The sequence below is a fragment of the Gossypium raimondii genome, chromosome 6, assembly GCF_025698545.1.
Source record: "Gossypium raimondii isolate GPD5lz chromosome 6, ASM2569854v1, whole genome shotgun sequence".
Classification (NCBI taxonomy): domain Eukaryota; kingdom Viridiplantae; phylum Streptophyta; class Magnoliopsida; order Malvales; family Malvaceae; genus Gossypium; species Gossypium raimondii.
This window is the reverse complement of record NC_068570.1, coordinates 5,111,616-5,183,704: the sequence shown is the minus strand read 5'-3', so window position 1 is coordinate 5,183,704 and position 72,089 is coordinate 5,111,616. Positions and strand designations below refer to the sequence as shown.

Sequence of the window (72,089 nt, the reverse complement as noted above, 5' to 3'; positions counted from 1 at the left end):
TTTTCTGGAGGAAATTATAGTTTTTGCCATTCTGTGTGTTACTTATTTGTATTTAGCTTTTGCTTGAATCTGTTAAACTAGTTCTTCATTGTTCTTATATTTTGGGCATAAATCATAAAGTATGTTCTTGATAGCATGTCCCTTGAGATACATTTGCATTTTCCATTGGTGTAACTAGGGAAAGTTGTATGTTTTTGTTATCATCTTTAGTGAGTTGATTTTTCTTTTTTCTTTTTTACTCTTTTATTATCAGGAAGCAGGGATAGGTTATGTTTCCTTGTTTATAGTTGTTTGCTATTTATACAGGGTCATTTTTTATATTGAGAAAATGTAGATTATTCATTAGTTTGTTGAAGCAATTTGCAGCAAATACTTCAAGCTGTCAACACTATACACAAGGAACGTATTGTACATTCAGACTTGAAGCCAGCTAACTTCCTTCTTGTAAAAGGTTCTCTAAAACTTATTGATTTTGGTATTGCCAAAGCCATAATGAGTGATACAACCAACATCCAAAGAGATGCACAGGTACCCATTACTCATTGGTCTCTTCAACTTTTAATTTAAAGTACTATGTCCTTTTATGAAATAAATTGTTAGCTTTTACATCTGTTATTCAAACATACTATTCTTATCAGTTAGATCTCTGATTTTATGCGACAGAATGATGGTAAAATGTACTGTTAATTATCACATAGATACTGCTTTTTATCTATGCTCTGTAGCAACATGTTACATCATGTGTCAATTTATCTGAAGTGGTTGATCACTAGGTCAACAAAAGTGTTTTGATGTTTTGGGTCTGTACTCTATATGGCTAATGCTTTATAGCAAAATCTCTTGTACATAATTATGTTTTATGACAATTGAACACCCGATTACAGGTGGGTACTCTGAGTTACATGTCTCCTGAGGCATTCATGTGTGTTGAGAGCGATGAAAATGGAAATACTATAAAGTGCGGCCGGCCTTCAGATATATGGTCCCTTGGGTGCATACTTTACCAAATGGTTTATGGGAGGACCCCTTTTGCTGAGTACAAGACTTTCTGGTCCAAGTTCAAAGTTATAACAGATCCAAACCATGAAATAACATATGGACCAGTTTCTAACCCGTGGCTACTTGATTTAATGAAGAAATGTCTAGCATGGGATCGAAAGAAGAGGTGGAGGATTCCTCAGCTACTAGAACACCCTTTTCTAGTTCCCCCAGTCCCTCCCCAACTATGTTTGTCTCAAAACCAAAACTGTCAACTGCTTGATCTTATAGCTAAAGAATGTTCCAACAACCAAGATGCTTTGATGATATCAACTCAGCTGAGTCAACTACTTAGATACCCAATGTCACAGATAACATCCCAAGAACAACAATGTAAGTTGCTCTCTCAAATCTCAAAGCTTTGCCGCCAGCTCCATGAACATTTAAGCAAGTTAGGGTGAGAGTTGGTAATACTCTGCATGAGGTTTCTTGAGCTCATTCTTTTGTTCTTTTGTTCTGTTGTAATGTTATGTAAAATTCACATTGTGAATCTCAGTCTTCTGTATTTTTTTTGCCTTTTCAGTTTGTGACAAAAAAAAAATTGTGGTATCAATTTTCTTGATTGATGAAACCTTACCCTTCATTGACAGTCTCCATGCTCGTTGAATTAATAGTGAAATTCAAAATCCAATATCATATGTATGGTCCAAAAAAGGGCCAATAATAAATGCAAAATGGGCTCATGACTGGTGCTGAATTATCCATAAGGGAAGTTATAAAATGTTAAGTGTGCGAGAGCAAGAGCATGACATGAGAATATTTTAAGAGAAAACGCAAAGTCGGAATAAGATACAAAAAAAGAAAAGGTTTGGGAAAGAATATGCTTTTGTTGTACAGAATATTAGGTTTCCCTTTGATTCTTTCTTTTGAAAACAACAGTTGCCCAAGGCACCATATTTCATTGGCAAGCTGTAGTAGTTTCCATCTATCTTTACATCTCAATTCCATGATTCTTCTTCAAGTTGTTTACCATTTCGTTTATTATAATAATAATTATAATTAATAATAAATTAGGGTTTTAGTTTGAGACAGTTTTGACTTGTTCAAAGGACATAGTCTGAAGAAAACTTGAATGAAGAACATTCCATGCAACCTTCTGCTGGTTGCCAAACTGTCATGTTCTTACATGTGCACAACTCTGCCTACTTTTATTTTTTTAACTTATTATGTTCTAATAATACTTTGTTGTTTAGGGTTAGGTTTGATGTCCCATGAGTAAATACCATGTATAAATTTAGATTTATTTTGAGTCACAATTTTTAGGCATTATTCATTATTTTAATTTAAGTTTAAATATATTTCAAATAATTATTTGTAATTGAATTTGTCCTTGTCATTATCGGTATAAACTTATTAAAAAATATGGGTTAGATTTGAATTATGGAAAATAAAAGTTGGTGTCTTCTTAGTAGATGAGAATGAACTATTTTCAAGATTTTATTGATAAATAATAGCAAAATACCCAAGTCGGAATATCCAAAAACCTTGAAAATGTGACATAGGAACAGCCAATAGCAAAACAAGTAAACACCCTGGGTCCAAATAACCCTAACCTAACCCTAAAATGTGACTAAAACACTTAAACCAAGATGTTTTAAAGTGCAACTTGTCCCCATATTTGCCCAAGGTGTTTGTTCAAACCCCATCCCACCTCCTTTTGCCTCCAAAAACCAGCCTGGATATTTTACAAATCTTACATCAAAACAAATCAAAAAGGGTGTTAGCCATTCAGGTTGACATTATTGGAATGGAGCCAAAGGGTACAAACAGCAGACCACTTAAAAGAAGGGGTCCATACAACAGAAACTGTCTCTTCATTACAGTATGAGTAATGCAATTATATTCAGGTTTAGTCATCCTCAGAGGGCTGCAAAAGAGCTTGTGTCCTATGTTCTACTGCCATTTCCATTCACGAGAACCCCCTTTTAATTTCTTGAGGTTCCAATTTCATCCCGCCCCCCGCCCCCCAAGTTTAGGGTCCCTCAAAATAAAAAATAAAAAAAAACCGACAATAACATAAACTGTTAAGGTTTGCAGCTTTTGTCTGTCCTCCAGCTTGTCTTTCATGCAATGAAAATGAGGTGTAACCCAACTTTGAATATGTATGTTAGTCTTAGGATTACCTGTCATCAAATGAACTTATCATGTAAAATTAAACAAAATCTGTTTGTCTTGCTGCTCAGAACTGGTTTTAACTGTTTATGTTTGATTCTATTATAATGATCATATGGGATTTTTTACATATTAATAATTCATATAATTTAAGTTTTGAAATATTTATTTTAGTATTTATATTATAATTAATTTTCAGTCTAAAGTTTTTCAATGATGTGGTCTGAATTCGATTCATCAACAACTGGGTTACCTTATAAAAAAGTTGTAAAGTGAATCCAAAACTTTGACAGTGAAAAACCCAAAAACAAATGCCATAAAGCCAAAAATCATGTGGGTAATTCATGATTGGTGACAATTTGGTCTTCTTCTTTTTTCCTGCTCAGCATCCTATATTTAATTTTCTTTTCCATTCCATAAGGGTTGCTGACAGTCAAATGAGTTGTAACTTTCATCTTCATGGCCTTTTTTCTAATCTTTTTTTTTCTTCAATAAGGGGTTATTTTTTAATTTTAATTTGTTTACTGGCCACATCTGGCTTCTTCTTCTTCTTCTTCTTCTTCTTCTTCTTCTTCTTCTTCTTCTTCTTCTTCTTCTTCTTCTTCTTCTTCTTCTTCTTCTTCTTCTTTCTAAGTAGTTTAAGTAAAAATAATAGCTGTAAAATTGAAGAAAGCACATGATCCAAATTTAAAAATTAGAGACTGGGTTTTTTTTTCAAATGACTATGGGGTATAGTGTATGGAGTTTCAACAAAATTCTCACAATACATGTTAGTAAAATTAAAATTATAAAAATATATAATTTTGGACTAATTAACGTCTAAATTTATTTGAATCTAGACATTCATTTTAACATCTCAAAATTCAATTTAATGTAATTTCAAAGAAAGTTTAAATTTTTTTAACCTTAAAATAGTGGCGGAATCAAGGATGCCCGGTTCTATTTACACCCTTTATAATTTATAAACATTTTAAATTAATAATGACAAAATTGCATTCGACCTCCTAAAAATGTAAAATTTAATTTAATTCTTTAAAATTTATAAAGATATAAATTATTAAAATCATAAAATTACATTTTACTATCGTAAAAATATACAATTTAATTCTACCTCAAATTTTTGGTTTCATGGTTATCCTTAAAGCCATAAACATATTATATATAGTTGTTTATTTAGATTAAAAGTTATCTTGAATTATTGATGCCATTTATAGACTGATCATTCCTAAACTAAGGGCTTGAAAACCTCCCATCTCTCTCTATATTCCTTTTTTTCTTCTGCTGTCCTTTGTATTAGCCTGCAATTTGTATTTAATTATTAATGGAGGATAAGAAAAGTATTTATAAAATAGGGACACCGCGTTTTTTTTTAAATAGTTTAGTATCACACCAGTATTTTTATATCGAATTTCAATATTTTTATCTTAAAAAACAGATCCAAATAAACCTCCGAAATTCATGATTAAATTCTGATGTGGTATTAAACCATTGGAAAGGGATAATATTCATGTTCTATATAATCATTTCTCATAGGGATAGGAGATTAAACTTTTAGCACATTTATTTTTTAAAAACTAATATTTAATAATCGCATTAAATTTAGATTAAAGTCATAGTTAAGCTGGATTAATTTTTAAATGAGAGATTTTCCAATACAGTTTCCTTTATTTGTAAAATTCAAACTTAAAACTCTTAAAACACATCAAATTTTAATTATTTAATCTTATAATTTAAAATGAATTTAATTAGGAAGTGAAACCAAATCCATTGACATTTGTAGATTTTGTATATATATATAAAGAAATGGAAGAATATGTGATTAGTGTTGTGATGTCTACATAAAAGGTTGAGTTTGAATGCATTCTTTAAATTAATATATAATATGGAAATGTTTTAGCAAGGGTTAACGTGAGATTTAAGAAAAGATTATATTGTAATTAGATTTTTTTATATATCTTCACTGCCCTTAAGCACTAATTAATGATTAATTAATGGACTTTGTCAAGTGCACTTTTAAAGCTACCAATGCATTCTAGATGATAAACAAAGTTGTTCATTATTTATTTTGTCAAAATATGCTATAAATTTTACATTTTACTTATTTACTACAATATGAGTACATTTCTCAACACATTACCTAATAAAATATCAAAATGCAAATGCTAAAGATGGTAAAAAACAACACAAAAAGTGACACCATCCAATAGAGTTTTGATAATCTTTAAACTCCTATTTAAAAATTAAAATTATCTCATTAATTATCTTGATTATTTATCACGTAACAATCTTCATATACAAGTCTTCCAACATCTCCAAACCTTTCTCGAGAGATAAGGATAAAGATGAACATCTTCAACACTTTAAACTTCACCCTTACTTTCCAAGTCAACAAAATCTCTCGTTAATCCCATCTTGAACGTCCATACTTCTTCATTTGCTACATTAATGGGATTAAATCAAAAACCAAACATACCAATCAACGACTTTGATTGCACCAAAGTTGTCGTTCCATGTGTTGTTTGAACATGTAGCCATCAAAATCACAACATTTTCAAATAGATGAAATAGTGTATTCCTTTCTTTGAAGATTTGAAATGAATAACAAAAAAATAAATCTTTTACAAGTTGGAGTAAAGTAAATGAAATAAAATTAGAAAATAAAAGTATTTTAATTATTTGCAAAAGCTTTTACAAAGTGTTTTTTTTTTACATAGAAAAGCATGTACATATTTTTAACCCAAACTAGAATTTATAATATGATAAAATTTATATAAATTAAATATGTTAAGTATTTTTTATTGCAAAATATGTTACAAGATGATAGGAGTACAACCATAAAGATGTTGAAATATATGTCAGAAAACATTATCTACGTACTCCATGCAATTGAGATGCATGTTATTGCATGGTAACATGATACATTTCTATCTAAAAATGCCCATATAATCACATCATCTCTTATCAAGATTGATTTTAAATGAAGTAGTTGACACCTTCGTACCAGAGCAACATAATTCTTAACCTGAATGTGCGATGTAAACATGAGAATTCCATTACAGAATGGAATTAATTCGCCTTTGATTGACAACCATTTTCCTTGTCATGTTTTCGCAGAAAATGTGTTTGCCTTTCATCATGTTAACTTCTTGTCTTTCTTATTTGACACAAAAATGGTTGCACCTATAATATGTTGATTCAACTAATGAAGTAATGGGAAAGTCTTGACACACTTAGTAAGCCTTGTTGTTGGTTTCTATTATATGATTGTGCCCACTATTACACTAAAATCTTATCAACATGAGTTCGTATGCTATTGCATAATTCCATGACAACATCATAGCTCACATATGAATATTTCTTTAGGAAAGAACTTTTCGACACAAAATATTTTTAGCACCCCTTTCATACGTAAATGGTATTATGTCTTAAATAGATGATAAGTAAGTGTCACCGCAACTAGCAATTTGCAGCTGTCGACATCCCTTCCAAAAGGACACGTATTTGAGAAATAATCTCAAACTTGAGAATGATTATTTTTACCATATTCAATAAAGAACCCTAATTATGCCATAAAAATGTTTTTCTTTTTCAAAATCAATGATATTTTTTGGGGGATTATGTGATGTTGAAGAAAGGAACAAGAAGAGTAAAAAAATTTCTTTTTAGGCAATCACATGACAATGCATTGTGGACCCAAACATAGCTTAAAAGAGAATCTCGAATAAGGTTGAAAAGATTGGTTTGGGATGCTTTAAATGGATGGAAATGGGAATTAATAGCTAAGAACAAAGATACCATTTATTGGAACAATGGAATGCAATGAATTGGAGGATTGTAATTCAAAATCAACCCCATTTAGAATAACATCAATATGCCTTTCACTTTGCCCATTTATCTTTAATCCAACGGTTATCAATTGTTTCCACCTAAAGTGTAAGTATGGAATCATCATAATCTTATTCTAGTTTTATTTGTTTATTAATATAATTTGTTTAAAGTTCGGGTTAACAAAAAAATTAAATTCGTTTAGAATAGAAGCTGGGCTCTGGGTTGATTATTTAAATCCCGAACTCAACCTGACTTGACCCTTATTCAAGTTCATAATATATATAATTTTTTATTTTATGTATTATGCAATTTATATTGTATGAAATTAAATAAATTATACTATATATATAATACAAACATTAAAAAAATATGTTGCTTATATTTAAAAATTTAATAAATGAAAAAAATACATAATGGTATCAAAAGATTACCGTTTTTATTATTCCACAATCACATTCAAAAATTGTCATATGTCTCTTTCTTTTATTATTTTATTATACTCCTATAAGACATCGGTTAAACTCTTGATCTTATTTATGGAGTCTAAAAATTTCACTAGCAAGATATTAAATATTTTCCTTAAATAAAATTAATTATATTTTAAAATAAAAAAACAATAATATTAATGGGCTTAAACAAGTTATATTTTGAACTGAACTTAGGCAACGATATTATATAAAACCAAAAGCTCACATTTTGGATTGAGCTTAAACAAAGAGATATATATTCATACTATGTATTATATTGATATCATATATGGACTCGATCTAAATTTAACACGATCCAATTTATGAACACTTTTACTTAAAAGAAAAATCTTTTAATATTTTGACCCTTTAAACAATTCAAGAATGTAATTACTTAATTATACGATTTACCTAACTTTGTTTCAAAAGGCACATAAAGCGTATTTTATTTTGACAATGTGCTTCAACACATAAATAGAAGGATAATGTGCTTCAACACACTCAAACATATATCCTCATATATTGACAATAATACTCACAACAATCGAAATAATACTCGATCGACAATCTTAAATAACTATCAATATTGTTATTACCGTTTACTAAAAACAATTTCTCTCTCCATATCTCTATCAACTTGTATGCGCATGCAAATATTTTTTTTTATTTTAAGTTCCAAGACAAGGGGGTGTAATAATTAGGGTTAAAATAATAAACAAAGGGGTTATAATAATTAGATTAATAATTGGCATTTGATTAGGTTAGGGAGGGCATTTTTTTCAAAGTTTAGGACGGTCAAATAGATGATGTCATCCGCATATATAACAAACGCCACGCCACGCCACAGCCCACCAACTTATAATAAAACACTTAATTATTACAACCCACGATGATGATGATTATGCCCAGCTCACTTCTTTACAGTTTACATCATTATCACTCCACCAAATGTCTATTAGTAAAAATTAATAAAGGCTAGGTTGGATGGAGGGTTGAATGTGATGTGGTACGTTTAGCTTATTTTTTATTTTATGTTATAGTGTCGTTATAATATTTAATTTTACTGTTATCGTTACTTTTATACTAATCGCAGATAAATGCACCACCCATCGAAACCCACCCTAAGTCTCGGATTTAAATCTTATTAACAAAAATATATTGTTAAAAGAGATTTGTCTTTCATGTGAAATTTTAATCTTGTTCGACTCTAAATTTAAATGAAATCTAATATAATTATTGGCAGCGATATTCATGGATCGAGTTAGGTTGAAACTTGATTCCAAAAAAAATTCAAATTTAATTTGATTTAATGACATATTTTATTATTTAAAAATAATAATAATTGTTTTATTTAAATTAATTTACAAAAATATATTAATATTAATAAAATAGTTTTATTTTTATTATTTTTAAATAGTGAAACGAGTGATAAAACTAAATTATAAACACTCTTAATTATTGGATGCCAAAAACCTCGTACAAAAAAATCATTATCTTTGAACATCTTTCTTTTTTCTATTATGTACTAGTTTAATCTAGAGGTGATCATGGGCCGGCCGGGATGGGTCCACATAAAATTTTAGGCCTGTTTTTAGGCCCGAGCCCGGCTCAGCCCGAAATATGGGCCTAAAAATTTGCCCAAGCCTGGCCCGAAAGAAAATTGCTAAGCCCGAGCCCGGCCCTGCCCGGCCCATATTTTATTAATAATAATATATATTTAATATATAATTCAGATTAAAAGTCCAAAAATATATATTTAATAAAAAGTATATTTGATTAAAAAATAAAAATAAAAATATATATTTAATATATAATTCGGGCCGGGCCAGGCCTGGGCAAAAAATAATCTTACTCAAGCCCGGCCCATTTTCTAAACTGGCCTCGTTTTTTGCCCAAACCCATATTTCTGGCCTATATTTTCACCCGAATCCTCCCATTTTTTGGGCGGGCCGTCGGTCCAGGCTGAGTAGCCCAACCCATGATCACATCTAGTTTAATCTAAGTACTGAGCAATATACAAGTACCAATTGAATGAATCAAAGTTGGCTTGTTTCCAACAAATTCAAGATAATTTGGCTAATGGGTATGAATTTTTTTAGTAAAAAATCGAAAAATTAATTATAGAAAAATTACCTCAATTTTAGATTTTTCTGTTAACAGAAATTATTATTAGTCGATTTAATTATAACGAATATTGACGTGACTAGCGAAAGTAATCAAACGTGACTAATGAAAGTAATCAAAAACTAACATGTGGCATGCCACATAGAAGCATCTGACGTGACATGTCACGTTAATATATTTCCACATGACATAGCATAACTTCTCGTTATTTCTGTTAATCACATCAATGTCTATTAATTGTAAAATTAGTCAGTAACAATTTTCATTAGCGAAAAAGTCTAATTGATTTTTTTCATATTAAATATTTAATTGAACGCACTTTTTCCATAAGTGTGTAATTCATTTTTTGATTTTTACTAAGCAAGTTTTTTTTGAACAATCTCATTATAAGTTCTAGTCATATCTGATCTCTTTTTGACACAATGTCTAGAACTACCTATAGCCCCTTCCCAACCCATAAATAGGAGGATAATACGCTTCAACGCATTTGAACCTATGTTCTCTTGTATTGGCAACAATACTCATGCTAGTCGAGTTGTAACACCCCACACTTGGCCTAAACGTTACAATCAGATCTTGAAGAATTACACTACTTGTTTAAAACTCAAAAGTTAGTCTTAACTGAAAATGTCAATTTTAGCAAATCTCTCTCTAAATTTTAGAAAATTCGCGTTGAAGTTATTTAATTTACAGAAAATCACTTAATTGTTTACCTAGTTTTACAGCGGAAATTTTAAAGTTGTTAGTTTTGGAAATTGTGGTTCTAGTTTGTGTAAATGAAAATTTTGCATACAAAAAAAATTCAATGTATCAAACCAAAATCGAAAAATAAAGTCTCAAAACATTTACATTGTCCAAAAAGTCAAGAATTAGTTTTAAATCATAAACCGTCTTTTTATTAAACGAGAAACCAATCTGAGCTCCCGCACACCGCCCGATCCTAAATCCGCTGATTACCTAAGAAGTCAAATTATTGGGTGATCTTACAAAGTTCAATGTGTAACTCAAACCCTTATGCACACAACAAATATCAGACAATCATTCATATTCAATAATTGAACGGACATAGATGGCATAGGATTTTTATGCAATGCAACATATTAAACAGATCAGATACAGATGGCATGGCATACCATGCGATGCAACATATGATATAGAATAGAAACAGGTCCTACCCCCATCCATTACACACCATCTTTGTCTTACCCAACACACCGAATAGGGTAATTAATATCCATCCAACCCTACATAATAAATAGTGATCGTATGTCACTGTACAGAAATACGCAGTCAAGCTGCCAGATATAATGCGAAAAATCACCAAAATTAGATATATGCAGTGTTTAACTGCCAAATACAAAAATTTGTAGTGTTACCGCCAGAAATTGTAGGACTTAGTTTGCTAGAACTTCCTTCATCACATATCATATCCCACCCCAATGCATATGCAAAAACATCATACATACTCAGATGTACACAGACTAGACATGCTCTTATATGCTCGACAAATCAAAATGTGTTAATAATGTATACGATTTCACAGATCAAATTCAGAAATACCGTATAGAGACATGCTTACTTATACAACAATAATACAAATTTAACTTTACGCTTATACACACAGAATGTTTGCATTTAATCATCATGCAGAATCTAATGATTTTAACCTATTTCATAAATGGCCACTTAACCATTACAAAGTTTTACGAACACACATTCGGATCACTTAACTAATGAAATCAGCCCACATGCCCGTGTGGCCCATACGGTCTTGCATACGGCCAAGCACATGGTCGTGTGGCGTCGACAATATGGTTTTCGGTTTCGCACCATTCACTGATTTTTCAGAATTAAAGTTACACACCTAACTATTTTGTGATGCCGACACAACAACAATAATTCCAAATCCTATAACGAAACCAACTCAAGTTGATTAGCACAAAACATCGGATCCGAATCAAAATCTGACCCCTACTCAATTAGAGTATTCAACCACAAGAGTTAGGGCATTTGATCTAGACATGTCGAATCAGTCCCTACTAAGGCAAACAGTCTTTTCCCTTTTGAAAGAAAGTCGACGACAACCTTAAATCACCAAAGAGGAGTTATGTGCTTCCTGATCCACACCTAGTCAGAAACACAAGATGACTAAACTCTGCACGGTTACATACTAACAATCGACCCAAACACAACCTCTCATTTACATAAAACCCGAATGAAACACTTACCCCTAAAGGAAAAATAGAAAACACCTACGCAAATATGCAACCACAATGCTAAACATTTTCGAGTGCTCAAGACTAACACCCAAAAACCAAAGGCTGGCAGTGGCTCAAAGGAATTTACAGTTAAACAACCTTAACCAAAAATAGAAGATGACAACTAAACAAGGAAAAAGGGCAGAAACGAAAAATCGTAACCGTGCAAAAGGGCAATTGAGAAAGAAGAAAAGAAAACAAGGTAAAATCGACGGGAAGAGAAGAGAGAATAAAAGAACAAAAGGAGGAAAAAGAAAATAAACTAAAAGAAATAATAAGATGAAGAGAAATGGGGAGAAAAATCCTCAAAATTATTTTAAAAATCCACTAAATCTTATTTTCTATCCCTACCAGATTTTCCAAAAATTGAATTTGGTCTAAATTCTGAGCATGGGTGGCACAACAAAGAGAGGCAAAAATAAATTTTTCTTTACACTCAATAAGATTCAAACATGGACCTATGGGTAAAGCTAAAGCCTTACCACTAAACCAACAATTCATTCTTAACAATTAACACTCAGAATTAAAAGTAAGCAAGATATTCTAAGTCAGAGGTTGAGACAAAAATAATAAAAATTCAACGGAAAAAAATTGAACACAAGACCTTAAGCACACAACCAAACACTTAACAACTAAACCAAATCAATTTACTTGACACAACTCCTACAATATTTATTCTGAAACAGGGCTTAACCCCTCTTGGTTCACTTACCCAATTTCTACTAACCCAGTTTTTGGGATGTGACACGAGCTAAGACTCAATCGACACTAAGCACGTTTTTGACCATTTAACTTTTTTATCATTTTATATTTTAAATATTGATCGATTTTGACCATTTAATATTCGAAAAAAATAGTCCAAATTATTGTATTGTTGGTTTGTTTTATTAAATTAAATTCATCAATTGAATATTAATTTAATATTAGAAATTATAAGGTATAAAACAAAAAATTTGAACTCAGTAATCCTCCTATATAAGTTGATACGATTAATCTATACATGTACCGGCGAAAGGAGGGAGAGGTAGGGCCTAGCTCTAAAATGGAAAATTGTTGCTTTAATCCTTTCAAATTTTATAAAACCATAAGTTAATATACTATACAATTATAGTTTAGCCCCCATAAAATGCTAGAATTTTGATTTAGTCTTTTTGAAAACAATCAATATATAAGTCAATATAATGATGAAATTACATTTTAGCTCTTGTAAAAATATAACTTAATCTTGACTCTTCTAAAAAAAATTTTTACTTCCCCCCTTTAAATAAACATATTACTTATTGAGGGAAGGTCAACTTCTTGGGTGATGTCTTTGAAGTGTCGTTTGCTAACTTCCGATGAACCCTTCAACGAGTTAATATTGTCCTCATTCAGGATTTTATTTCTCGATTCTAACAAGACCTGAGTGCTTAAAGCTACTTGAAAAGGCGATAGGTTCGACAGAGTAGGAGTGCCTTATTAGGATGGACCACATGCAGAACCTATGAAAAGGGTGTGACCATTTGCACTTGGTAGGGTTTAAGCTCGTACCCTGTAACAGATAGGGCACTTACGGACAACTATGCTACCACTTGAGATAGCCAAACCCAAGAACAATGGAACAAGATATATTTTTAATAGATGGTGTACTCTACAAGAAATGTTATTCCTTACCCCTCCTTAAATATCTTATACTAGAGGAAACCAATTATATCATACAAGAAATCTATGAAAGAATTTGTGGTCACCATATGGGTGAAAAAATCATAACTCAAAAAAGTCTGCCTACTTTCAAAGTGGCTAGATATGCATTCAAAGCTATCTAATTTTCTATGTCTGTATACCTTCAAGGTAGCTAGATATGTCTTCAAAGCTATCTTATTTTTCAAGCTCACCAACCTTTAAGGTGGTCAGATATACCTTCAAGATTATTTTATTTTCCAAGATATATCGACCTTCAAGGTAAACCTACCTTCAACAATATTCTATCCTCTATTAAAATTTACCTTTTAAAACATCCTGTTTTATGAAAATGATGTTAGAAAATTCGTTTGAGTTAGCACAACGAAATTTTTTCTTCTAAAACAGACCTTTATCGTGATATTTATAGTAAAAAAATTTGATCAAATTAAGTATATGTGTTCCAAGATTGGGGAGATGTTCAAATCGCCCTTGGGCTTTAAGATGTGCTCGAATTTGTCTTATCAATCAAACTATAGTTCAAAATCTTCAAGCTTTTTACTGAAAGATCTTCGATGCTTAAAAAGTGGAATCTAACTCAAACAATAGAACACAAGATGAAAACCCGAGACTTCAAAGAGGGTAAGTCGACTTCCTCTATTTGTGGGAAGCCAAAACTGAAAATCTACTTCTAAATTTAAATTATAATCGATAGATGATTGCAATTATTATTTCACAAACTTAGAAACAAAACTCAAGAAATATATAATTTATTTGAGTTCAAAGAAATATAACTCAAATAAATTTTCGTTAAATTTCGACAGAGTTTTTTCTTGGAATGAGTACATATATTTTTCAGCAAACACGTATATTTATAGAAGAAATATTGCAAAAGTTATACTTCAATTCGGTATGCATAAAATAATTATTTAATAAGAATCTTAGTCTTGGTAGGACTCCGGAACCATAGAAGCCAATGACACTAAGGGAAAATATTGCTTATGTGTCACAACACCCTATCCCATTTGGGCTAGGTGGGCCAACCTAGAGGTGCTTATAGGTCGGACTCAACTAAAAATTTAGACCCATTTACTAGGCCTGGGCCTGGCCCGGCCTGAAAAATGGGTCTAAAATTTTGCCCAAACCTGACCTAGATAAAAATGCTAAAACTTAGGCCCGAGCCGGCCCGCCCGTATTAATTTTTTATATAGTTTTTTAATATATATATATATATAATACATCAAAAATACTAAAAACATTAAAATAAATATTTCCCAACAAATAAAAAATAAATTTTAAAAAAATGTAGACTTAAATAACACTAAGATAAATACAATTTAACAAGCAAATGCCTCTAAAATAATAACAAAATTAACAAATGCCTTTAAAATAATAACAAAATTAATAATAAAATAAGTTTTATACAATATCCAAACAATAACAATAAAATAGTAGCAACATAATAGTAAAATAGTAGCAAAATAGGGAGAAAATAACATTCAAAAACAAACAAAAAAAAGTAGATTTTTTTTGTCTTTTAGTTAATTCGGGTCGGGCCAGGCCAAAAATACCTTACCCGAGGCCCGACCTATTTTTTAAACGGGTCTTATTTTTTGTCTAAGCCCATTTTCGGGCCTATATTTTTGCCTAAACCCTCCCACATTTCGGGCGGGCCTTCGGGTCAAACCGGGTGGCCCGACACATGATCAGGTCTAGGCCAACCCAAGTTTGATTTAATTATATGTGTAAATATTCTTCAAAACACATATAATTATCCAATCCAACTTTTAAATATTCTTAAAAAAATAATTATTAGAAAATTAATTAATTTAAGTTAATAATTTACATGACCCGATTCTTCTATTAAAATCATAACTTTACCATATTAGAATTTATATGCAAATTAATTTAATTGTCCGAATAAAATATAACTATGATGATTATTTTATTTTGTTTTATTTAGTTCTCACTTTGGATTAAATTATTTAAATTTATTTATCTAATTAAATAATAAGCCAAAGGAATTAAATTAAATTCCAAGTCATCTCTTGCCTTTTTGAGAAAATGCATTTATTGTCGAGAGTAATTCATAGAATCTATTTCTCATGCTTCATTTTCATGTATACATTCAATCCATTATTATTATGCAATCTGTATTGAGTTATAAAGAGCTAGCAAAGGGACCAACCGAAAATATAAAATTGGAGCTTAAATCATTTGTAATTAAATTCTGGCTCTTCATCTATTAATATCAAAGTTATTTAGTCGCAAAATTAATCCATTAAAAGCATCTTGATTAATCTCTCCATTATATACCATTACGAAAGCTACCTATAATAAGTTTTTGTCTAACCTTTGTCATATGTATTACCCTTATAGGATATCTTTGATCATTTCGAGGATATATTATCTACAAGCCATGTTCTCCAATCACCATGAATTTGAGGCGAGTATTATAGTTAGGTGTAGATAGAATCCCATATTTGTGTGGTAACAGAACAATTGCGAAATAAATGTTGTAGGGTTCCTTTTTGGAGCAGAGAGGACATATATCGAATATATCCATACCACGATGTGCTATGAATTGTCTAGTGGGAAGAGCTTTTAACCTACATTTCTAAAGGAAAGAACTTTAGCTTTGGTGGTAGTTTAACTTTCTATATCACGTTCCACAACCTATCCTCAGAGCTAGTAGGAGTATCATTCCAACTAAAAATGAAGGAACAAGTGCTTGCAAGAGAAAAGGATCCTGATTTAGACGGACCCCAACATATGAAATCATTACTTGAGGCATTGCAATGGGCTAGTGTACTAAAAAATGAATCTAAGATGTCATGTGGTAATTGGTAGGAAATTGCATTCGGGCCAATAGTTAGCCATTTCTCTCTAACTTGTGCAAAAGTCCAACAATCCTCCAATGGTATCAAAGGAACTTGTAGTAATTTCTTTAGGGAGGCCCTCCTCATCCAATTATCATTCTAGAAGTTGAAAAGCGCCTATTCGAATAACCTACTAGAGTCCCGATTCAAGAATCGGGTTGATCTTTCTTTAGGAAGACCAAATCAGAGAGACATTTTTCAACCTGAAGGGATGTTGAGGGTCATATAGATACTTAATAATAAGAGTTTTAGCCTGGAGCATATCATTCTCTTGAATCAGGCGCCAATTGAGCTTAACCAAAAGAGCTTGATTTTTGGGCTTAGCTTTAGGGATTCTTGGCCCTCCAACGATTTTAGGACATGTAACCATCTCTCATTTAACAAGATGACCATGTCTCGCTTGTTCAAAGCCACCCCACAAGAAATTTCTATTAATGTGATCCAATTGAGAGTGGATGCTAGATAGGAGCATACCACATTGCATGAAGTAATTAGGAATAGTAGCCATTGTAAAGTGGATAAGAACTATCCTCCCTGCGGGAGAAAGAAAATTAGCTTTCTAGGAATTCAATTTGGCCCTCACTTTATCAATGATAAATTTGTTATCAGCTTTCAAGACTCTTTTCGAATGCATCGGGAATCCAATATATTTTCCAAAATTTGAGACCGCCTGCACCTGTAAGGCATTAGATATTGCATTCTTAGTGGAGATTGGGCCCATGGGAGAGGATGGGAGAGAAAATCACACATGATTTGTTGAATTTTATAGTTTATCCTAACTCGGACGTAGAAGTATGAAGGATACACTTAATGGAGTTCACAGTTTTCTCATCTGTCTTAGTAAAAAAAATAACATCATTTTCGAAAAGTAGATGAGAGAAAAAAGGGTCGCTTTTAGAAGCTCAAAAGGGTTATACTATTTTTAAGCACACCATTGTATTTCAAATACACGTGTGATAGGATTTCTAATATATAAAATTGATAATGAAATATTTTAATTTCACAAATCATGGTAAAATCTTTTAAAATAGTAGTAAATTATTTAACAATTTTTTTAAATTTTCAAGTACAATACAATAAAATCATAATACAAATATATGTTTAACTATCAAATGTAAAATATCAAAATACTAATAAATTAAGATTGAAATAAAAGATCAAACTACTACAACACAAACAAATTAGGAATAGACTAACCCTACTTGAATATCAAAACCTAGATGCCCCATTGGCAATTATATAACAAATTTAGGTGAACATAAAGGGTAAATTAGCCAAATGCCATTTTTTAAAAATTTAATGGAATAGGCTGATTTCTACAATATTTACTGAAATAGGCCAATTTTGGAGAGAGAAGGTGAAAACACATCCAACTAGACCCATTTTCAGTTGACTTTGCAAGAAAACGCTTTTAGTGGGGCGCGCTTTCTTGCACAATTAGCAAAACGCATTTAGCTGGACACGTTTTCACTTTAACGAGGTTGAAAAGCTCCCCCATTGGACACGTTTTCCCTCAATGGTAACATCTTCCAACAGTCGAATTCCCCAGCAGCCATAAAATAGTTAGTTTTATTTCTATATAAACCCAAACTGTTTCTTCATTTTTTTTCATTCAAATCCATTTCTATCAATTCTCTCAAGATTTTAGTTCTAACATTTTAATTAAAATTCTCTCAAGTTCGCATTGATTTAATTTTGTATTTCAATTTTTATTCGTTTTAATTGAATTCTGTAATGGCAAATACTCGTATTCGTTTGGATGGCAACCACATTTCTGCGGGACAATTGCAAATGGTAAGAAAACATTTCTAATTTTTATAATTTTGTTTAAGTTCATCATTAAGTTGTTAAAAAGACTATTTTTTATTTTGTTTTTTTTTTTATAATCAGGTTGAGGATTGGATTTTGGAGACATATATACACAATCTATTTTTTAGGCCATCCCTATGATTGAACCTTATTCGGAAGATGCGAGATTATTGCACGTGTCCCATACACTAGGGTCTAAATTAGACCCAACACTTATCTGCGATTGGTCAAAAGATGGAGACCCGGGACACACACATTCTATCTTTCATGCAGTGAGTGTATAATCACACTCAAGGACATTCAATTACAGCTCGATTTATCGGTGGAGGGGCCATTCGTTACGGGATTAGTGGTCATTGGTGATTAAAGCTCCATTTGCGAGCAACTGCTAAGCAAGGTGACAGACAAGTTTTTCGGTAGCCAGATAGAGATGAAATGGTTGCAAGAAATTTTCCAATATCTCTATGAGAGTTTAAGTCCCCCTTGAAAGAGAAAAATACGCCCGAGCGTACATCTTGAGATTAATTAGAGGTGTTCTAATGCCCAATAAATCTCAAACTCTTGTACATTTATGGTAGCTGCTACAACTCGTTGACTTGAAAGAAACAAGCCGACTCTGTTGGGGATTAGTTGTGCTGGCAATGTTGTACCAAAAAGATGTGACGGGCAACACAATCACAAAAAAATAAAATTGGTGGTTGTGTACTCCTTCTGCAATCATAGGCATGGTTCCGGCTACAATGTTTACGTCCCTGAGTTAACTACCCTTATATTTTCCCACTCGTAATAAGGTAAAATTAATTCAATAATATAATTATCATAATATTATTTCATTATTATATTTTTGAAAGAACATATTATTTGAATAGGTGGAACCATAGCCTGAGTTATGTGGGACTAACCGAGGAGCTCGATGATATCCAGCTACTGTTAGATTAACAATCGGAAGCTGAAGTTAATTTTTAAAATTTTTAATCAGATAATATTTATGTAAGGATTTCAAAAATAATATTAAGTAGATAATAAACTTTATTATTTCGTACTATAGTTTGAATGAACGCCATAATTCGATCCGAGAATTCAACCATGCATCCCATTCAAATTCTTGGTTAATCCCAATTCAACAATACAGGGTACGCTTTCAGTGCATCTTTCTACCACATCACTGAATTTGCACCCTAGGCAGAGCGTTTTCCTTCTCCCATTTTTAACCCCCTGAAAAGTTTTTAGAATCTGGAAATCTCGATCCTCATTTTTTAGATATCCCGGGATTCTAGAGATATTTTCAAATTAACCGAGGCACATTTTTATTTTCTTTTTCACTCGTTGCCCACTTAGTTGCCTATATAACTATATAAATGGGGTTTTGTTCCCTCTACTCCATCAACGCTCTTGACTACCTTTCCTCACTCCTAAAAACTTTTCCACACTATTGTTTATATTTTACTTTCAAGTGTTTAACTTTTTTTACGAACATATTTATTTCTGTTTGAGGGAGACAGTGTGTTAGTTTTACGGTTTGTTTGAGTTCACGGTGATACGATGGCACTCTGAGACCCATGTATTTCATATGTTGTGCCGAGACGAAACCATTGCATTAAAAGTCCATTGCATTGCAACTCAAGCTCTGAAGTTCGGGGTGCCTATGCGGTCACGGGTTGTAGTCTAACTACGAGTCCTAGTTGATGGACATTAATGTACAGTCACGAGTTGAAGTATGACTCGATAGCCCACTTGACAGTGGTTATGTGGTCACAGGTTCAAGTTCTTCCTCATCGGAAGTGGATGGTTTGTAAAACCAATACATAAGTTTAATATCATAATCGTAAGGATAAACGCAGGGGATTTCTAGTATAATTCACTTGTTCCTTTTCTCCATCACCCCCAAAGGCAGTATCATCAACTTTTCTCTTGTCTGAAATCGGTGACGAAGTTGGGGGCAAGTGCAAGTGCATTGTTAGGGGGTGAGTGACTATTGCATTAAACAAAAGCTGAAGGTCGTTTCAGGTTGACAGTGATTGTTGTGATTAAATCACTCATTAATAACTACAACCGTTATCGCCCTGACTCGACCTCCAGCTTCTTTCCATTACTACTGTCATTCCCCCACTGACAGGGCTCTTGTATCCAATTTTGTCACTGTTTTAGACAATAGGGATGTTATGGATCCTATTTTTGGTAGTGAAGGAGAAAATTTATAACTTGGTTATACTGGAAAGTCCTTGAGTTTTTCCCTACTATTATCATTTCAAACTTCTGTATTGGGTTTACAAACCATCCTCTTCTGGTGAGGTGGAACTTGAACCTGTGATTGCATAATCATTATCAAGTGGAATCCCAGGTTATGCTCCAATTTGTGACCCCACATTAACATCTGTCAACTAGGAGCTTTTATTATATTACAACTCATGACTGTATAAGCATTGTGTACTCGAAGCTTGAGTTGCAATGCGATGGACTTCTAAGGCAATGGTTCCATCCCGACACGAAAGTAGAAATGTATAGGTCTCCTAACACTATCGCATAACCGTCAACTAAAATATACCTTTAAGCTTTCACAATATCTACATCAAACACGAACATAATTAAATCGATCCCCCCATATTTCCAAACCTGAACCATAAATATTCTAAAAAACCCTAAATTCGTCCGAGGAAAGAAGGTGAAATGTGTCTTCTCTCTCCAAAATCAAACCATTCCGATAAATATCACAAAAATACCTATTCGAAACATAAAGGCAACTTCGTGGTATAGCCGAACATTTAACATGGTTGTCTTTGAATGATTGTTCGAAAGTGGGGGGACAGAAAAGGTCGCATGTAACCAACCGTTGATGATCATTTGAGGAGAAATACATTCACGTGTCGAAAAACTAGAGCCTCAGATCATACATCAGACGCTAGGAACAAAAATTTGTTCTACAGTTCACGAGGCCGGTGGGTGAGTTATGGATAGCAGATAACCTCGTGATCTGGTTGAAATGCCGCCACGTGTTACCACGTCAGATCTGTCCACCTTTTTTTTTTTGACTCTTTCAGTCAAAATACAAAATAAATAAAACAAACGAAACACGGTTTATCCAGTGATCTTATGCGTGGCGGTACACGTTAACAATCAGTGTAGTTGCCCTCTAACTTCACAGCCAATAAAAGTGACCGCTCAACCAGTGGAGAAAATGACACTTTAAATAAATAAAAAAGGTAAAAAAAAATATGCGTATTTTAGAAAATAATATTCCACACGGCGCTTGTTAAAGAAGGGGGCTAAAATTTCTAAGATCTCAACCATTATTGGATCTTCTAATTACAATCTTCCCTACCAATTGCGTACTAATTATAAATTTGTTTTAAATTCAATGTTTTTGGACTTAATTTTTGGTCAAATGTTATACAAATTCAACCATCAAAATACTTGGAAAGACATCACAATTTTTGACACTCTTATTATAGATTCTGATCATATCTGTTCTTTTTCACACAATACTTAGAACTGCTCAAAGTTCCTCTGTAACCCATAAATAAGAGGATAATGCGCTTCAATACGCTCGAACCCACGTCCTCCTGTATTAGTAACAATGTCCATGTTAATAGGGTTAATACTCAATCGACTCAAAAGAATTTTCTTTTATCATCATATTTATCCTTTTAAACATGTGATTTAATTTGAAAGTGTATACAAATTTAGACTCTTTTTCTTTAATAAAACAAAAAAATATTTAAACATGCATGGGTTATGAAGAATAAATAAATAAAAGAACTATATAACATATCATTTTCTTTTAAGTGTTGTTTTTAAAATTAGTGAATCAACTCACATAATCACCTTCTTAATTTAACCATTTTAACATATGATATGTTGTTATATATAATATTTATTATCTAATTAATTTACTCAATATTTTCACGTTTTATTCTAGAAATATAATTAACTAAGAATGATTAAGTAATGGAGTACCTAATTTTTATTCAATTAAATCACTTATACTATGTAATAATAATAAAAATATGTAAAAAATATTTATTAAAATTTATATAACAATAACGTAAAGTTAAAGAATTAAAATTTATATAAAATTTATTAAAACATATTTTTTATTTATTTTCTAATTGAATCGATGTTTAATTAACTTGTGACGCCATATTAATTAAAGATTTTAAGTACAATATGGATGGTATAACAAATATATTATTTGTTAGTTGTGTTTAATATTAAATTCTATTGAGAGTATTATCATTAATATATATTATTTAAAAATTTAATTAAGTTGGTTACAAATCAATCAGATATTAAATTAATTGTAAAACAATAAAAAGACTATTTATTTTATAAAATGAGTTATATTATTATAAATGTGTTTTATTTTTAAAATTATTTATATAAATCAATAAAAACTTGTACCATTTATAAAATTTAAAGTACGGGTTATTTAAATTTTTATTCAATTTAGAAAAATAAAATAAAAGAATCGTGAAAAATATGAACTTATTTGCCAAAAGAAAAAGATACCAACTTAAATAAATAAAACAATATTGATAAAGAAAAAAAAGGGGGCGTAAAAGGACAAAAAGGGTAAGAGCATTGAGCAAGAGCCCATAGAGAGCTTAGCCTCAAATGAGGGCATCCTATCCTATACCCACTACTGTCAGTAGAATGACGCATCCCCGTACTGTCCTACAGGTGATTCCACAAATTAGTAGAAGTAGAACCTTCTCTCCGTTTCCCCGTTTCCGTTAAATCACTATATTTGGCAATCACATCGTTAAAAAATAGATAAATTACACTTACGGTTATTAAATTATTAGTAAATTTATATTTTAATCAATTAATTTTAAAAAATTATAAAATGATCATTAAATTATTTAAAAGTTTTTTTATTTAAGTTATTGAGCTGTTAAGTTTTTTTTAAAGTCCAACTAGTGAACTTTAAGTGACGATTTGATAATCGATACAGTAGTTCAGTACCCATTGACGAGTATAAGAACATACCTTAGATTCAAGTTGATCTGACAGACAGTTAGAATATCAAAGAAGAAAGTTATTTGGATTTTGGTTCATAGATTCATAACGTTCAACGTTATTTCATGAAAAAAAATAAAAACTAAATAAGAGAAAGGGAGGAGAGCTTTCGATTGGTGCAGGTAGTGCAAATAGAGAAGGTCATATAAGAACGTTTTAATAGTCCAATGACTTAAATGAAAACTTTTGAATAGTTCAATGACCATTTTATAACTTTTTAAAGTTGAGTAACCAAAACGTAAACTTACTAAGATTTTAATAACCTTAATTGTAGTTTATCCTCAAAAAATTGTCCCTCGTTCATGATAATACTTAACTATCACTAGATTATAGTTGAGTAAAAATAATTATTTAATAAGTTTATAAAAAATGTATAAATATTGCGAGAGCTGAGTTGCCTTAAGTTCAAATTTCGTATGCATGTATTTTTTAAATTTTATATATAAAAAAAGATAAAATAATATTTACCCTTTTGTAAAGTAAGGTTTTAGTAAATTCACAATTGACTTAAGACTTAATTAAATATAACATCAATTTAGTCAAAATTTAAATTTTAATAGACAAAATTAATTTTAAAATTAAAATAATTATGTTACATGTATTTAAATTTTAATATATATAATGTATTGACGTAATATTTTGAGTAAATTTTATTTAAAATTATTTTAATTTGATTTTAAAGTAACTGGAAAAGGAATTTTAATGGATTCGATTTTTTTTGTAATTTGGATATTCGATAAATAATAATATTTGATTCAGATAAAAAATAATTTAATATTAAAATTATATTTATAAAAAAATTTAATAATTGAATTATAGGTAAAGTAGTTACACTTACATTCTGAACAAAGAGGGTCTTTCATGTCCTCATCTTTAATTTTCCCTGTATAGCTTAAGGCATGAGTTGTAGCTTTGTTCTACTCTCTGTAGTTCTTAGCTTTTTCTCTGGTTTTGTCAACATGTTTCCTTTTGTTTTGTTTGTATCTTTTTTCCCTTATGGTAATGAAATTCCTTTTTATGGAAAAAAAAATGTTTAAAGCATTAAATGTCTTTTTAATTCATTGGAGATCAATCGACAGGGAAGGAGCTTGTAGAGGCTCGCAGACTTTGTAATAATTTTGATCTTATCACTTTTCGTTTTGTTCCTTGATTGACCAATGAGGTTGCTCACAGTCTCATCCATCGGTCCATAGGTAATTATTGCTCTTTTGATTTTGGTTTGGGCTACCTGAATGGTGTTGGACGATGTGATTATTACTTAATCTTCATTTTGTCCTTATGGGCTTTAGGTTTTTCTTTCAATGTTAGAGTTGTGTGACCCGAATCTCGTTACTTGTTAAAGAAATAAAATAGAGAGGCAAAATAGGAAGATCTATGGGGGCGAACTCCTCTTGTATAGGACTATGCTTCTTCTATTATACATTGACTATAACAAGGTTGTTTAACCCTTAAATAAATGTAGTCTAACTCCTCTTATATTGTATATATTTCAACATAGTGAATTTCTCCTTCTCTGCCCGTGTTTTTCTCAAAAAGAGTTTTTCACGTAGAATCTGTATGTGTTCTAATTTTTCTTTCTTATGACTTTGTGAACATTCCTACTGTCATTATCAATGTTAATTATAACATTCAAAAAAAAATCATCAAGCTGATCTCACTCCAATCCATAATGATTTTAAATTTCAAAAATTCACAAAATACGGACAGCAAAATTGAACCTTTATTTATTTATACATGTTAACCAAACCAAATACTTCGATGACACTAATAACTAATTAACATTATATTTTTCATAATTAATTTCGAAATTTCCTATTATAGAATAACAACTAAAAAAATGAAGAGAAAAGGTGGGTGATGAAATGCTATTTTCGTGGGGCAAGAGACGTCTGATTGTTGGGCAAATGTTCGGCCTACAAGTACACAAATTCTGTTTTGCTGCAGTCCAGCCAAGATCTATAGGAATAACTCACACTCTCACTATTTGTTTTGAACGCTCTAATGTAATCCAGCTGTAATTATGCGCCTTTTCAATTTCAAATCTAGCACTTCCTTTTTTTACTCTAGCCTTCATATTTTATTAAACACCCACTAGGATTTAGCTTAAGCACGTGATTAAGTTTTATTCCCTCTGAAATTTACTCTTATTATAAATTTTGATCACATCGGACTATTTTTAATATAATGTCTAGAACTATTTATAATCCTTCCCAACTCATAAATATGAGGATAATACGCTTCAACGCATTCAAACCTACCTCCTCTTGCATTGACAACAATGTCCATACCAACCGAGCTAAGACTCAATCGGCTACTCTTACCATATGTTTTAATTATTTGCTTCATTCTAGTTATTTATTTGTTATTATTTAAAATTTTGATTGAATTGATATAATAAATTAAATAGATATGAATTCAGTTGGAAAAAGAATTAATATCTCATTTCCGTTAAGCGATTATAATTATTATTTCGATGGTACTTTTATCTTTTCATATTTTTATATTAATTTTATATAAAAGGATTAAAATTAGCATATTCGAAAATCGAACACATGTTTAATAGATTTACTTGAGCAATTTTTTTCTCACTCACATTGTGTATAATGTCACTAGTTGAGCTGGTGTCATAAGTCGATTTGATACTAACTTAAGGAAAATGAAAATAACATTATAAACAATTGAACTGCATTTAATATTCTTAATATCATGTATTTATCTTTTCCATACAAAATTCGTACATATTGCATGTGCGTTATTATTATTAGTTTCAAATCGTATATTTTATTTTCTGCTGCATTTTTTTATAACTGGAATGGAGAATGAAGTTGCTTGGAATTGAATTCTAACTTTCATGCTTACAACATAATACTCTTGTCACTAAGTCAAAAGATTGCCGGCCGTCCCATGTTTTGATTGTGTAGGAATCGAACATAAATTTAATACCATTTTTTATTAACTAAATGGATAAATGTGCATTTTTTTTTACCATGGTTATAATTTAATAGAGGGATATATATTATTTGCAGCATCTTTATGCCTTCAAAAATCAAAAGATGCTTTTCTTTGTTTTAATATATCTGTTTTTATTCTTGATTGGGTTAATTACTTGCTTGGTTCTCATTTTTCTTAATTAAAAAAAGGGAAAGATAAATAAATAAAACTCCAAAACCCTTTATTTATTTATTTATTTTTTGAGTAACTATTTCTTTTAATGACAAAAAACGAAGACTTCGTGCCGGTTTTGATAAATACAATGCCTGCTGCTGCTGCTGCTGCTGCTGCTAACTGTGGACAAAGGGATCAAAGGAATAATAGCCTTTAAACATTTGGAATTTTGTGGCAAAGCAGCTAAAGCAAATTTATACTAACCAACATGCTGCTGCTTGCTTGCCTTGTTTGCCTCTTTACACCCTTATCTTTTTTGTTACTCTATATTTTATTTTTAATATTTGTTGTAAATAAGTGAATATTGGCAACTATAAAATAAAACTTTTATATCAGAATTATGAGAATTTAAATATCAATTTTGGATCAAAATGCATGCTTTTTAAAAATATATATTTTTAACCATAATTTTTCTCATTAAGTATTAATTTTAATAAGTATTTTGAAATAAAAATATTGCTAAACAATATATTTTTAGCTTTTCAAAATGGTTTTAGGAAAAAAATGCTTTGCAATAACATTTTTAGTCAAAAGTAGAAGGAGAAAATTTTAACAGTTACTCAAAATATTTTTTTACCCAAAAGTACTTTTGAGAAATAATATTAAACTAAGGTAAAAGTAATGCTAAACAAACTATTTTAAAATCAGAAATGCTTTAGAAAAATATTTTTCAACCCAAAGGTAAAAGTAATTTTTTTTTAGCTTTTGCTTTTGGTAAAAGTACTTTTAGAAATAAATGATAGTTTTAACTTTTAACACTTATAATGTATTTTATATAATATTTATATGTATATGTAATTATTTTCTTATTAAAATTTATTTTAAATATATAATATTATATATTTAAATTTTTATGGGTCATATTTTATTATTTAAAATACAGTTTATATATTCGAATTAAATTTTATGAATAATTGATATTAATTGCTTAAAATATTTAAAATTTATATTTTATATATTAAAATATTAACAACAAATTATAATAAATTATTTTTATATTCTTACTAAGATATCATAATATTAACTAATTAGAACATTATTTAAATGTATATTTATTACTTTATAACACAATATTTAAAATGAATATTTTATTTATCAAAAGTATTTTTTAGGCAATACTAAATACTTAAATTTAAACTCAACTTTTCAAAAGATTACAAAATCATTGTTTTCACCGCACTTTTTAAAAGTTCTTCTCAAAAGTAATACTAAACTAAGGGTACAGATTTGAAAAACGCTTATGTGACTGTTTACTCTTTAATTATTTCTTTTATTATTATTTTATTGAATATATGATTTGTGCTCCAAAGTTATTAGGATGCGATACATTTTAAAATTATTTTATTTTTTTTATAAATTATAAATAAAAAAAATAAAATTATAAATTCCATGAAAATGGGTTTTTAATGTTTTTGGATTTTGTTAGTGTGGCCAAAGTGGCACTTGTCAAAAACTCATAACATTTGGGTGAGAAGGATCGTGTACTGCAGCAGCATAGGATAGGACCACTCTTAGCAGTTAGCAGCATATATAAATAAAACGGAATCCAAATTTCATTATTTAGCCGAAACCCAGCGTTTAAAAGCCCACTTTCAACTCTCTTCTCCTCAATCTTTCCCCACCTCTCCTTTCTCTCCACGTGTTTCAATCTCCTTTCTCCACTTGTCTTCCTCTCACCAGCCGTCTGCTCTTCTCATTTCTCCTACTCCTTCCCTCACCTAATTCAAACCCGCCTCCCCTTCATTAATCATTTATATTTCCCCTTCCCCCAACGACCGCTTCATAGTTACACTTAAGCCCTCTCTTTATAGACTTTTTTCTTTTTAATTTCGTGTTTTTTTTTAAAAAAAATTGTTTTGAACCAAACGGAAAAACCAGAAACCGAAGTTCATCGGATTCCGGTTTACTCCGCCCAACTTCTTGTTAACGGCCGCCATTTTCCTTCAAAACGATAACGTTTTCAACTGTTCATCATTTTGTAACCGCCTCCCGAAATTCTTCTCACAAAAAGAAGAACATGAAAAGTTCAACTGCAACCGCCGTGCTCCGTCGTCGCATCAGCTTTTATCAGCGCCGGAATATTGCAATTGTTTTTATTAGGAAATAAAGGAAAGAACCGAGTTGCCTTATGCATCCTTTTTGTTGTGTTTCCACGGTATCGGAACATTCCCCGGTCAAACCATTAGCCGATCAAGTTATCTCCATGAGGCCCCCTACTGTAACGACCGTAACTACTACTACTTCCTCTTCGGCTCCCACCACCAGATCCAACTCGGCCCGATCCACGGCTCAAATCCAGTGCCAGTCCAATCAAAACCATCATCGTAGCAATAGCGTTGATTTGAATCGGGTGGTTCAGAGGAATGGAATACCGTCGGGAAGAGAGGCTACGACCGCCACGGCTCCTCCGCCGCAAGTGGATGTAAAGATAAACGACATAGTTGGAAACGGGATATCGGGCGTGCTTTACAAATGGGTGAATTACGGGAAAGGTTGGAGACCGAGGTGGTTCGTTTTGCAAGATGGAGTTTTATCGTATTATAAAATCCACGGTCCTGATAAGATCGTCGTTAGCCAAGAGACGGAAAAAGGATCCAAAGTTATCGGCGAAGAGTCTCACCGTATTATCTCCCGCCATCGTAATTCCATTTCTCATAATTCTGCAACCCGTCGAAAACCCTTCGGTGAAGTCCACTTGAAGGTCAGAGCAAAGGAAACCGCTTGACCAAAAATAAATGAATAAAATCAAGGGACAAAATGAAAATTGAATTGATTTTTGAATTCTTGAATTTTTCTCAGGTTTCTTCGATAAGGGAAAGCAGATCAGATGATAAGAGATTCTCGATCTTCACCGGAACGAAGAGGCTTCATCTAAGAGCCGAGACGCGGGATGATCGGGTTGCGTGGATGGAGGCGCTTCAGGCGGTTAAGGATATGTTCCCTAGGATGTCCAATAGCGAGCTCATGGCTCCGACGGACAATGTGGTGGTTTCCACGGAGAAATTAAGGAAACGGCTGATGCTGGAAGGTATAAGCGAATCGGCTATTCAAGATAGCGAGCAGATTATGAAGAGCGAGTTCGCGGAATTGCAGAAGCAGCTGGTGTTGCTTAAACAGAAACAGTGGCTTCTCATCGATACCTTGCGTCAGTTGGAGGTACATGTTATCGAAATTAGATAATAATATGCTTCTGCGAGTAGTCATTTAATTTGAATTTTTTTTAAAAAGATTATTTTTTCCAAGCAATTTCATCGGTTCGCTATTCTATTGCTTCATTCATTTTTTTATGAATTATGAAGGGGCGTGGTTTTTTGAAGGATATATTTATGTATTTTCTTGATTGTTTTCTTTAAATTTCATCCGAAGTTAGTTGATGTAGGATTTGTATGTTAGTCACTGAATCATAGGTGACATTCATTAATATTTCAAATAAAATTTAATTTGTAATCTTGAACAATTATGTCATGCACCTTTTGATTACTGTTTCTTTTAGTTTCATCTGATAATATAGAAAAGCAGTTGGTCTGCAGCTAGTGGTTTTCGGTAGGCTGTTGAAATCCTTCTACGTGGAGATGGCTATTGTTCAGAGCAGGAACATAGTGTTCTTCTCTATAAATACCTAGAAAGAGTGTGTGTCTGTTGTCCATTAACGGTTGCTATTGATTTCTGTTTTTGATGTTTATAGATGGATGACAGTAAATTAACTTTTATTAGCTGTGAAAATATCTGGCTGTAATTTTGAAAATCTTTAGTATTTCTTAAGTGCCTTTTTGATGTTGAAGTTGCACAAATATATGATTTTTTAGGGATGACTGAGGGGAATTGTTTTCTCTAACTATAAAGGTCTCTTGAATGCCAGTTTCAATTAGAGAACTATTTCATGAAGGGATATTTTGATAATATTTTTTAAATGGAAAAAAGGTTCTAGTTTCCCCACTTATCTTCCTTTAAGCCAAATGTAATTTTCAAACCTGTCTGCTAATATCCTTTTTATTGCATGTTGTTGCTAGTAATGCTTCTTGGTAAGACTCTCTGTTAGAGAAGTTGAGAGGACTTCTATTCTAATCAGTCTGTCTTTTGAGGAAGTTACTTAGATACTGTCTAACTCTCCTATTTCTTGGTGGACAATGCGGGGAGTGGGCATAAGGTTAGGGTCTCTCTCTTTTATGGAGTGTCCTTTTCATGAGCTTTTACTTTGAGAATGTCAGCATGTACAATATCTATTCCCCAATGCAAAATAACTTGTGTATAACTTTAAGCTCAAACTACCCATTTCTTTTAAAAGTTATTTCCTGAAGGTGCCTTTCTTTAACTCTGCGATGAGCTCTGCCTTTCTTTACTGAAGAAAAGAATCCCGATTTCTTCTCCCTCTTTAAATTTGTTGGTGCCATTCAGATTTAAGTGTAACCGACTGAGTAAGGAGTCCTTTTTGGTTAAGTTTTCAGTATCTTTTTATTCATGAAAAGATTTAGTATAGCTCTAGTTGAAGTTTGAGGTTATGTACTTCAGCTTTGTCCTTTTAATCAATTCTTACCTGAAGGTGCTTGTTTGTTATGAGCTTGGCATTGGAGTAGACTTTTAATGTCCTTGCTACTCCTACAATTCTGTAGCTTTATGGACTGTAGTTGGGGCAGCTAATATTTGGAATTGATGAAACTCCAATTGCTTGTCCAGAGGGTTACTGAACTGCTAGAAATTTATATGTGCAGGAGCATATGAGGGATATAGGTAGCTTTTCTCTTGGGTTGCTAAGATAATAAGTTATAAATTAGAATCTCAGTAGTCCTACAAGCTGCAAAGCTTATGCTACACCTTAAACTGGTTGACTTTCATTTTACTCCTTTTTTTTCCTCCTTTACTGAAGATGGTTGTGTTTTTGGTTATTTGCAGCAACATGCATGCACTGAAAGGTGCCCTGCTGCTTATTTTCAGTCAATAATTGGCTTTACCGCTAAAGTTTGCTTCTTTTTTCAATGTTCTGCTAAGAAACTGCTATTTGTACTTTTTTTGTAGACAGAAAAGGTTGATCTAGAGAATACAGTGGTTGATGAGAGCCAGAACAAGTTGAATGATCAGGGGGCCTCCTCTATGATAAGGCAAGACAAGTCTAGTGGTAAGGATCTTAGGCAGTAAAACCATTTATTAGAACTGTTGGTTCTATAAGAAAATTTATTCTGGACTGATGGTTATGTGCTGAGATGTGGTTGGTGCTTATAATCAATGTTCACATTCTTATTAGTTCAGGAAGTTCTTTTTTGTTCTATCAGCTATGTGCCTAAGTTTTAGCTTTACTTATTTGTTGACAACTGATAACGCTCATTAAGTCAGGTTCATATATTATCTGGATGGGTGCTTGGCAAACTGCACTTGCCAACTTGAATTCAAAATAAAGAACTTCCTTTTTCATTTCCAAATCTGCGTTGTATCTTTGCTATAGCTTATTAATAGTTATAGTGCTTATTGCTTGGTTATTAGATTGCTTAAGTTGTCTTTGGTTTCATCTTTATTCAAGTAATTGTTATTACTTTATTGTTTTCATAGAATTGCTACTTACATTGAGTTTTTTCTTTTGTCTTTGTTCAAAATTTTACTCAGAAGGCAGTGTAACTGACACAGATGAGGATAATGAAAGAGTTGATGCTGCAGAAGAAGAAACTGATGAAGATGAACACAATTTCTTTGATACTCGTGACTTTTTGTCATCAAGCTCTTTCAAGAGCAATGGATCTGATTTCCGGACATCATCTTTCTCTTCAGATGATGGTCTTAATGGTTTTGATTCTGAAGATGACATTGATCCTTACATTAAATCAGTTGGAAGTAACTTCCCTTACATTAAACGTCGAAAAAAGTTGCCTGACCCAGTTGAAAGGGAGAAAGGTGTAAGTCTTTGGTCAATGATTAAGGATAATATTGGGAAAGACCTCACAAAAGTTTGTCTTCCTGTTTACTTCAATGAGCCTCTCTCTTCTCTTCAAAAGTGTTTTGAGGATCTGGAATATTCCTATCTGCTTGACCGTGCATATGAATGGGGGAAAAGGGTGAGTGTACAAATTCAAAATTATCTTGTTTTAGAATTGGTGCTATATAAAGTTTTCCTAATGTAATAGTTCTCCATTACCATATCACTTGTTTCTTTAATCTTGTTATACATCTTGGCTTTATCTGATCCCCCCACCCCTCCTCCTTTCTCTATTTTAAACCTATTGAAATTTGACTGTGCAAAAGGCTTGTTGCAACTTTTATAGCTGCTCAGTTCATGAACTTTGACAATCTGAATCTCTACAAGATTCCCCTGAGACTCATAATTTTTCCCAAAAAAACTGCAGGGGAATAATCTCATGAGAATTCTTAATGTAGCTGCATTTGCTGTGTCTGGATATTCTTCAACAGAAGGGAGAATTTGCAAACCCTTCAATCCATTATTAGGGGAAACATATGAAGCTGACTTCCCAGATAAAGGCTTACGCTTCTTCTCAGAGAAGGTTTGTCTGTGCTTGAGATATTATCTATCCTTGTTGTCACATTTGTTTTTCTGCATTTACGCAACATCGTCATTGAAACTGTAATGCATATTAACCTCTCTTCTAAAGTCAACTGTTTTACTGAAGAATGTTCCTGGTTCACCTGGTCAACCCAGAGTGTTAATTTAGCAATCAAATTCAGTCTGCTCAAAACTTTAATACTTCCTCTTTTTCATAACTAGTTTACCAGGCCTGTTGTAAAAATTGCTGTACCCCAAGAGCCCGGCAAATTTAGTACATTATTGATGCTTTGGTGCATATTCCTTCTTTACCTTATATCTCCTTGGCTTTTTCTTTTGGTTTAAGTTCTCAATAGAAAAAAATTTCTGAGTTAAAAACCTGACTATAAAAGAAGCTAATATCTTCCTGTCTCCTGGCGGACTCATCTGTTGGTGGAATCAACCACTATAATGTCAAATTATTGGGGGAAGTGAAACGGGAATGCATGCTAAAGAGTCTTTATACCTCATAATTTCAAACTAGTGTAGTTTTAATAGATTATCTTAAACATTAAATAGGGTGTTGATAAACATTAAATAGTGTAGTTTTAATAGATTATCTTAAACATTAAATAGGGTGTTGATAAATGGGAATGCTATTCTCTTTCCTTTATTGGAAGGTATGAATATCCTTTAGTGTTTAGGGTACAGGGAAAAGAACATTGCACTACTTCATATATATAAATAACATTTCTCCGATGTCATCTCTTTTTCTTATTTTATTTGTTTCTGAGTTAATGCTATATTTGAAGTTGATGAGAGCTATTCCATATTTGGTGTCAGGTCAGTCATCATCCTATGATTGTAGCATGCCACTGTCAGGGTACAGGATGGAAATTGTGGGGTGATAGCAATTTAAAGAGCAAGTTTTGGGGTCGCTCTATTCAGCTGGATCCAGTTGGTGTTTTGACCTTGGAGTTTGAAGATGGAGAAGTGTTCCAATGGAGTAAGGTATAACTTCAAAACTTATGTCGTAATTATACATGCATAGACATGGGTTTTTTATCTTGTATCCATTTTGAAAATGGGCTTCCTTTTTCCAGGTGACAACATCAATATATAATCTCATATTAGGAAAGTTGTACTGTGATCACTATGGCACCATGCGAATAGAGGGGAACCGTGAATATTCATGTAAGCTGAAATTCAAGGAGCAATCTATCATAGATAGAAATCCTCACCAGGTGATCTTTCATCTTCCTCAATTATATATTTACTCAATTACATAAGCAACTTGTATTTTGATAGAATGATGTTGTTCTATGATCCTCTTTTTAACCGTCATTGACATTTATCCATTTTTAAAACCTTTTTCACCCTTCAGGTACATGGTATAGTTCAAGATAGGAATGGAAGGACAACGGCTTCATTATTGGGGAAATGGGATGAGAGCATGCATTATGTGAATGGAGATTATTCTGCAAAGGGAAAAGGTCAAGAGTCTTTATCAGAAAGTCATCTCCTTTGGCGGCGGAGCAAGCCTCCTAAATATCCCACCAGATATAACTTAACACGCTTTGCCATCACATTGAATGAACTCACTCCTGGTCTAAAGGTGATTATGATAATCAGTTGTTTCAATTTAAATACATGTATATTTTATAAACCCAACTAATGGTTTTCATCTTCTATTCATATGGATCATTCACTGTCTTCAGACTTGATGAACTGGTTTGCAGTAACTAGGGAATTGATCTTAATCTCTTTTTTATGATTACAGGAGAAGTTGCCTCCTACAGATTCAAGGCTGAGACCTGATCAGAGATATCTGGAAAACGGGGAGTATGAAATGGCAAATTCAGAGAAGTTGCGGTTGGAGCAGCGGCAACGACAGGTAAGTTTTATGTTTCTTTTTCTTCATTGTTGTCAACTCCATGTGTCAGTGGTGCAATTTGTTTTTATTCGTTTCAGTCATTGAAGAACAAAGATGATGATGATATTATGGAAGAAACACTCAACCAAAGTCTTAGACTTGTTCAGAATAAAAGATTAATGACATAAACGTTAAAAAGCTTTGGGGTATAGCAGACGCAGGAAATAATAGCTATGATTAGTGATTAACAAAATCCTATTAAGTTGTTTTCTAGATTGCTGTAAAGGATGTAGGAAATAGATTTGTAGTTTTATGTGGTGTCATCTCATTTGTTTTCAATGGGATACAGGCTCGGAAGATGCAAGAGAGCGGTTGGAAGCCAAGGTGGTTTGCCAAGGATAAAAACAGTGGGACATACCATTATATTGGTGGATATTGGGAGGCTAGAGAGAAAAGGAAGTGGGATTCATGTCCTGATATTTTTGGCCAAATCCCTTGTGATCAGATCCTTGAGTAAGTGCCAGCAGCAGCAACAAAAGTTGCCTATCTTAAACCATCTTTGATTCTTTTTGTCATTTTTTTTTTCTCACAAGAGATGGGGCACCAACACATCCGCTGGGCCAAGAAGGTTGGAATGCTCCATGACAAGTGACAACAACAATGTAAGTAAGAAAAAAAAAGGAAGAAGAAAGGGTTTAGAAAATAATAGAAGAATGAACGAATACATTATTATTTTCCCCATCCACTTGTTTCTCAATTCACATTTGATGATTTGAGTTTGAGCCTTACTGGAATTGGGTTACGGTTGTGGGATTTTCGTTGTAACAAATGATTAGAAGACTTGACAGAAATTTTATGGATAAAGAATACAAGAAATATTTTCCTAAACTTCTTTTTAAACCAAAGGTAAAAGATCGGTCCCTCAACATGAAAGGGGGCATCTTAATCTCTATGCATACGTGCATATGATGTCATGAGCTTTATTTATAAATTATCCTTGGTGTTTGTTTAATGGAAAAACCTAGAGACATTGACTTAAAAAGGATGAACTCACAAAAGCCTAAAATACTATGTAAGATTGTCAAAAGTTTTCAAGTTTAACCAATCCAAACAAAGTAGATGAAGGGAGATTAATGTTCATCTTCCCTTTATTTTGTTTTTGATTGGTAAAATTTGAAAACTTTCAACAATCCCACATATTAGTTTAAGTTTTTTGTGTTGATGATTTTATTTATAAATAAAGTTAAGCTTCTAGCAAATTTTAAAGTTTTTCAGAGTTTTTTTTAATTGAAGAAACACCATAAAAGAGCTAATAATTAAAGTTGTGTTAAATATAGTAAGAAATAAAAGAAAAGAATCAAATAAGAAGAAAACATAGTTAAAATGTTCAACCAAACTTGATACAGATTGGAGTAAAGATTTGTGTAGAAAGAAGTCAAATATATTAAACTGGTCATCTATGAATATCGGGGTTTTGGTCAAACAAGTCAATTAATATTCTCTTTCTTTATTCCCTTTTGACCTTCTCAATCTTGTTTTCTATCCCCTTTACCCGATTTCTAGTGGTATCGAAAATTGCAATTTCAGGTCCTCATTTTTGTAAATTGAGTCCGTAAATATTTAGGATATTTACGGAGTTAATATATAGATGAATTGAAATTTGAATAGTTAATTTAGTCGAAATTGTGATTAATTAAGCCAGAAACTAAATTGTAAAGTCCAATCACTATAGATTTTTAATTAGGAAATGGCTTGGGGACTTAGATTGCATTCAACCAAATGTCCAAAATAGCAATTAGACAATGCACAAATAAGAGATAGTGGACGGTAATGATGTGTGTTAATTAATTAAGCAAAATGTGGTTAATTAAAATGAAAACGTGATTAATTAAGTTAATCAACTATGAATCTAAGTATATATAAATGAATTGGTGGATGGAGAGATAATGTATCATCTTCTCCAACCGACCAAAAAAGAATACCAAGGGAGGATGTCATTTTAGGTTTTTAACCTATTAGGCCTTTAAATCAAGTAAGTCTCTAGCCATTTTTTTTTTATATTTATGGAAATTGAATCATGGGAGCTTGATTTAGCTAGCCCAAGTGCTATTTTGTAAAACTGTTAAAGGTTTAGGAAGTTATCATTGTTGAGAATTAGATGAAATTGGTGTTAAATTGTTAGAAATTAAGCTTAGATTGAGAAAATAACTGTAAAGCTTAGTTGTTAGTTTTGTACATTAGGGACCAAATTGAAAAAAATGAAAAAATATTGTGAAGTGTTGGTAGGAATAACAAGTAGGAGGTCCCTAATGAATATATGTGAAATTAGATTTCAATCCGAAGCTTTAAATTGAAAGTTAAGTTCGTCTTAGGTTTAGGGACTAAACTGAAAAAATTGTAAAATATGTTTGATATTGTAATTGATTGCAATTTGAGTGTAATTTGATGATATTATATGTTTTTTGATTTCATTTAGCTAACGTTGACATGGAATTGTCAAAAGGAAAAGGAAAATCGAAAGTTGTCGACGAGTAGCTCAGAAATTTGGATTGTATTTCAATGATTCGAGACCAATTTATTTATTGCATATTCATAACATTATGCATTATATGGTATTGAGGTGAATTGGTAATGACTATTTGAGTTGAATTACTATAGTTGAGGTTGAATATCAAAATAAGGACTAAATTGAATAGAATAGAAAGTTGTATGATCTATTTGATATGTGATAATAGGTATGAAATTGAGTTAAATTATGCTATATGATATGATTAATTGATAACAAATTAAGAATGGGGAAATGTGAATTGAACTATATATAATGAATCAAAAATTGATTACCATATTAGCTGTTCGGACCAAGTCGGATATAGTTGGCATGCCATAGGGTTAAGATATTGATTGGAAAACCATCGTTGTTGGGCAAGCCGAGTGTAGGTTATACATGTAAAGTCATCGTTGCCGAGCAACCCAAGGTGACAGAGTAATTAGAATGGGAAAACCATCTTTGCCAAGCAACCTAGAGTGGTGGTAGTATATACATGTATAGCGTCATCGTTGTCGGACAACCTGGGGTGATAGATTCGCGTATTCCTTTTGAGTCTGTGTCTAGTTAATAGAGTTATAAACATATGAATTGACTAAATGGTATGTAAAATGAAATGAGATTGAAATGTGATATATGACAATATGCAAAAGAATTGAAAACGAGCCCTTAGGGACGAAAAAGTATGAAAGATCCAATAGGCTCGGAAATGGTTGAAATGCAATTATGAAATTGAATATATGCATGTAATTGTTGATATTGACAAATGAATAAGTACAAGTACATATAGATAACATTATGAATTGAGTAGGTAGTATGTGAAATGAATGGTAAATGATAAGTTAGTATGCATAAATAGTGTATTAGTGTGTTAAAAACGATTATATGTATGTTTACATTGTATTGGAAGTTGTTGGCATAGAATTGTGTAAGGATTTGCTTATGAATTGAACGTACTTGAATCATGAAAATACCATTGAGTGTATTTGCTCAGTTTATGGTTTGTTTTCTCCGTACGCAGGTATAGTAAATTCTCGAGAGTGCGATAAGTAGATCCAACATCCAGGAGGCGATCCCTGACACAACAAAGTTTTTATATTTTCGTTTTGTTAAAGTGTGGCATGTACCTAGTTTGAGTCGGTTTTGATGCAATACTATGTATATATAGAATTGGTTACATGGATGCAATATGTTCACGAGTACAATATATGGTTTGAAATGTATTAAATGTTGCAATTGTCTATGGCATTGGTGGATAGGTATGTATGTTTAACATTGTGAATGAATTATGCTAGATAGTTAACTTATTATAAGTAATATGACACTGATATATCATTGAATAAGGTGTTATACTTCATGAATTAATTCACGAGGATTGCATATTTTGGTTGAAAATGTGTTGTGAATGTGTAGACTGGTTGATTGGTACTTGCAGGTTAAGGTAAAATTTAGTGCCATCTAGAAACAATATGTCACATCGCGACATTGAGTGATGTTGTACCGATGAGATCAAATTACTATGTCATGACGCGATGTCGAGCATGGGTTGTTGCAATGACACCAAGTTAGAATGTTGTGTTGTGACAAGGAACCCCCGACGTCGTGACGTCAACCAGGAATTTTGTAAACATTACAGTTTAGTCCTAATACGACCTCAGGTTAGCATTAGAGCTTTTGTAAGCTCGTATACGACTCGGAAATGAATATTTATCATTTTAATACATATTTTAGTTATATTTGAATGTTTAATGCTGTGAATTGGATCGTGATTTGTTCGTAGTTACTCTAGCAACGAATATGACACTTTATAATTCGAACCTGACGACCGGTTGAATATTGGGTCTTATCTTCTCAATCTCAAAGAAATTTAGATAAAAATACTTATGCTAAACTTAAAATCCACATGTGTTGAGGTGCTCCACAAAATATATATATTCTAAGAATTGTTTTTTTGAAAAAGAAAAAATTACATTTGTTTGGCTCATCTATACTTTAAGAATTTAACTATTCCTTCAACAAAGAAAACTTGACAAGATTTTAGGCCTAGCCTTTTCTAACATATAATAATTTTACGTTATTTGATATCATTATTGTAAATAAAGTGGTCAACTAAGCTAGTGTTATAGGCCAACTCGATATTAATTCAATTATAAAATTATCAAAATATTTTTATTTTAAAGGATAATTAATAATATTTGAGGATATTTTTATCTTTTCATATTTTCATATAGTCTTTAAATAAAATAACTAAAAATATTATTTAAGTATTGAACACAAAACTAATAAATTTATATAAAATCTCTTACTATCCCACCAATAAAATATTTTTGAAATATTTTTATAAATATATTTTGAAATATAAAATATGATAAAATATAATATAAATTAAACTTGTTTGTAAAATATTAGATGATGTTAGTTTAAAGTTCATTTTTTAATGTTTAAAATAGAAGACAGCATCTTTTAAATTAATTGGAATTGATATTTTAATTTTAGGTTATTTTAAATTTAATTTGTCAATTTTATAATAATATCAAAGTAAAAACAAAAGAAATTCATCTTCATCTTTATTCCGTTTAGAGGTTGGTGAATAATGTTGTAATATGTGAAAGGGATAAAGTCTACTCATGATGGTTGGAAAGCTCACTTAAAAATTAAAATAAATTTGGGTAAAATTATAAATTTGAAAAACGGACTTAGTCAAAAAAATAAGAAAACAAGTTGGGTCTCGAATAAGATTTTTTTGACTAAATTTCGAGTGGGTCTTTAAACTTGAGTAGGTAACTCGACCCATGAACAAGTATGAGAATATGTATTCTTGTAAACAAACAAAATGCATTATATTGATTAATATAATAAAATAAAATGGTATTTTTGTTTTAAAATTTAGATTTCACCTTAATCTTAGATAACCAAAGAAAAGGATGGTAATGAAATTACATCATATATTACAACATTCTGACATTATTCTTTAATGTGAGATTACAAGATCGTTGAATAATCCAAATACTACAATCTCATTTTTTAATATAACATTATGGGCCGTATGAGAAATAAAACTCCACTAATCGAGATGTTTCCTAAACTCGGTGAACCTATTTAAATTCTAATCGGAGTATGAAAAATAAAACCCTAATACGAAGGGTATGAGACCAGATTCCCTAGCAATTGTTATTCAACTCATTATTAATAAGAATTATGTTGTAATTAGTTGGTAATATGTAAAAAGTATACACTGTATTAAACATTAACCTTAGTGGTATTGTAGATAGTCTCAATTCCCAAATAAGGAGACACAGATCCAGTGAAAAAAACAGCAGGCTATGATCAACCAAAGAAATTGTGTTCTCTGTGTGTATCTGTGAAAAGCAGCAGACAAAAGAGAGCTTGGGGGTTCCCATTCTAAGCTAAGAAATGGCATGAAATGACAGAACGTGACATGGTTCAACCCTCCCACAACACGACAAACAAAGAGTGAAGCCAAGTTTTCAAACCCTAAACCCCCAAAGCAAAGCTAAAAACCCACCCTGGGTGTGTCGGTAGGGTTCCAGTTCCCACATAAGTAGCTTCAATCAGATAAATAGCTAATATGTGAGGCTAAACAGCCTTTCCCAGGGCCGGCTGATGGTCTGATTTTTGCTTATTTGGTCCATGGCTCATTGGGTGTAGGTGAAGAGTAAGACAAGAACCTTTGACTAAATGAAGCTAAACAAAAACGATGTGTAAGGATGGAGTAGACAGTGCACCAATATAGAAAGTGTTTTGACACAAAATCTACGAAATCCTCCTTTTTTGTTCTTACTTTGGCCAGGTTTTAATTAGTTTTAACTTGCATATTAATGGAAAAAAAATAAAGAATAGATCAAGCTTGAAGAAGACGATCCCTGTTTGCTGTTCTCTTATCCCTTTTTTATTTATAACGCCTTTGTAATGATACTCTAATATACTTGTCATAAAATTGAGGATAAATAAAACTTGATAATAATTTTTTTCATAAAGAGAATGATTAAACCATAACTTAAACTATTTATGGTCAAGTCACTCCAGAATAATCATCATGTAGTGACAATAGGACTTCATCTAGTAGTTGCATAAAAAAGTATTTACTCACCGGTCTTGAAAACGTCATTGATGTTAACCCATCAGTTACCTTGTTAACTTTAACCATCCAAAGAAGTTACAACATGTTCTTAATAGTACGTGTCACAACTGAGTAATACTAATTAGCTACATTTTCTTGAATCACTTGAATAGCTTTAGTGTTGTCCAATTTGAGAATTATTCATTTCAACCCAAGATTTCAAGTGAGTTGGAGACCTTTCAAAGCTCTCCAAAGTTCAGCATCGGTAATTAAGCAACGACCAATATTCCTTAAGAAACCAATAATTCACGTTCCATGCTAATTGCGGATCAGACCACCTGCAGCAACATTGTCGAATACCTTAAAGACTGCACCATCAGTATTCACTTTATGCCACTCATCATTTGGTGGAATCCATCTAATCAACTTACAAGTTTTAGCTTTTGAATATCTTGATGCCCATCGATACAAAGTTTGAACAGAGATATACGTAACATTTTCCAAAACAGTTTCGTTCTCGACAAAATCTGCGTGAAACTAATAGAGTAGAATTCATCTTTACCTAAAGTAGCCAGCAAATAACAGGAAAATGAACTTACCATTTAGAAAGATCGCGTGCCAACTTTCAAAACTAAAAGAGTAGAACTCATCTCTCTTTTCTGACCTGATTGTTCAACTCCAAGTTTAATATTTTATAGGTATAGTTATAATATTATAATTGTGAATTCTCTAACAATTAGAAAAATACTAATAAGTGACCGACGTTGATTAACCTACAAAATAGGGTTAAGGGAACGGCAAGAGGACTGACATACGTAACTTGACGTTAGAATTATGGATAGGCAGGGAGTGGGCAGAAGGTGTCCGTACTTTCTGGTTCCATCTTTCCCAAGTAAACTTTCATGATTAATTGAATCACACTTTCACAACATTAACCAAAATATTTTGCTCAATCATTATACTCATCTCTTCCATTTTTTCTATTTTAACATCGCTTCATGGGCATACCCTCAGTTTTTTGTATTTTGTGAAATTTGTATCCTTAATTTTTAAATTTTAGTCATAATAGTAATTAAATTTATTTAGTTAAATTTAATTATTAGTCATAAATTATGTATATAATTATAGATTTAACCCATATTCTTCAATTTAATTATTATTGTAATACTTTCTCTAGCCTGAAACATATGATGGCTTGAGAAACATCCCTCCATTCTCTGTCGATCGACCTGTACAAGACCAATTTTGACCTGGCCCAATAGCTCAAGGCCCAAAATCTAAATTGGCCCAATTGGGCCCAAAAATTAAACAACATCAGGGAACCCTCGGGTTCCCTGCCTTCTCCAGCGCCGCATGCTAGGGCCATGTGTGCAGTACGACTGCCGAACCTGCTCCCTGGTCACTTCAGCCACCTACTTTGCTGATATCGCCGCACCTACTCTTGCAAAAATAGAAGCCAAACAGAGAACACACGCAAAGCAGAAGAAAAAGCAGTGCAAAATAGAAGAAAATAGATAAAAAATATATTGTAATTGGCTATAAAAGCCTAGATCTCAGCCATGTTGCTCTCTTCTTTTTTTCTTCAGGAGAAAATAAACAAAAATTCAAGGTTTTTATTTCAGCTTTTATTTATTTATTTATTTATTTATTTTCTCTCATATTCTTTTATTTTTTATGAATAAAAATAAAAATAAATAAAAAAGGGGAAGGGAGGGCTCACCGAACGCCCCATGACCGCGCCGTCGGAGGACTCCTCCGTCGTGGCCGTCGAATCTGCGCGAGGGTTGAGAGTCCTCCATTTTCTTTTGAGACCCAGAGGGTTGGGCTTCTAAGGGCGCTGCGAGATAGGGGTCAAAAGCCCATTTCTTTTCCTCGTCTGCCACGACCATGGCGGTTGTGCGGCGGACGGAGGGCTGAACCCTAGGCAGAGTTCGAATGGTTGGGGGGAGGCAGAGAGTGTTTTTCTGTTTTTATTTTTTGAAACTGATTAAAATGAAAATAGGTTTTTTTTAAGCTTTTATAAGACATTAAACGGCGCCGTTTTAGCCTACCATGACCCGCGCGCGATCCGACCCGCTTTAGGGGGGATCCGCGTGTTTTCATGAAATGGGTTATTTGCGCGCGCGGTCCCTCCGCTTTTGTAGCGCGTTACAATTAGCCCCTTTTTCCTTCTTTTCTTTTATTTTAATTTAGCCATATAATTTTATAATTGTTTCATTTCAGTCCCACGCGGAACGTCGCGCATATGGCTAGGGGTAATTGCACAATCGGTCCCTCTCCCTCTGTGCGCGTCACGGATTGACCCTTTCCCTTATTTTATTTTTGTTTTCTCCCCTGGGATTTTGTTTTGTTTTCAATTTAGTCCCGTTAGTTATTATTATTATTAAATTAATTAGCTATATTATTATTATTATTATTATTATTATTATTATTATTATGATCATTTACCCATTTATATTTTTTAAAATTTTTGTTATATATACATATTCTTATATACACGCATTTACATATTTTTAATTTTGCTTATATGTACATATTAACATTTTATACACCTTATAATTTACATATATATGTATGTACATAATGTTATAGTGTACGTATGCATATTTTTTATTTTCATAAATATATATATATATATACCTACCTTTATATTTTATATATTTTATAACTTTATACGTATATATATATACACATACATACTCATATATTTTTATATATATTTTATAATTTATGTATACATATATTTATGTCTACATATATATTTTAATTTTATAAGTGTATATTTATATATTTACATACTTATATATTTTATACTTTATAATTTATATATACATACATATTTTTTAATACATATTTAAACACACATACACATTGTCACTATTTACTTGGTTATATATTTTATTCTTTTTAAACTTGGATTGTATTCATACACATATGTTTTTATTTATTTTTAATAATTTTATTTATTTTCAATATTATTTTGAATGAATGTTCTAGTGTTATCACCTTGTATGCATTGTTATTTTGTATATTATTGGTTTATCCTCTTATTAAACTTATTTTCATTGTTATTACTCATATTATTTATGCTTGTCATCGTATTCGTTTTTATTCACATATTGACACCGTGTTTTATTTCATGTTAGATTAATTTTATTTGATGTATAAATTATGATTTTATTTGAATAAGCAAAATCCCGTGTTTAGATTTGCGAAGGTCGTACCCTAACTTACTGGGTTTCGATTTTCACAATAAATCTAAATACATGTTTTTTAAACTCAAGTTTTAAATGATCTCGGGAACTAAGAAAGATCGTGTCCTAACTTATTGGGCATAATCCCTTTTCTAAACCTGAGATAACTAAATATCTTTTAAACAAGTAAATTTTAGCATTTTTCATTCGCGTATCGGGAATTCGAGACATTGTATCCTAACTTACTGGATATGATTCTCTTTCTCGAATGACGTGAAATATCCTCATTTTCTTGAAAATTTTCAACGTTTTAATTCAAGGATCGTATTTTTTAATTCTTTAAAGTTCTCAATTTTCGACACCAAGACATTAAGTAATCAACTAGGTACCAATTTTGGGCGTATCGAGGGTGCTAATCCTTCCTCGTGCGTAACCGACTCCCGAACCCGTTTTTCTGAATTTCGTAGACCAAAAGCGTTGTTTTAATAAAAATTAAATCGTTTATTAAAAACAACTACTTTTCGAGGTGACCCGATCACACCTCATCAAAAAAGATTGGTGGCGACTCCCATTTTCGTTTTCTTTTTCAAAATCCAAGTCGACCTCGTTTTTCATCCAAAAAATGGTGTCAACAGCTTGGCGACTCCACTGGGGACCAACACGAGAGTCAAGCCACGAGTTGATTAATTTTTGTCTTTTTGTCAAAAATTGAAAATTTAGTTTAAAAGTACGATCCTTTTGTTGCATTTTGTCTATCAATTTTTTGGTCTTCAATATGTTTACTTTTTTGTTTAAGCCTTTTGATAGTATTGCACATTGCATTGCATGACCACGGGTCACACCCTTTTAAGTGGGAGTGAGAAACTACGCCTTCGTGAGGTTTTCACCTCCGCATGGGATAGTGAATTGCTTCCGGGATACATCCGTACCTATGTTTTCGTGAGATTTTCATCTCCGCATGGCCATAGGGAAATGTATTCCCCTGAACTGAACTCGGTCCATATGAGCCTATAATGGGTGAGGATCGAGGAATCTGCTGGTTCAGGTACCCTTACTTTAGAACCGAACCGCATATAATGAGCCTTAAGAGCCTACCTTAGGTAGAACCACACCGAATGCCTAAAGGTCACCCGAAAGCTTGGTTCAAATCTACAGTCATTTTATTGTATGTTTGTCCGTTTTTGTTACGATTATCATTACTTCGGTTTGTAATTGCTCTATTGGTTTGAATCTTGATATATTTATGCATATTGCATTACATAATCGCTCGATTATCCCCTTTTAAGTGGGAGTGAGAAACTAGTCCTTCGTAAGGTTTTCACCTCCGTGCAGGATAGTGGATCGCTTCTGGAATACATCTGTACCTATGTCTTCGTGAGATTTTCATCTCCGTGCAGCCATAGGGAAATGTATTCCCCTGAACCGAACAAGGTCTGTATGAGCCTATAATGGGTGAAGATCGAGGAATTTGCTGGTTCGGGTACCTTGACTTTAGAACCAACCCTCATATAGTAGACTTAGGAACTTAACCTAGGTAGAGCCACTCCAAACCCCTAGTATCTACCTGATTAGGTACTTTTTTTGTTTTCTGTGCTTGCTTATGTTTTGTACTAACCCCTATTGTTGTGTTTTGATTATGATTGCATTGCATTGCATTTGCATCTTAGGAAAGAGATATGGATTCAAGTTCGATTACTAAATTGGAAAGCTTGTCATGGAATACGAATTCCTTGATAAAGTAAAAAATAATACGGCTTCCCGAATATATTTTGAGGAGCGCAAGAAGGACGATGGAAGAGTTCGTGACCCTGCTTCGTGGCCTGAGGATTCAAGGCGGTTGTCTAAGAGCCTTCGACGTTCCAAGAAGCTGACGAGCCTTATGAAGATGGGCAGATGATAAATCGCGACCAAGATCAAAAGAAGGAGCTAGCAATGGCATCTATTGGCGAGATTACCTCAAACATGCGGATGAAGAAAAAGACCGATGTTGTTTCTTGGAATATGAGGGTGAGGCCGTACATGTATCCGTTTTATGTAAGGGAATTTACTTTCTAGAAAAGTTTTTTAAATGTAATTGAATCAGAATCAACGTCTCTTTAGGCATTCATTTCATGCATTTGCATCACATTGCATTACATGCATTAAGGTCCATTGAAAGAATCTAAACGAGTAAATTTATTTTAGCTAACCTGGAAAACCAACCAACCAAACACCCTTACGATATCCAAGCAAAGACTAGAGAAATGGAACGAAGGTTGGAAAAATTAGAGTGAATGCAGATACAGATGCTAGAGCAATTGGCCAAATTTCAACAAGATGTGAAGGATCAGATGCTAGAAGTCGAGAGAAATCTGATGAGCCAGTTAACACAGTTGTTGGATATGAGGTTGGAGAAAGGAAAAAACCCAGTGGTCCATTTTGGGAATTATAATGAAGGTCCTGCATATCTTCCAGACTTTACTCCAACCGACATCCAAGCACAACCAAACTCATATCCACAAAGGGTAACTGTCAACATCCAGACCAATACCTCGACACCGATGAATTTCGCGACAGGTTCAGGTTTCAATCTGAGGGGCAATCTAACTAATTCTGTTGTCTTTGATGATCTAGCGGGAACAAAACAGGCAAGGGTAGAGTTTTCAAAACAATTCGAAGATCATTACAAACGGAAAGGGCAAGAATGGAACTCCCAAAACAATACTTCAAAGGTCTCGAGGAAGAGGAAAATGAGGTGAGCAATGCGGGTAGGCATAATGAGGGTTATTCAAAGCCGATTACCGCAGGTCCGCAAAGGTCGGTTGTTACTGGCCATCAGATATCCCCAAGATATAAATCTGGCACTAAGCAAAGCATTAAGAAGTCTCAATTTACACCAATCTCAATGTCATACCAGGAGCTGTATCAGAGTTTATTTGACGCACATGTTGTCTCCCCTTTCTACTTGAAGCCTTTACAACCTTCGTACCCCAAATGGTATGACATAAATGCACAATGTGACTATCATGCGGGAATTACGGGGCATTCTATAGAAAACTGCACTGCCTTTAAAAAGCTGGTCGAAAGGTTTATCAATATGGGCATCGTCAAATTTGAGGATTCATTCAGTACAGAAAACCCGCTACTCAATCATACGAACAATGAAAGGAATGTGATGAATGAAGAGATGTTGGGAAACGTTCACATCAGTGCCGAATACGAAGAAGCAATCGGAGAAGAGATCTTGTTAGATGTTCGCCCTTATAAACTTGGGAGTGTTCTAAAGAAACCCCTGTAGTATTTAGAGCTTACTCAGAGTAATATTCAAAACACGCTTGTTGCTTTCAGCCTAGAGCAACAAGAAGTCTTTTGTGAAATAGGCTCATGTCTGAACGTCATTATTTTAATGGAATGCATCTTTGAGATCTTTTGAAAGAAATATTCTTTCATTTCTTGAATGATTATTCTTTTATTCTTTCATCCAAATCATTTTTTTCATTCATAATCATACTGTGCAGATAATTATTCTTAAATTCATACATTCTTTGTATATTCTTTTGTACTTACAATAGGGCCCTAGATATCAACGACATGAATGACATTGCTACAGACTTAGAATCTCATTTTGAGCGAGACATGTGTTTAGAGGGATCTCATGACTTTGAAGATGACATAGATTGTAGCCTATCCCGGGACTTGTTGAGGATGGTAGAGCAAGAGGATAAACAGATCCTACCTCTTAAGGAGTCATTAGAAATTGTGAGCTTGATGAAGACTAGAATTGACCTGACCACAGAAACGAAGCAAGACCTTGTTGAGTTACCTCTAGAGTTCAAAGATGTCTTTGTATGATCATACCAGGGTATGCCTCGATTCTTAAAGCCTGCACAACAGCACGATGGCAGAAATTTACAGTGCGAACGATGCAATTCTTTACCGGGGCAATGCCTCTCTCATTGAGTCAGCATAGCTTTGCCCATTTGAAGTCGAGTTTCCATCCCTTCAAGATGTTGGATTTTATCCTGATTAAAGAGGAAGATCAAAATTTTTCTGTCGTAGTTGCATCCCAAAAGGGCTCTATGAAATAAATCTGGTACCAAAGAAGGTTTCTCACATACAAGATGAAAGTGGAAGATCTTATGTGGGAGACTTTAGAATAACATTAATTCTGGTCGAAAAGTATGACCAGGGATTGCCTAATCTCATGAGTTCAGACTAAAAAAAATCAAAAAATAAAAAAAATCAAAGTCAAAATAGAAAAAAAAGAAGAAAAAGAAAAAAGAGAGGTCAAGGCGAAAACCCGCAAAGGGCGCTTTGACCAAAGGTGGATCTGAGTTGAAAATCCGAAAAAGGGCGACTCAAATTTTGAGCAAAATTGGGCATGAACATCACCATTATCGAAGACTTCTAATGGGCATTGCTTCATTTTGAGAGGCTACTTCACGGATCAAGGTCATCCTATACCGATACAGAATTTCAGAGAGGATGGTATTGGAAAATGCATTGAACTTAAATAATAGCACGATAACTGAGGTTTGAAATCAATTCAGAAGCAGACACCACATTTTGTCACCGAATTACCTAGAAGTGAACAAGGACTGGCATGAGAAATTACCATTTGCCCTCATTACTTGTCGAACATCTATATTAGGGTAACACCTCTCTTTTTGGTTTACAGGACTGAGGTAGTTTTACCTATTAAAATTCCCTCATTGCTTGTTGGAGGGATCCAATCACGATATGATCAGTTGGCCCTAGGAAAAGGGTTAAAAGCTATTCATCAGGGTCGGATATACCATAAATAAATAATATGAGCACATAATAAACAGGCTCGTCTCAGAGAATTCCACGAGAGGGCTGGATGTTGAAAAAGATTCTTCCTTAACGAAAGGATTCCAAAGGGAAATAAATGCCAAACCAGGAATGTCCATATGTTGTAAAGAAGACCATTTTCAGAGGAGCACTGATCCTGAGTGAGATTGCCAATCCTATAAACTCGGATCCAGAAGAAAGAAGGACCAAGGTGAAAACCTGCAAAGGGCACTTTGAGTAAAAAAAAGAGAAGAAGAAGAAGAAGAAGAAGAAGAAATGAGAAAAATAAAAATGAAAATGAAAAAATGAAAAAGTAAAAATGAAGAGGCTAAGGGGAAACCCGCAAAGGGCACCTTAAGCCAAAGGGGATTTGAGTTGAAAACCCGAAGGGCGGTTCAAATTTTGATCAGGATCTGAGGCATGCGGTGATCTTGCTATACCTAAAAGGGTAAGGCGACATCTTGGGGCATCGACAAAGTCCTGTTGATCTCCTAAACACATGGTCTTCAGAAAGTTTGTACAGAGAAGTTCAAGCTGCGATATCGGGGGCACCTAACCTTCATACTATTTATATATTAAATTTGATGTTGTTCTTGGAATACTTCATTCTTTTTCAAGATACGTGTTCCAATCAATTCCTCTTTTATTCTTGCTACCCTTGATAATTCATTCATTTCGAGCTATACTCTCAAATCAATTCTATTTTGCCTATCATTATGATTTTTTTTTGCAAGCATGTTGCATTAGAATAATGATTAATGGACTAATAATACTTTCACAATGGAAGTTTTGCATATTACTCTAGAAGTTTCTAAATAATATAGGGACCTGAAACAGGAATATTGTTTAGAAAACACCAAGTTTAAAGGGTAAAATATCTAAGAAGGAAGAGTCTAAGTTAAAGACTATCCTTTCAGATTTTGTTGTCTAAACATTGATTGAACAAAATGACAAGATGTCGTGTTGGTGGAAAAGCTTCAATGAACCAACAAGCGATGTTTACCAGGCAAAAGGAAAATGTCTTCTAGGAGAAAAAATTTTTGCAATTGTGCATGAGCATTTGGTATGACACCTTCGGGATGAGGTAAAGGACCAATGAGTTTCACATTCAATATTATTGAATTGTAATAGGAGAAGATTGAGAAAAGCCATACCTTTCTACCTTTGGGTTACAGTGGGAGATTGATGGTACAAATTTTATGTCCCAGTGGATTGAACTTTGACGTTCACAGTGGGGGGCAATCAGATTAAGTGTTTCTTTGGATATGCTAGCCGAGCAAGAAGGCGGTGTAACACGTCAGTGATAAAGCCTTAATAAACTTTGAGTAATGATAACCTAAGCGGGATCATTCTCGGAAGAATAAAATTTTGCATTCATGCGAACACCATTCACACATGTCTAGTTAAGAGCATTTGATTCATTTTGATCATGCCATCCTAATCATTAGGCATAATTAGGATCATTATATAGGTTATGTTCCCTAGAGAACAAATTAGTGAACATCGAAAACAAAGCATTGCCTTCATTGGTTGCAGTGGAGCTGGTTAAAGAAGTAGATCTTGCCTTCCTGCATTAACAGCGAAGCAGATCGAAAACAAAGCCTTGCCTTCATTGGTTGCAATCGAGCTGGTTAAAGAAGCAGATCTTGCCTTCCTGCATTAACAGCGAAGTAGATCGAAAACAAGACTTGCCTTCATTGGTTACAGTGGAGCTGGTTAAAGAAGTAGATCTTGCCTTCCTACATTAACAGCGAAGCAGATCGAAAACAAAGCCTTGCCTTCATTGGTTGCAGTGGAGCTGGTTAAAGAAGCAGATCTTGCCTTCCTGCGTTAACAACGAAGCAGATCGAAAATAAACCTTGCCTCTCGGTTGTGATGGAGTTGGTTGAAGACAAAAGATCTTGCCTTCCTACATTGATAGCGAAGCAGGTCGAAGACACAAAACTTGCCTTCATTGGTTAGAGTGGAGCTGGTTAAAGAAGCAGATCTTGCCTTCCTGCATTAACAGCGAAGCAGATCGAAAACAAAGCCTTACCTTCATTGGTTGCAGTGGAGCTGGTTAAAGAAGCAGATCTTGCCTTCCTGCGTTAACAGCGAAGCAGATCGAAAATATACCTTGCCTCTCGATTGTGATGGAGTTGGTTGAAGACAAAAGATCTTGTCTTCCTACATTGATAGCGAAGCAGGTCGAAGACACAAACCTTGCCTCTCTCGGTTGTGATGGAGCTGGTTGAAGAACCAGATCTTGCCTTCCTGCATTAACAGCGAAGCAGATCGAAAACAAAACCTTGCCTCCCTCGGTTGTGATGGAGCTGGTTAAAGACAACAGATCTTGCCTGCCTGCATTGACAGCGAAGCAGGTCGAAGACACAAACCTTGCCTCTCTCGGTTGTGATGGAGCTGGTTGAAGACAAAAGATCTTGCCTTCCTGCATTGACAGCGAAGCAGGTCAAAGACACAAACCTTGCCTCTCTCGATTGTAGTGGAGATGGTTGAAGACAACAGATCTTGCCTTCTTGCCTTGACAGCGAAGCAGATCGAAGACACCAGCCTTGCCTTCTTGTACTGACAGCGGAGTAGAATGAAGATAGCAGATCTTGCCTTCTTGTACTAACAGCGAAGCAGATCGAAGAAACCACAGTTTTCAATTCAAAAAATTGAAGCTACAATAGCGGAACTTACATTCCAAGCGGTGCAGCGGAACAGGTTGAAGCTACAACGGCGGATCTCACTTCCCTGACATTGCAATCCAAAGATTGAGGCCACAACGGCGAATCTTATTTCCAGGCGGTGCAGTGGAACAGATTGAAGCTACAACAGCGGATCTTACTTCCCTGACATTGCAATTAAGAAGATTAAAGCTACATCAGCAAATCTTACCTCTCAGGCGGTGCAGTGGAATAGATTAAAGCCACAACGGTGAATCTTGCCTTTCTGACATTGCGGTTAAAAAGATTAAAGCCACATCGGTGAATCTTGATTAAAGCTACAACAGCGAATCTTACGCCCCAAGCGATGCAGTGGAACAGATTAAAACCGCATCGGTGAATCTTGCTTCCCCTACATTACAGTTAAAAAGATTAAAGCCACATCGGTGAATCTTGATTAAAGCTACAATAGCGAATCTTACGCCCCAAGCGATGCAGTGGAACAGATTAAAGCCAAATTGACGAATCTTGTTTCTCCGATATTGCAGTTAAAAAGATTGAAGCTATAATAGCGGATCTTACTTTCCTAGCGGTGTAGTGGAACAGATTGAAGCTACAACAGCGGATCTTGCTCCCCCAACATTGCAGTTAAAAAGATTGAAGCTACAATGGTGAATCTTACTTTTCTGGCGGTGCAACGGAACAGATTGAAGCTACAACAGCGAATCTTACTTCCCCAACATTGCAGTTAAAAAGATTGAAGCCACAATGGCGAATCTTACTTTTCTGGCGGTGCAACGGAACAGATTGAAGCTACAACAGTGAATTTTACTTCCCCAACATTGCAGTTAAACAGATTGAAGATGACAGATTTTATCTCTCTGAAGTTGTAGTAGAGCAGATCACATCAAGTCTTATCTCCCTAAAGTTGCAGTGGAGCAGATGAAAGAAATAAATCCTATCCCCCTGAAGTTACAGTGGAGCGGATTAAAACCACAGATCTTATCTCTCTGAAGTTGTAATAGAGCAGATCGCATACAGTCTTATCTCCCTGAAGTTGTAATGGAGCAGACTAGAACCACAAACATCGTCTCCCAAAAGTTGTCGCGAAGAAGATTGAAGCTACAAGTCAGATCTTTCTGAAGTGCAGTGAAGTGGATCGAAGCAACGAGACACAGTGGACTAGGATAAAACTACTTGAAGAGGAGAAGTGTCAAAAGAAGTCGAAAACTCGGTGAGACCGGGCAAAATCAGTTTTTCTTAGTCTTTGCTTCATTCCTGTTACACGACAATGAAGCAAAGAGGGGCAACTGTACAAGACCAATTTTGACCCGGCCCAATAGCTCAAGGCCCAAAATCTAAATTGGCCCAATTGGGCCCAAAAATTAAACAACATCAGGGAACCCTCGGGTTCCTGCCTTCTCCAATACCATCATGCTAGGGCCATGTGTGCGATCATTGCCCAACCTACTCCCTAGTCACTTCAGCCACCTACTTTGCTGATATCGCCGCACCTACTCTTGCAAAAATAGAAGCCAAACAGAAAACACACGCAAAGCAGAAGAAAAAACAGTGCAAAATAGAAGAAAATAGATAAAAAATATATTGTAATTGGCTATAAAAGCCTAGATTTCAGCCATGTTGCTCTCTTCTTTTTTTCTTCAGGAGAAAATAAACAAAAATTCAAGGTTTTTATTTCAGCTTTTATTTATTTATTTATTTATTTATTTTCTCTCATATTCTTTTATTTTTTATGAATAAAAATAAAAATAAATAAAAAAGGGGAAGGGAGGGCTCACCAACGCCCCCCATGACCATGCCGTCGGAGGACTCCTCCGTCGTGGCCGTCGAATCTGCTGAGGTCGAGAGTCCTCCATTTTCTTTTGAGACCCGAGAGGTTGGGCTTCTAAGGCGCCTGAGATAGGGGTCAAAGCCCATTTCTTTCCTCGTCTCGCCACGACCATGGCGGTTGTCTTGGCAGACGGAGGGTGAACCCTAAGCGAGTTCGGATGGTTGGGGGAGGCGAGAGTGTCTTTCTGTTTTTATTTTTTGAAACTGATTAAAATGAAAATAGGTTTTTTTTTAGCTTTTATAAGACATTAAACGGCGCCGTTTTAGCCCACCATGACCCGCGTGCGATCCGACCAGCTCCAGGGGGGATCCGCGTGTTTTCATGAAATGGGTTATTTACGCGCGCGGTCCCTCCGCTTTTGTAGCGCGTTACAATTAGCCCATTTTTCCTTCTTTTCTTTTATTTTAATTTAGCCATATAATTTTATAATTGTTTCATTTCAGTCCTACGCGGAACGTCGCACATATGGCTAGGGGTAATTGCACAATCGGTCCCTCTCCCTCTGTGCGCGTCACGGATTGACCCTTTCCCTTATTTTATTTTTGTTTTCTCCCTTGGGATTTTGTTTTGTTTTCAATTTAGTCCCGTTAGTTATTATTATTATTAAATTAATTAGCTATATTATTATTATTATTATTATGATCATTTACCATTTATATTTTTTAAAATTTTTGTTATATATACATATTCTTATATACACGCATTTACATATTTTTAATTTTGCTTATATGTACATATTAACATTTTATACACCTTATAATTTACATATATATGTATGTACATAATGTTATAGTGTACGTATGCATATTTTTTATTTTCATAAATATATATATATATATACCTACCTTTATATTTTATATATTTTATAACTTTATACGTATATATATATACACATACATACTCATATATTTTTATATATATTTTATAATTTATGTATACATATATTTATGTCTACATATATATTTTAATTTTATAAGTGTATATTTATATATTTACATACTTATATATTTTATACTTTATAATTTATATATACATACATATTTTTTAATACATATTTAAACACACATACACATTGTCACTATTTACTTGGTTATATATTTTTATTCTTTTTAAACTTGGATTGTATTCATACACATATGTTTTTATTTATTTTTAATAATTTTATTTATTTTCAATATTATTTTGAATGAATGTTCTAGTGTTATCACCTTGTATGCATTGTTATTTTGTATATTATTGGTTTATCCTCTTATTAAACTTATTTTCATTGTTATTACTCATATTATTTATGCTTGTCATCGTATTCGTTTTATTCACATATTGACACCGTGTTTTATTTCATGTTAGATTAATTTTATTTGATGTATAAATTATGATTTTATTTGAATAAGCAAAATCCGTGTTTAGATTTGCGAAGGTCGTACCCTAACTTCTTGGGTTTCGATTTTCACAATAAATCTAAATACATGTTTTTAAACTCAAGTTTTAAATGATCTCGAACTAAGAAAGATCGTGTCCTAACTTATTGGGCATAATCCTTTTCTAAACCCGAGATAACTAAATATCTTTTAAACAAGTAAATTTTAGCATTTTTCATTCGCGTATCGGAATTGAGACATTGTATCCTAACTTACTGGATATGATTCTCTTTCTCGAATGACGTGAAATATCCTCATTTTCTTGAAAATTTTCAACGTTTTAATTCAAGGATCGTATTTTTTAATTCTTTAAAGTTCTCAATTTTCGACACCAAGACATTAAGTAATCAACTAGGTACCAATTTTGGGCGTATCGAGGGTGCTAATCCTTCCTCGTGCGTAACCGACTCCCGAACCCGTTTTTCTGAATTTCGTAGACCAAAAGCGTTGTTTTAATAAAAATTAAATCGTTTATTAAAAACAACTACTTTTCGAGGTGACCCGATCACACCTCATCAAAAAAGATTGGTGGCGACTCCCATTTTCGTTTTCTTTTTCAAAATCCAAGTCGACCTCGTTTTTCATCCAAAAAATGGTGTCAACATGACCCATCGACAAAAGATCAATAACTTGAAAGGTTTGATTCTAGTCGGCTTCCCATCCTTGCAAGTTACCTATCTGCTCCTATCGGAAGGTTATCATCCATCGGATAGCCACTCATTCCTTAAGGAAGATTCTCACCTACAAGACACCCATTCTTCTTTTGAGAACACGATTTTTTAAGCCATTAACTCTGCCCCGCAACTTAAAAAGAATGACAGAATGTGTCTCATCACAAAAATTCTTCTTATGCATTCTACAATAATGATCTGATAGCAAGATTACTACGTTACCACCAACAAACACGAAACCTCTCCTGTACATATCCCATAGAACGATAAAAAAGGGATAGACACTTAAGCATCCTAGCCAGCTTACCCACCGCCTCTACAAACTAATCCTCCTCAACATTATCATATCTTCTTTCAAGTCTCCTCCCTTTATAATACTTCATGAAAATTTCAAAATTTTAATCTAGATACACAAAATAATTGTTAATCTATTAATTATTTTTTAGTGATTAACATAAAGATATAATAATGGTTCAAATATATGGTACAATAAAACAAATAAAAACACTTGTGATCGTACATACAAGACACGTCACAAATTTAAAAAGTTCAAAATCTTGTCCGATAATGTACCGTAGCAAAATTTTGAAAAAAAAAAAAGAGAGCAGGTTACAGAGCTGAAATGGGGACCATGGCAGACAGAACAGGTTGCATGGAGCCTAAGGTTAAACCTCTGACTCTCTCGTTCCACTCACGCCGCCAAAGCTCACCTTGGGTTTGACAAAGCATTTAATGGATCCTCATTATTAGAAATCTCCCATTCCAATATTCATCATTGCAGTGATTCCCTTAGCCAAAATGGTGAAACTTCCCTACCAGTACCCCCAGCCTTTCTATGCTTTAAAAACTCTATAATATATCTTCTATTTTGTTTTCATATTCTCGTGTATTCTTTATCCTCCCAATTTTTCCTTACACAAAATCATCCTATTTGACTTGTCCATAAAAAGAATTTGGCTTACTATCCACAAAAGTTGGTTCCATTTTCTCCTCCTCCTTCTTCTTCAAGGGGCTTCTAAGATGTCAGATGCTTCATCTTCTATGGGGAAAACCTCAAATCATAAGCCATTGGACCCTTTTGCTAAAAGCTACCAACCTCAAGGTCCTCAACCGCTAAATATCTATTTCCCCCCTGAGTCGCCTTATTACTTCCATTGCCATCCTCCTCCAAGCTTTCATTATTTAAACATATATAACTCAGGAAAGCAGCCACTTCCATGGATTGAAGTGTTCAATGCCCCAAAACATATAAACTATGGGTCTGAACGGATTATTGGGAATAGGAACAAAAGTAAATGGAGGTTACTTCCTCCACGGTTGAAGTGGGCGAAGGAGTTTCCAATGCGTAGAAAAGAAGTTTGGGTCAAAAAAGTGAAAGCTGGTTCAAATCACGCTGAGGAACAAGCCAAATTTGATGGAAAGACTTCATTAATGATCAAAAACGTCCCCAATCACTTTCAGTAGTTTCCCTTTTTCTTTGTCATTTTCTTTGACCTTTTTTATGTTTTCATGCTACTAATTTCCCATGGAGTCTTGGCATACATGATCCATCTCTATCACTATCTTTACGTTTCCCTGGGGTTCATAAATGAACCATCTGGTAATGGTCTCTGCAAAAGCTGGGGTCTTCAGTTTTTGTTGTCTCTTTCTGTCTACGATACGAAAGTAGTGTATGCATGGATCATTTACTCCACCATAACATGACATCGTAAAGCTCACCATTAATGTAACTGCATGTTCATGTTACAATGTTTTGTCTTTTATTGACATTGTACACATTTTTCTTTTGATAAAATGAAACAGAAGGATTGATTTGCAGCGCCTGTTGGATGATCACTGCGGGACAGAAAATAGAAAAGCTCAACCGGGCTCTTATTTCTGCAAATCTGAATATGATTTCCTTTATCTTCCAATGGATTTTGGGTGATCTTTTCATTTACATCTATGGGATTATTGGGTTATCTTTCAATTTTATCTTGACCCTAATACCATTATTTTCCTTCAGGTTTCACTTAAATCTGGGATTTGCATTTGTCAATTTTACGAGTCCTGTTGCTGCATTGAGGTTTTATAAGGACTTTAACAACCGAGAATGGAGCTCTAGACTTGGCAGGAAGAAAACCTGTGAAATTAGTGTTGCCAAATTCCAGGTAATATTAATCATTTTCTATCATTTAAACTTTGAAAGTTTAAAAAACTAAACTAAAAATGGTAACTATGTAGTTTGAAAAGTATTGCTGATGGCTTAGAAATAGTGATTTGCTTTACTTGAAGAAGTTTTTACCTGGTAACAATGAAATTGGTTCTTCTTCAATTTCTTTCATGACTCGATATCTTAAATACTTCAGGGTTTGATTTTCATGCCATATTCTTTTTGATTGAAAAATTTTTCCAGGGAAAAGATGCATTGAAAGAAAATTTTGAGCACTCGTACTTCGCATGTCATACAAACAAGTACTTGCCAGTGGTTTATACCCCACCACGGGATGGTTTCAACCGCTCTAACCCAACTGTTGTTGGCAGACGAATCCAGGTAACTGCGATACCAAAGGATCAAAAGGTGATGATCATGACCCAAAGGAAGAACAAAAAAGAAGCTTGACTGACTCCCCTGCTCCATGTTCCACATTATTTAGGTTTAAGCTCTCTTTATAAACTTTTGGTCGATAATCTTAGGCAATATATATAGTGCACCAGTACTTTATATGATGCATGTGGAACCTTGTTTTCATTCTCTCCCCCGATGAGATGAGCCATCGGGGGTGAAGTGGAAACATAGATCCTTTTTCACCAAATATGATAGGTTTTGCTTCCTTTGTTTTCATTGTCTCTCCCTAGGCGGATTTCATGGCTGTTGTTGGTGTTGAAAGTCTAGGGTGAAATGGTAACATGGGTTAGGGTCTTTTTACATGTAGCTTGTCTCAATGTTAAGCTTTTCGATTCCTTCAAATGTGTTATCTTATGTTATTGTATTAGCATAGCATGATCCCAATTCCCTTGTGATTTATGCTTTTCCTATGCATTTGGTAGTTTAAGGACCCAAGTCTTTCCCTCTTTTCCTTTAAAGGAAGCCTTTACATAACCATGTTAGGCTATTTTGTGCTTTGAGATTTGAGTATTATGTTTTTAACAATTTTAGTAAATATATTAAGATAATTAAGATGATAACTATAAGTTTTATTATTAACATGGTAAAATTTGTGTAACTTAGTAATGTTTTTATAGCTTTATAATTCTCTTTATAATATCAACTTAGGCGTTTAAAATTATATCAAAATTTGAATGCTGGATAAGAAGTTTAATTTGTGGATGGGTTGGGGTATGAGTTATGGTAAGTGATGTGGTTTCAAGGTTGTCACTAGTATTCATACAAAAGTGAAAAACATAAGAATAAACACAAGTAAATTGGTAAATGGTAATGCAAAAGTGAAAACATGGTGATGCAATTTGGTGTAGCTATTACTTTTGAGAGTGTTGTTGGCGGGGTGGAAAAAGAAAATAAGAGAGAATTATGTTGTATCTTAATGTATAAAAATTAATTTTTTTTTCAAATAAGTGATTGAAAGTAAGAGAAATGGTACATATTAATTTAAGACTATGTATTTTTAATTCTATTAAATAATTATGAATGAGCGTATATCGATTCATATGGATCGACATGTCTCATAAGATAAGTTTTATATTTATCTTTTAGCTTTTATAATGATTTATTTGAGATAAGTTTTGAAGGTAATTTATCCAAAACTATTATGTTGCTAAGGATGTTTTTATTCCTTGAGAATAAATTGTTAAGCAATGAACAAGTGAAATAATGAAGAATTGCAAGAGGATAAAATTATAAACAAAGATAATTTCATTAAAATGGCAAATTTGAAGAATATAAAATATGGAGATAAAATTAAACGTGAAACTCAAAATAAGAACCCTTAAAATGCTAATATAAAATTTTCGAAAGCTTGTAAAAGTTAATATTTAAATATATAAGAGTTATTTTTTTAGAGCGAAAAAAAGGATCTATTTATAGGCTGAATTTGTAAGTTATCAGAGTTTAGTAGGAAACAAAAAATATAGTGTAATTAAGAGAAAAACAAGTTGAAAAATACGGGACATAATTTCGTAAATTTTCACATTGGCTCTTATTTTTATAACACCTTCTCGGCCAAAATCTGCCATGGACTGGCTCTTATTTTTATAACACCTTCTCGGCCAAAATCTGCAATGGACTTACCTCGAACTGCACAAGATACTAACTGAGTCGAAATTGTGCTTAAAAGGTAGAGGACCTCTAGTCTTCAACTTGTGTATTGCTAAATCGAAACTGACTTGAGTTTGATTTCCACGAATGCAGTGTCTTATCTTTTTAAAACTTGCATACAAAAGAGAACCTCTCTTATACGAAATTCATACATTTTTTCCTCCTATGACCAAGTTATCTCGCTTCAAATGAGTCGATTTCGACTCTTTAACAGATGATGGACATCATGTTTCACTAGTCACCGTTGATCTTTCTAGAACATAAAGACAGTTAATTATTTTATCTTCTATCAAAACAAGAGCCCTACGAGATACTTTAACGCTGCTTGACTCGATGTTAATCCTACAACCCTTCAAGTTTAAAATGAGATTTTTCTGTAAGTCAGGCATATGCCTGACATTTGACAGTGCACTGATTGTCTCGATGTGCATCCTGACTTGAACAGTACCAACATCGATTACTTTATTGGGTGAGTCATTCCTCATGCGCACAACTTCACCTTCAACTGAATTGTATGTGGTGAATCAGCCCTTATTGGGACACATGTAAAAAGAAAACCCCGAAACCAAGATTTATTTGGACGTAAGCTCAGAGCTTTCACTTCTTGACACAAACAAGAGATTATCACCTTTGTCATTGGCCAAATTAGCATCAGTCAAATCTTCCTTGTTGCTCTCAACAGCCCTTTTAATTCGCAATTTGTAATAATTTGCCTTGACGTGATCTTACTTCTTACAATAGCAACATCTCTTGTCTCGCTTCTTTAATACTATCAAAATCGAGGCTTGCTTATCTAGCTTGTTATCTAAACCAAAGTTGTTATCAAGTTTGTTTTTGCTCAACATATGACACTTCACATCCTCGAATGAGAGGTTATCCCTACCATAAATCAGTGTTTCTCTGAAAGCCTTGTATGAAGGGGGTAAAGAGCACAATAATAGTATAGCTTGACTTTCATCATCAATTTGAACATCAACGTTCTTTAAACCATTCGAAAGAGTAATAAATTCATTAATGTGATCTCTAAAGTGTTCACCTTCGTTTATGTGAAACCTGTACAACTGTTGTTTCAGCACTATTCTGTTAATTAGAGACTTAGCAGCGTAGAGGGTTTCTAACCTTTTTCATAAGGTGAACGTCATTTTCTCCATCAAAGCCTCTTAGAACACATTAGTTGTTAAACATAATTGAATCATGGATAGAGCCTTCTTATCTAACCTATCATATTTTGATTCATCAATGTCTACAAGCTTATTCTCTGTGAGGACCTTTTCAAGATCGCCATAAATCAGAATTCTCGTCATCCAAATTTGTCACATATTGAAATTTGTGATATCATTAAATTTTATCAATATCAAACCTTATTGTTATCATCTCTAAACGGGTTAATTGTGGAAATCGAACTAGCTTTGATACTAGTTTGTTAGGGATAAATTCATTTAAGCAATGAACAAGTAAAATTTGAAAAGATCGAATATAAATGTTTTACGTGGAAAAACCCTTTCGAAGAGGATAAAAAATCACATGCAAATATAATTTTACTAAAACGGAAAAAACAAATAGTACAAAAAATGGAGATAAAAGTAAACTCTAAACTCGAAATAAGAACCCTCAAAACGTAAACACAAAATTCTCTGAAAGCTCGTAAAAGTTAATACATAACTATATTATGGTTTTTCTAGGATGGAAAAATGACATATTTATAGGTTAAATTTGTAGGTTAAATAATGTTAAAATAACCTACACTAATTAGAGTTTAAGTGAGAAACTAAAAATAGAGTTTAACTGGGAGAAGAAAAGTCGAAAAATATGAGGCATAACTCCACACTACTTGAACTGATCTGATAAAGGTTGCAACAACAACCATTAAACGCAAGTTAAGTCTTTTATTAATTGTCAATTTAATAATATATTTAAAGGTTATTGCATCTACCACAAAAGAATATTATATCTTTTCATAATCAATACAAGTACTTAGCAAAAAATTTCATTTTTTTATTCTGCTTTTGCAAAACTACTTCATTTGCACCCTCGCTGACTTTATACCTTTAGATATTTAGACTACTGGTCCAAAAACTCTATAAATTTAATTGTATTTGAGTTGTGTCTTTCTATTTTGATCAATATATTCCATATCTATATTTCTTAATAGATTTATTTAAGATCCTCTTTTTATTTCATTATTTCAATACTAATATTGCATGCAAAATCATTGTCGACCACTTTTATTATTCGGTTCCGTATTTTCTTGAATTGACATAACTTATCGAGATCTCTTATTTTTATTATTTTAAAATTTAGTTTCAAGTACCTGAATCTCTTCTGGAGTTTTACTTATTAGTTATGTCTTAAGTTTCTTTTGGAATCCCCGCCTTCATTATATGACCATCTTGAATGTTTACTCTTTTACTTTTACGAGGATTTTTATTTTTGGAACCGGTTGATCTTCCACGCTTCAAGCATGGATTACTTTCTTTTACACTAACAGTTTGCCCTATTAGAACATCAATTCGTATTGGAGCATTTTCAGCTAGTATATGAAATTTAATAAATCTGGCAATTGATTTGTAAAATGAACCATCTATTGAACTTTTGGTTCACATATTTTGTATAAATATCTTACACGTTGATAATTCATTTCAAGTACTTTATTAATCCAACTTTTTATCCTCTCCCCCTTATGTTGGGAAAACTGACAATTCATGTCATAATTAAATCTCGAATTAATAGCTCATAAATATTATAAGGAGACTCATATAAATATGCATTCCCAATCTCTTATTCTGACCCATCTTTGTGCGTTGTGGTGGAGTAGTTGGAACATATACCGTACATCTAAAATTGTAAGATGGGAAATATTTGGCTCTTGACCAAAAATCAATCGTAATGGGGAGTATTTATAATTTATTAGCTTGATGCGTACAACATGTAAATCAATACAATCTCATGCTGAAATAGAAAGTTTTGTTTTTATAAATAATAATTTAACTATTAGTTTGTAACACCCCTTACCCAAGACCGTTGCCGGAGTCGAGCACGAGGCATTACCTAACTTAACTTACTAGTTCGGAGCATAAAAACTTGCTTTTAAAAAATTTAATTCACCCAAGTTCATTTAATATGTCCCTAAAAAGGAATCTCGAGACCCTAAATCATGCAATAGAAACAGTTCGAGTCCAAATCGGGAACATTAATAATTTTTCAAATACTAAAACAAATTAAAACAATTCATTTCATTATTCATAATAAAACTGTCCACCTGCGCAACAGTCCCTAATTTAATTATAACTCAAGTTACGAAACTCAAAATTTAGATCCATAAATTTAATCTGAAATCAGACTCATATATCTTCTTACCATAAAATTTTCAGAATTTTTGGTTTAGCCAATTAGTACAGTTTATTCTTTAAAATCTCACCTATTTCACTGTTCGACAACTCTGATCCCTCTTCACTAAAAATTAATTATCTCAATGAACAGAATTCGGATAAATTCTCATTTGTTTCTATTGAAAATAGACTCACTAAGGAATCTAAAATATAAATTATATCTCCAAATTATTTTTATACAATTTTAATGATTTTCTAAAGTCGAACATGAGATTTCAAAAGCTATTCTGATCCTATCTCACTAAAATTCAAATATCTAAAAATATACAACTCTTTTGCTTACTCTATTTCTTTCATGTGAAAATAGACTCATTCAGCTTTAATTTCATATCTTATTCAGCTTCTAATTAAACTTTTAACATTTTGGTGATTTTTCAAAATCATGTCAATGCTGCTGTCCAAAAACTGTTCCATTGCAAATTCTTACTCTTTTATCATTTCTTTGTATTAACTATCATTTAAACACACACAACACCAAAATACGTTCCTACATAGCCATTTCAATAACTAATCATTATCGAATATTTACTTGCTACTCCTTAGACATATCATAAGAATACACACAAAATGACCAAGTCCCTATACATGCCATATAAATTAAAAAGTTGTTTAACAAAATCTACCGGAGTAAATCTGGATAGTGTGATCGTTGATGTAGATCCGGTCCTCTGAACATATATTTATATATCAATCTACAAGAAACAATAAACACACACAAGTAAGCTTACAGAAAGCTTAGTAAGTTCATAGGCTCATAATAAAATCTTATCAAAATTTCACTAACAACATTAATAAACAAATAAAAATTCAACATTTCTTGCCAACCACAATCTCAAACAATGAATCTATCCAATAGAGCTCAATATCAGATGTCAACTTCTATTCCGACATTTAGCTTCAATTGCACTTACAAATACCTGTCAAATTAAGGATCGTCTTACGGAATTGAGTACATCGTTTGCTCGGTGCTACAATTTGCTTAAATATTTCACAAGGCTATAACTCAGTATGGTTTTCTTCACGAAAATACCATACCTACTTTTCACAACTCAGTATGGTTTTCTTCACTGAAACACCATACCTACTTTTCACAACTCAGTCTGGTTTTCTTTACCGAAATACCATACCTACTTTTCACAACTCAGTATGGTTTTCTTCACTGAAATACCATACTTACGTTTCACACTTTGCCATGGATCCACCATAGACTTATTCGTCAGTTCATCACTGGTTACCGAACGTATGTACTCAATCTTGCATATCCTTTAATTTGAACTAACAATCTCATTTTATTCTCATTTTTACCATAATCATAATTCAACAACAATATACAGATTGATACATTATATCATTCCCACATTAAAAATTAATCATAAAAGTTCAGCCGTATGAACTTAACTGGGCCAATTCGTACAAGTTGTAAAATTTCAGAAACTAGTTCGATACTTTCTCTTTTTCGCGTTTATCTTCGGATTCCCGATCTATAATATAATTTTTTTCATTCATTAGAATCTAATTCAATACTAATTTAATTCACAATTTATGCCTTTCAATTTTTTAAATTACACTTTTACCCCCAAAATTTACAATTTTTACAATTTGGTCCCTACTCAATTAACCCTTAAATTGATCTAATTTTTCTCAATTAACACCTTATCCAACCATTTAAGACTACTATAAAGCCTTTGAAATTCATAATTTCAGTACAAAACCCCAATTCTAAACTTTTTCACAATTAGGTCCCTAAAATAAATTTCTATCAAAATTACTTAATAAGATCATCATATAATAAAATTAAAGCTTTAATTCCATATTAATTCATCATAAAAATCCAGCATTCATCAATGGTAACTTTCAAAATCAGCCATGAAATCAATAACTAATGAAATAATTAGTTGGACCTAATTGTAAAAGTATCAAAATCACAAAATTACAAGAAATAATCAATAATTAAACTTAAATGGTTCAAATATATGAAAAATAATCTTGGAGGGACTCTTTAATGGCATTTTGGCTGAGAAATATGAAGAATTGCCTAGAAACTCTTTTAATTAAGATTTTTATTTGTTAACTTTTACAAAATTTCCAATTTTGCCCTTATTACATCACTTTTCCAGATTTTTCTTTTCTTATGCCGTCTCAACTATCCTTTATTGGCATATTTATGCCTTAAGTCCCTCCTTATTTATCACTTAAGTTATTTAATCACAATTTAACAAATTTTGCATTATTTTCAATTTAGTCCTTTTAATTAATTGACTATCCAAACATTAAAATTTTCTAACGAAACTTTTATACTAACTCAATGACACTCCATAAATATTTGTAAAAATATTTATGGCTTAGTTTATGAACTTGAGGTCTCGATACCTTATTTTAGACCCAATTAACCTATTAAATTCTTTTTAAACCAAAAAATTCAATAAATCACAAAATTCACTAATTAAAAAATTCTTCTAAATTCACACTTGACCCATTGGTTGGATTTAGTGATCTTGAATCACTATTTCCAACACCACTAAAAATTAGGCTGTTACATAGTTGGAGGCATTTGATAAACAATTCAGCTAAATCATTTTGTGTGTGAACATAAGCTACAGGATGTTCAACTTTTATCCCAATTGACATGCAATAATCATTGAAAACTTGGGATGTAAACTCACAAACATTAGCAAGATAATTTTTTTAATTGCATAATCTTAAATTAATCATTTAAACAAGTAATCTCGCAAACGACGGATTGCAAGTTGATAACGCATGTGATTATTTTGTAGATGCATCTACCAAAATCATATAATATTAAAATCATCCAAATGGTGGATGAATGAGCGCATATTCATTTTAGAAATACAAGACATTAGATCTCAGCTTTAGCCAGTGAGTTTTTAAGAATCAATTTTCATTGAGAACAAGCAACAAATGAGAATTCTTTCAATTAAAGAATCTTCTGGTTCTTTAATGAATGTCCATATGAATTCTCAATTAATTTTCGCATCATATATGATCCAGGATGGTCTAACTAGTCACGCTAGGTAGTAAATGTATTTGTATTAGTAAACTTCTGGTTTACTTTAACATGTGTTTCAATTGTACTGAATTGTAACAAATTGATAATTTTATTATTATTCATTTTAATTTGTAACCACATATAAGTACTTCTATGACATTTATATTGGAAATGTCAAAATTAATGTGAAGTCTATAATGTCACTAAGTCGATAAATATAATTTCCAAATAATTATATGCAGTATTCGTTTCAAGGAATATGCCAAAATCTTCAAATGCCCAAAAATCTATTAATAGCAAACTTTGAGAGTGGATCTCATTTTTCAGGTGTACAACAGTTCATAACTAATGGCTTTTCATACATAAGTTTTCTCTCTTGCAAGGTCTTATCAGTAATATTTTATCACGTAATTTTAGTTGAGAACTTATTTTGAATACTGTAGAGTTATACTCAGTTTTTAAAAAAAACTTGCAACTTTAAGTGCATCTAACCATAATAAGCTTTAGATAGAATTATCATATTCTATTGCTCATAAGTAAATCTTTCACAGTCAAATATTTTACTTTCAACCCTTTAATAGGAATGATGACAAAAGAATGTCACAAAGATTATAAAATAGATATAAATTAATAACCCAATTAGAGGTGCTCATAGGCCGAGCCGGGTTCGGGCCGGGTTCAACTAAAAATTCAGGCCCATTTATTTGGCTCGGGCCTCGCCCGAAAAATGGGTCTAAAATTTTGCTCAAGCCCGACCTGGATAAAAATGCTAAAATTCGGGCCCGACCCGGCCCGCCCGTATTAATTTTTTATATTATTTTTATATAATTTTTAAATATATATATAATACATCAAAAATGCTAAAAACATCAAAATAAATATTTCTCAAAAAATTGAAAATAATTTTTAAAAATTATGTAGACTTAAATAACACTAATATAAATACAACTTAACAAGCAAATGCCTCTAAAATAATAATAAAATCAACAAATGTCTTTAAAATAATAACAAAATTAACAATAAAATAAGTTTTATACAATATCCAAATAATAACAATAAAATAGTAGCAACATAATAGTAAAATTGTAGCAAAATAGGGAGAAAACAATAAAAAATAACATTTAAAAACAAAAAAAACATATTTTTTTTGTCTTTTAGTGAACTCGGGCCGAGCCGGGCTAGGCCCGGGCCAAAAATACTTTACCCGAGGCCTGGCCTGTTTTTTAAACGGGACTATTTTTTTTCCAAGCTCATTTTTCGGGCCTACATTTTTGCTAAACCCTCCTACATTTCGGGTGGACCTTTGGGCCGGGCCGGGTGAAATATAATATTTTTCTCATTCACTATCTCAATATGAGATCCATTACAAATATCTTTTAAAAGTAATGCATTAACCATCGCAATTTTTGTGCTTTTTAAATATTGATATATTAGCTCTTCTGGAACTTTCAACTAATTTTGTACTATCAAATATTGAAATAATATTTGTTTGTTTCAGCATCAAATAAGATAAATATTTTCTATCGGTAATGATAAAATTCATTACTACATTTTCATATCCTTCCTCAAAGAATATTAACAGAAACAAATATTTGGGCATACGTCACATATCTGGCCAATAATATTTCATATCACATTGATAAACAAAGAGTACAAAAGATGGAGATAAAAGTAAACCCGCAACTCAAAATAATAACCCTTAAAGCTAAACACAAAATTCTCTAAAAGCTCGTAAAAGTTAATACATAACTATATTATGGGTTATTTTTCTAGGGTGGAAAAATGACATATTTATAGGCTAAATATTTATAGGTTAAATAATATTAAAATAACCTATACTAATTAGAATTTAAGTGGGAAACTAAAAATAGAGTTTAACTGGGAGAAGAAAAGTCGAAAAATATGAGGTATAACTCCACACTGCTTGAACTGATCTAATAAGTTGCCTCATTTAGTGAAGATGTGTCTTTTTAGAGAGTGTCGTTTGCATTTATTTTATAAACATTGTTTGTAAGACTTAAACTATTTGTAAGTAAGGTGTTTGGGCGAGTGGTCTAAACAAGTTAGGACTATTTATCGGAATTATAATTACTTAAAAAGTAAATTGGGTTTTAAGCAATAGATGTTTAGATTGATTGTTGAATAAATCATTCATTGAACAAAGCTTCATAGAATAGGATTGCTTTCGAATTGCATTAGCAAACATTGTGCTTATCTCTCATTAGTTGTTCTATTTTTTTTCTGGTTATTATCTTATTCAAATTTGTGTTTGAATAACGTATTAAGATAGTAATTTGTTTCAAGAATTTTTCAAAAACAAAACATTTTTAAAAATGAACTCGTCTATCTTAAATTCTTTGACGTATTGGATTGAATAGACAGATAACTCACATATATCCCATGTTGTTTTACTTAGAAGATAATTATAAGGATATATGAAGTTACAAATTATTGATAAATTGTAGTTCGTCATGAGGGCCCAACTTCTTGTTGAGTACTAAAAATCTCGTCTTTTAAATTTTTGACAATTTTTGCGACAAAACCATTTACTCCCCATAAAAGAAAGCATAAATCACATGCTAAAAATCAAACTTTAAAGCATGAATGAAACCCAAAACAGGAGGTAGAAAATAAAGCCTTCCCCTGACCAACAACTTCCTCTTTCCCTCTCAGTTTTGGCAAAAATCCGAAGTAGTTGTGGCAACAGGTGTGCCAACGTTATGTGCAACATTCTTCGGCTCATAATAGAATAAATGAGTCTAAACACATGAAACTACTCACTTATCACAGTGCATATGTAATAAGATAACAAACACAACAACCATCAAATCAAAGGAAATTTAATAATCCAAGTTTGTCGTAACACTTTCTGCACAAATTGTGGTACCAGATGCTCTAACTTAGTCTGCAACAAGTCAGATTTACTATTTTTCGCTTACTCCATTCTCCCCTTGTCAATTTGCATCAACAAGAGTTGTAACTTGTGGAACAACATAGATTTTTTCCACGAAGGTTGATATGTCTTCAATATTGTCAACGCGTTGTAACTTCATGCTTTACTTGTGCATCCATCTTTTGTTGATGTTTACATTTGATGCTTTACTTGTGCATCAATCTTTTGTTGATCTTTAAATTTGATATGTGGTTGATTTTTTCCTCTCTTTTTTTTCTTAAGTTCTTTTACACGAGGTTTCAACATTTGAATTTGGCTCTTGAGTAGCTTATAACATAGAGGTTTGATTTGACCTGTAATGCCACAATAATGACATGTAAGTTTACATTTTTTTTTTTATTGCATACTTCTTGTTAAGATATTGTTCTTTAAGACGTGGTAATATGAGATTGGAGCATCTCTAGTATTACTCTACCTTCGAGTATTAATCAACTTATAACAATGAGGTCTAAAATGCCCGACCTTTCCATAATAGTGACATGTAGGTTATCGAGATTTCTCTGTCTCATAGGAAGTAACAACATTTTCTTAAGCCTTAGGAGAAGAGGTTTTCTCACCATTATCAGTATAGCATAGGAGAAGAGATTTTCTCACCAAGCTCGGATCTCCATCATTTGTTGTTAAATCGGCTTGATTTTTTTATATGTGCTCCTCTTCACCTATAACTCTTTCTTGGTCATTGGGATCAACGAGCAAGTCAACAGACTATCTCCAACCCTCTGACCCAAATTCAAACCTTTTTTTGCTTTGATGTTCTCTTCTACTTTTTACACATTTTTCTTTGTTAAAAGGCTGATATTCGGCTCAATGTGGTTTTTTTGTGCTTATTGATTGTTGTTTGCTTGGGTTTTTGGTTGATTTGAATATGGGTTTATTTGGTGAATGAGTGATGTTATTGGAGATTGTTGTGAATAAGATTGAGAGTAACGGTGAATGTGACATTGTTTGAGAGGTTTGCTAGTATCAGATCTTGGGAAATGTTGTTGCAAATTCAAGTTGGACTAATGATTGTTGCTATGATAATCTACCATAATTTTATTATTCTCTTGTTTAGTTTGATAGATGATGAGTGACTTACTGAATCTACTTTCTTTTCTTGTAGCTCCAAGAAAAAATAGACTATTTTTTAAATTTATATTTAACCAACTATTTGAATCATGTCCATTAAAAAGTGCGGATGAAGCTTGAGAGAGGAAGTGTGCTTCAGAGAGGGTGAGTTGGGAGAGAAGGGAGAACAATGAGAGGAATGGAAAAAATAAGGGAAAAAAATTGGGGGAAATAAGGGACAAAAAGGAAATGAAGTAGAAAAAGATTAAGAAAAAGGTTAAATTCTTTTTTTCTTAAATTATTAAAATGTAATGACGTGGATAACACGTCAGTATTTAGTGGCACAATTTGTGTCGCATTAAATTTTCATACACCACTAACGTCGAATAATGGCATAGTGATCAAAACGTTACAAATCGATAAAGTTAGTGATCAAAATGTAACAAATTAAAGTTCAGTGACTAAAACATATTTAAACCATACATAAAGTGACTTTGTAGTTTAACAAAAATTAAATTTGGGAGTAGGTGATGTCAATGGTATAGATGAAATAATGAGATATCATCTGTGAATAAGCTTCTTTCGCACGCACGCACTTAATTCTAAAATTTATTTTAAATTTTGTGTGTTAGCGAACAAAATTTATTTATAACAAAATAACATATATCTATTTTTTAATTATTTTGAAATACTGTATCAAAGTTGTAGGAACTAGAAAATAACAAAAAAATTGCATTTATTTATTTTTTCCGTTGAATAAGTTAATTAATATCATAAGCACAAATAAAAGAAAGGTTAATTTTGTCCTAACAATTTCTTTTTACTTTCCATCGGTATAGGAAAATAGTTTTCCACCAATTATCAATGGAATCACTTTCTGAATTGTGAGAAAGTAACTTCTAAGAGAATGTTAAATTGTAATGAAAGTAAATTAATATTTTCTTGCCAAACAATAGAATCACATTCCAACTAATTAAATTCCTTGAAAAGTGACAACTTTCCATCATATCAAATGCCCTCCAAGTTCTTTACCAAGCCCTTTTTATCTTCAGGACTTCCAATAATTTTAGAACTATCTCTATTTCATGTAAGTTTATCTTCAAGCCAACGTTTATCTCGTGTTTGGAATAGGATTCTTTCAAAACGTGCTGCCTAATTATCTTACGAGATAAGGATAATAACTCATCAAGAATCATATTTGGAATTGGACTTTTCTATCTTGAAGTCTTCTAAATGTATTGCATCATGATATCGTATATACATCCAGCTTAAAAGATAAGAATACATACAAAGTTCAAATTTGTCAATGATAAAACTAATGCAGAAATAAGTTGTGGTTTGTCATGTGGGCACAACTTGTACCATATTGTCTTTTTAAAAAATTATCTATATATGGTGTTTAGGCAAGTTATGGTCTTTTTAGGAGATTATTTATAATCCAAAAGAGAAATTAGTTTATTCTAACAATTAATAATTTATTAATAATAAAGTTGAAAATTAAAAATTAGGAAAAAAAAATTGTTTTTTAGTGAGCTCACTACGTGATA

The 72,089-nt window shown here is 32.7% G+C and overlaps 4 protein-coding genes across 9 annotated transcripts in view; 3 read left to right on the top strand and 1 right to left on the bottom strand.

Moving 5' to 3' along the window:
• LOC105773918 (serine/threonine-protein kinase MPS1) overlaps nt 1-1,609 on the top strand; it is a 5,008-nt gene extending 3,399 nt beyond the window's left edge. For all 4 annotated transcript variants that reach the window (XM_012596119.2, XM_012596118.2, XM_012596122.2 and 1 more), the window contains exons 5-6: nt 367-528; nt 885-1,609. In XM_012596119.2, coding sequence (XP_012451573.1) covers nt 367-528; nt 885-1,439 — 717 coding nt within the window. In that variant the 3' untranslated portion in view covers nt 1,440-1,609. The remainder of the gene's footprint in view (nt 1-366; nt 529-884) is intronic.
• Nucleotides 1,610-28,099: 26,490 nt separating this feature from the next.
• LOC105773206 (oxysterol-binding protein-related protein 1C) lies at nt 28,100-35,579 on the top strand. 2 transcript variants are annotated; one of them, XM_052632442.1, is made up of 11 exons: nt 28,100-29,056; nt 29,155-29,511; nt 31,369-31,468; nt 31,954-32,396; nt 32,685-32,840; nt 33,662-33,829; nt 33,922-34,062; nt 34,203-34,433; nt 34,599-34,712; nt 35,041-35,204; nt 35,285-35,579. In XM_052632442.1, exons 1-11 carry the CDS (start codon nt 28,484-28,486, stop codon nt 35,334-35,336), a joined length of 2,499 nt encoding a protein of 832 aa, XP_052488402.1. In that variant the 5' UTR covers nt 28,100-28,483; the 3' UTR covers nt 35,337-35,579. The 2 variants fall into 2 exon arrangements, with proteins under 2 accessions (XP_052488402.1, XP_052488401.1); XM_052632441.1 differs by having other exon boundaries at nt 28,101-29,056; nt 31,951-32,396.
• A 21,332-nt stretch (nt 35,580-56,911) lies between these two features.
• LOC105772285 (protein terminal ear1 homolog) lies at nt 56,912-58,762 on the top strand. The gene is made up of 4 exons (XM_012593585.2): nt 56,912-57,351; nt 57,695-57,814; nt 57,897-58,041; nt 58,287-58,762. The coding sequence occupies exons 1-4, from the start codon at nt 56,912-56,914 to the stop codon at nt 58,491-58,493; spliced, it is 912 nt and encodes a 303-aa protein (XP_012449039.1). The 3' UTR covers nt 58,494-58,762.
• Nucleotides 58,763-71,996: 13,234 nt separating this feature from the next.
• The window catches only part of LOC105774224 (small ribosomal subunit protein S13, mitochondrial), a 2,132-nt gene continuing 2,039 nt past the window's right edge, over nt 71,997-72,089 (bottom strand). For both annotated transcript variants that reach the window (XM_012596626.2, XM_052632152.1), the window contains exon 4: nt 71,997-72,089. This exon is cut by the window's right edge. The gene's annotated coding sequence lies outside the window, so the exon portion shown is untranslated.

Coding starts and splice junctions, on each gene's coding strand:
- LOC105773206 (XM_052632441.1), top strand. CDS start 28,484: ATGCATCCTTTTTGTTGTGTTTCCACGGTATCGGAACATTCCCCGGTC. Junction 31,469..31,950: donor AAGGCAAGACAAGTCTAGTG/GTAAGGATCTTA, acceptor AATTTTACTCAG/AAGGCAGTGTAACTGACACA. Junction 32,397..32,684: donor CATATGAATGGGGGAAAAGG/GTGAGTGTACAA, acceptor AAAAAACTGCAG/GGGAATAATCTCATGAGAAT.
- LOC105772285 (XM_012593585.2), top strand. CDS start 56,912: ATGTCAGATGCTTCATCTTCTATGGGGAAAACCTCAAATCATAAGCCA. Junction 57,352..57,694: donor AACGTCCCCAATCACTTTCA/GTAGTTTCCCTT, acceptor AAAATGAAACAG/AAGGATTGATTTGCAGCGCC. Junction 57,815..57,896: donor TATCTTCCAATGGATTTTGG/GTGATCTTTTCA, acceptor ATTTTCCTTCAG/GTTTCACTTAAATCTGGGAT.